A 72,089-nucleotide genomic window follows, 5' to 3' on the forward strand; every position below is an offset into this window, starting at 1 on the left:
TTTGATCATAAATACCCTTTCCTCTATAAAAAAGCTAGAGGAGTTTAAGTTCTGAGTTTGACGAAACAGTATTCTTTCATGTCATGGTTTATACAAAAAAGTAGTTGAGGCCTAAAGAGAAGCCACTGCAGCTAATACAGAGCACCACTGAGGTGTTGAGGGTTACCAGTAATTTTCTTATTTTGACTTTTAGCACAAAATAAGTTGTTTCAGTGTTTAAACATGGAGAAAATTTTCCTTTTAATGCCCTTAAAAAGCTAAGAAAAAGACCCTTCCCTCAACTTGCCTCCACCTACTCCTAATGAACCACAAACATTCCTTCATTTTTAAAGCCTATTCAAAGTGGCAGGAAGACAAATTTCACCAACTGAAACTTTTGATTCTATTTCAGGAATCACAACTTCTAAATTTAACAACAAAAAACTAGGAAATCTGCAAAAGCAGTGAAAAGATACGAAAGTTAGATTTGTTCAACAATCACCTGAGACAGGAAGAAGAGAACCATTTTAGCTGGCAAGAGATTAAATGTATACATTTGCATTTTAACATTTTACACATTGTCTTGTACACATTTCCTTATTTTGATGGTGAGCTATATAGTCAGAATCTTACATCACACAAGTTACTCTCTTTGATGCCTATACAAAATAGTCATCAAAAACGTTTTGTTAGAAACAAAAGGGGCTGCCTTAAGTAACCTTGGAAAATGGTGTTTGGATACTGTAATGCTAACAATAAAAAGAAAGAGAAAAAAGAAGTGTCCATAAGCACTTACTCTCGTAGGTAAATTTCTCACAAGGGTAATGAGAGAAACCACATTATATGTGCACTAGAGTTGAAAAAATGAGTAAATAAATTGTAGATAATGGGAATTAGGTTTCTCATTGACAGAGAAAGTTACAAATAAGCAAAGGGAGAAAGCTGAAATGAATCCTGTGGTCCTGGATCAGAAAGGAGATATCAATATGAACTCAGGTATATTTTAAATATATTCAAATAAATACAGAAGTAATTATAGATATATATGTGTACGTACACATACATACAGTCAACAAGCACATCTAACAATCAAGTCCTGGATTCTAAATACCATTTTCCAATTAAAGGAACAGGGTTCTCTGGAGAATGGCAGATTCTAGGGCTGGGGTAGAGAAAATACAAAATGAACATGGAGTATCTTGTAGTGCCAGAAAGTAAGGAAGGCTAAGGTGAAAACATGGGGTCATGTCAAAGGACATGACTCCCAATGGCCAAAGCTAGAATAATTTGAGCATTAAAAAAATCATAGTATTTCAACACACAAAAAATAAAATACATATCCATGGGCCTGTAGTGAAAATGATTGAATGAGAAGGAACATAATCTCCCTTACATTAGAATTCCAAATGATGTATGTAGACACCCACCATAGGAAGTAGAGCTTAATTCCTCTCTTCCCTGAGCAATGGTTGGACTTAGAACTGACTTCCAAAGAGTAGCATGTGGAATTGAAAAATAGTATCTCTCCAAAAGAGAAAGATACTGGCAGATACCATCTTAACCAAGTGATCAAGGTTAATGTCACCAGTGATATGTCATGAGAAACTATGAAATAAATTAGAATTGAGGGACATTCTACAAAATATCTGAGCAGCACTCTTCCAAAATGTCTAGGAAAACAAGGAAAGATTGAGAAACAGACTAAAGAGACATGACGACTAAATGCATTGTGGTGTCTTAGATTAAGTTCAGGAACAGAAAAAGGACATTAGTAGACTAGTAGGAAAACCGTGAAATCCAAATAAAGTCTACAGTTTGGTTAATTGTATTGTAGCAATGTTAATTTCTTAATTTTTATAAACTAAATTTGATAACCAAGTACTATGTAAGATGTAGTATTAGGGGAAGCTAGATGAAGGGTATAAGGACCCCTCTGTAATACCTTTGCAATTTTTCTATAAATCTGAAATTACTCTATATTTTTGAAAAGTCTCAGAGTATTCAAATAAAAATATTCTACAAATCTTACTAATGTGTATAATTCATCTGTAAAATAAAAAATAATTTTAATAATTCAAACATATAAAGAACTTGTTCAAGATAAAAGTGATAAAGTAAGCACTACAAACACTAGCTTATTCTTAAGATTATAGAAAAATCATAAAGGTTTAAATGTATAAGCTCTTTATGTATAACTAAAGCATCCGCAATTTCTTTAAAGTTACATTTAAATGAATAGAAGCTATCCTAACATCAGCAATTGGAGACAAATAGGAAGGAATTGTTGCCTACTGGCAAAGAATGTGGACTTCTTTTGCTACTTGTTTTTTTTGTTGTTTGTTTTTGTCTAAGATTACCCTGAATGGGGAACATTCCTAATTTTCCCTTAATACATCATTAAAAACAGGTCACACTCATTTAAATTCATTCTTGACCTATTTCTATTTTCAGAATTTCCCCAAATTTAGCTACTACCCACTACTTAAAGAATTTGTCATGAAAGAATTTAAGATTTAAAATGGAAAATACACACACATGCAAACATGCACACAAACACACATGGAAAACATACCTAAGCATTAACTGTGTATACCTGGGAGATAAGATTGGTGGTTTTCTTTTTGCCTATTTTTCAAAGCGAATAGATACAGTAATCATTTGACATGGTGCCTGGTACTGCAGGAATTCAATATTATTGACTGAATACTGAACTGGCAATACTTGTACTATTAAAGAATCAAAATGGGGATGGTCTCCCTGAACCAAGACCCAGCCGCTGCCTATAAAAAAGGGGGCCCAGTGGGGACAATGCCGCAGGCCTTTGTAAGAGGCTCCAGCTGATGCTCCTCACAATGACCCTCTAGCAACAAGGGACTTCTGCCTTCCCTGACGCAAACCACCTCTTCAACTGGGTGGGGACCAGCCAAGGAGCAGTAGGAACAGTCTGCAAAGACCTGAGGTCTCTCTCCTCGGGGTTCCCTAGCAGCTACCATAACAGCAGGCCTGTGGGGAAGTTCCTCAGGGACTGCCACCACTGCCACATGGACACCAGGGTCACGTCTGCCTGGACATCCAGGACAAGTGGTCAGCCTTGTGTGTGACATCAGGACCTGCTAGGAAAACCCAATGTCAACAGCCCTTTGAACACACATGCTAAGTTCTGGAAACACCCACAACCTTTAAGAACCTACAAGAAATACACTCAGCCTGTCTTCCTGTGTTGTCTTTAGATGATCTCTCATTTCTCTGATTTCTATATAGGACTGTTATATTAAGCTGTGGTGTCTTTTTTTCCTTTGTGTGTTTTTTTTTTTTTTTTGGTCTCCAGTTGAACCCTTGTAATGAATCTATTTAAAAAGTACATTTTGTTTAAAAAAGAATCAAGATGGCAGCTAAATTTTAGAACTGAATATTATCACAAGTATCCTTTATAGTTTTATCATCTACGAAGACATTCAATTATAAGAATGAAAGGATTTTTAAAATAAACATCAATCCTAGGATCAATTAGCACCAATTATCTATAATATAAAGAAGGGGGTAAACCTGCCAAAGTTATATTTGATCTTTCAGAAAAGGAAAGAAGTAAATTAATAAATAAAGCTCAAATGTCTTAAAATAAATCAAGTACATCTCATTTTACAAGAGTTTACTGGAAAGTTTTGGAAATTATTTTTCTGTAAGACTGAATCTCTTTCTCTTTCCATTTTTATTTCTGGTAATGTTAAATATTTTAAACTACTCCAGTCCTTGACTTACACCACAGTATACAGTGGTTAATAAGCACCGAAATTGTTTTAGTGTAACGACTACTCATCAAATCCTTCTTTAACACAAACGTGTGTTAAATGTATTCCTTTCATAAATTTTTCTACTTTTTAAAGCAGGGATCCACAGTTTCATTTTTGGTATCAAACAAATATTATATTAGGAAAATAAACTAAATTAAGATAATTATATAAAGCTGAGTTAATTTTACTAGAGAAAATCTTATTTAGAAGTCTTCGCAATACACAAAATGTAAGGTAACATGGCACCCAGTAACCAATTATTTCACAACTCCCACAACTCCAAATAACTCAAGAACGAACCTACTGACAGTACACAGATGCGAGGGAAAGGATAAAAAAAATCTCAAATAAATAAAGTATCTATCTTGCAGACATAATGGAACTTTTCCCTGTTCAAATCCTTAAAGATATAATTTTCTTATCCTTATAAGTTTAAATGTTAAATTTAAATATTGGTGATGGTATTTGGGGACAACCATAGATCCAAGGGTAAAGAAGACTAACATTTAAAAGGATCCTGTCAAAAGGATGACAAAGCCTGTACTTGTTATGGATAATGGCAGGGTAATGATTCAAAAGGGGGAAAGCCTACTCGGTTGGACATTTCAATCCATGCTTGGAGTTCAGAAATTACGGCCAGTGGATTTTCTAGATCTATTAAAGATTTTTGCATTAGGAAACTGACATATAAGAAAAAGACAAGGAGTACTTAGATTTTATAATTTAAAAGTGATGGAAATAAATTTATAAAACTTACCTTTATAGTAATATATTTATGACATACTTCTGATACTTAATACCAAATTAGTTAAAAAAAACAGTAACAAGTTTAAAGAAACCCCTCTCCTATGCATTTGACAACAAAAATCTTCCCATCTTCAATTTCTCCAATCTTTACTGGAAAAAAAAATTAGAATAAACTGTATATAAATCATCTTTGTTTTTAACATAGAATTATTAATAATAAAATGCTATCTCTTAAGTTCTGACCATAAATTAGTAGGTGTTTTTGAAGCAAAAGTCCACTATCAAAAGCATTAAGATAACATCAATCGAATATTAAGTTAATAAGAATACACTTGTATCTGGTGCAAATTTAATTTTATTAAACCTTACAGTGAATATTGTGGCATATCATTTTCCATTGTGTGACAATTTATTGGCTGGCACCTGAATACAGTACTTCTTTCGAAAAATACACAATGGGAACTGACAAAAGGGAGAGAAACTAGTTGTTTAGTAATATATAAGGGCAAAAAAAAAAAGATGATGACCAATTAATTTTAGTTTCCTTAGTATCTAACTCTACAATGGTTAAAGTTCCAAGTAAATGCTGCTGTTACAGTGCACAAGAATATGGTTATTATCTCATCCAGGCCTCATAATTCTGAGAAAATTAATTACAAAGATTATTATACCTGTAAAACTCAACCTAAGGTTTCTGTTGGGCAGTATGATTTTAAGAGCTACCTTCTCAAATATAATCTAACAATTTTCCCAAGTCACAGTAGATGGAGGTTTCTAAAATATTATACATTAAGGTAGTCAGTCACTTTACAAATGAGCAATTACTTAAATTGAAAATCTTACTGGGCACCAAATTATCTTTTGCTGATTTAGGCTTATGTGCCTGTCAGATTTATGGATAAAAAATGACTTTTTAAAATCTATAATCGACTTGTCTTTATAAAGTAGATGGTATCTAATCTCAGTAAAATGACCATTTCTTTTACAGAAATGATCAATATTAGAACATCTAAAATTCAGCAGGCCTTAAAAGGGCATTTTATTAGAAATGTAATGAGAACTTTAACTCCAGCCAACATCACCATGTTACAGTTGTAAAGTCTAGTTTGACTCAAATGAGTACAATTAGCTCATTAAGTATTAAATTACTCATCTGGTTAAAAAAATAACAATTTTTAAAAATTCCATCTCACAATTTTTAGAATACTTTCTGACATAGATCTAAACAGTGAAGTCACATTTATTAACCAACCTCCTCTAAAATCAAATCATGGACGATTTTTAGCTATTTAACTGATTTTTCAAGTGCTCCTAATGGTATCTGGGAAGATGGCAAACAGAGAATTGTATGCTAAGTGATATAAGGCATTTCAGTTATCAAGACTGAGGAACAGTTCTAACTTATCTACATTTCATGATGGAAAAATGCTATGTAAAGAAATCCTTATTTTATACTAGAGTTGCACAATTCAAGTTCACCTGTAAAGCAGTGTGAGATGTGCTTTACTATAAAAGCATGTAGGCCTTCCTACCCACACCCAAAAAAGACAAGGAAATAATAAATCACTTAAAAACCCAATTGCTCATCTTTTACCCAAAAACTATTGAGATCAACTAATGTAGATTTACTCTACTTGCAAAGCCTTCCTTTTTTAATTTAGAAAAGCAGCTCATGAATATATAATTCTTATACCACAAGGTAACAGTCGATGATTTCAAAATATCGATGTCTGATATTTCTAGAATATTTGCCTAAATCACAAATTTTTCTTATGTGGCAGTTCAAATATTTCATCAAATTAGCCCATGGTAAATAAGATATTAAAATCTCTTCATTAAAAGGTTGGAGAGTGACCATTTATATCCAGTCCACCTTTTTCAATGGTGAAATTAAATTTACAGCCTAGTAAAATGAGTAAGGATATTTTTTAAAAAATTAAACCTCAATTATTTAACCAGAAAGTCTAATGCTGTTTTATTTACTACTCTTCGTTACAAGTTTTTTACTGAATAAAGATGACATAAATCAAATGTGACCATTTGCAAAGATGACACTCCTTAATACCATTACATCAACCCTCAGAATAAAATGTGAACACAAAAATCCAAGTGATCCAGCTCATTAAACTCACAGGTAAACTGAGTTTTTCTCAAACCAATAAGGAGTTTTTTATTCAGAACAATTTCATTAAGACATTTGCAGGGCAAATACGCCATCATAAATTTTATTCTGAATAACAATAAAGTGCTGAATGATAATTACCTGAATCTTTTTTAGTACTTTTCACTTATCTTTTAAGTTAAAAGAGCCCTTTCTGTGGCATTAGCAAAGCTGTTAAAAAACATCAAAAAGAAAAAAAAAGAAAAAAAAAGAAAAGAAAAGAAAAGCTAACTTTTAGTAAGGGAATAGGAAGCACTGCAACCTTTTGTGTTTAACTATGGTGACAAATAACTGAGACCAAAGTAATTCATGCAAGTTATCTTTAAAGGTATACTTAAGCTTGAAGAAAGAAAGAACACTGTTACTGACCTTTGATACTATGACAGTAAATTGAATACTAAAATACTTTAATTATCCTAGATACCTAGATCTGGCTTGGCAAGCATCATGCCACTGACATGCTTTAGCTCTTTTTGTAAATAAAAGTGATTTGCAGTTCAATTATGGAATATTTCAATGTGACTCATTAAGCTGTGTGATAAATTTTAGGTTAAATTTAAGCGAATTCTCTATACCTAATCACATCATCAGCACAAGCAGAACAACGCTGGCACAGCATAAAAGGTGGGTTACTTTATAAAGATTCTTCCTTTAACTGCATGATATATTAAGATGACAGACCTAAATTTCAACTGGGTTAATGAGTTAGAATAGATTTGTTTCCCAAATTTAGCACACAATAATTTCAGTGGATTAGAGAAAGAAATCTCAGATGTGAAGAAAAAAACAAACAAAAAAGCTTGAGCTCAGGTAGCTAACCAGCAGCTCCAAAAATTGTCATGCTACAAGAGTACTTTCATAAAATGAACTTTGTAACAAACTTAACAGTGTTTTAAGTTGAAGTTGACCAACTGCTGCATAGAAAATATGCTAACATACAACAGTCAAGTTTAAGCCGGTGCATAGAGAAGATAAAGCACTTATGGTAACTGCAAATGGTAATAAGTCCATAAAGTTTGTACAACCTAGCATGGGTCCATAAGGGGGAGGAAAAAAGTAGAAATGGTTAGGAAAAAAAGTGGAAACAGGGGAGAAGCTTGGAAAAGGGAGAAGCAGGAAAAAAAAATTGCCTTCAATTGTATAAAATTCACAAACCAGAAAAATATAGACACCACTGAAAAATGGTTAACTGTTCCAAACACACAACAGCAAACGAAACCAGAATGAACAAGCCTTTGGCAGACAATTTTAGAAATTTGAATGACATTACATTTCTCAATAATTCACAAACAATATATTATATGGTATATTTATATTAAATACTGGGAAACCAATCTTGTAAATTTGATGCTCATAATGCTTTAGCCAATGAGAGCACGATGGTATCAAGCTAAATGAATGCTGGTGTTATCACAACAGTGCTCATTAATGAAACAACTGTTAACAATTCGTGCTTTAACAGAGCTAAAATACAGTCAAATTATCATCTATGAAGTGAAACAAAGGTCTCTAGCTTTTCTGGGATATGCCCTTTATAATATATTCTATGATTCACTATAACACGTGCAGCAAGACACTGCAATGTGGTATGATTTATGGGCTGAATCAAATTTTTAGCTATTTCCTTCTCGTCCAACAAGTCACTAGCAGTTTGTTTGTGCAAGTTTGTGGCATCAAAATGTGCACCTGATTTAATAAGGAGATTCATGATGTCTGGATGGTTGTTCAGAGCAGCAATATGTAGGGGACTGTTGTCATCGGAGTCTCTGACGTTCACATCAGCACCACATTCTATCAGTATCGCAGTAACTTGCAGAGATGGAAATTTACAAACAGGGTACCGCCCTACACACGTAGTATTCTTGTCCACAGCCAGATGAAGAGGACTGAAGTTATTCTTTCCCCTCGGATGCAGCTTAAGAAACCTGTATATAGTCTGCTTTTTGAAATGGTCCTGTTCTAGAGTACAAGGAACTTTTTCTAACAAGCAAATTAAGTGCAAAATGATGGAGAGAGCCTTATTTAACTGTAATGGGTCAGCTGGACATTGAGTTTGTTTGATAGCTCGCTCTATTTCAAGGACACTTTTGCACAGTATGCCCATAAGATCATCAAATGTAACAGTGGTGCCCAGCAGGCCTTTAGCCCTATCCTGTAGCATAAAAGAGAACAGTTCTGCAAAAGATAATAAGCTGCTGGCAGTCATTGGGCTTAAAGGGTCCAAATTGTTCTGCTGCATATCCAAAGCATACTTCCATAGGTTGATGCATCGTTTGAAATTTCCAGAGTCTGCATAGACAGCGCCTCTATATCTAATATAGTAAGAGGTATCAGGATGAGAAGGACCAAGAATACGTTCTCTAATTAATAGTGCCTGCATTCTCATCTCATCAGGGTCAGCAATAAGACCTTCTAGCTCTTCTGAACTGTTTACTTCCTTGGCATAATCATAAGCCATTATTAGTGTCTGAGGTACTGGTTTACTAATTATATTAGTCCTATCACTGTACCTCATGTTCATTGCCTTTTTCCAGTATTTCAAAGCCCCAAGTAGATCTCTTTTTTTGTCTACAAATGTAGCTCCCAAAAGCTCTAAAGCATTGATCCGCTCTGTCTTGCTGGTCTGTGCATGGTGAGTCAGAAAATCCACAATATTTGTGTGACCGGTCACACTTGCTGAAAGAAGGGGAGTCATTCCATAACCATCCTTTTCCATCTTGGCACAATACATAAGAAGCATCTTCATGATGTCCAAACTTCCAGATTCTGCACAATCATGCAATGCCGTATTACCTTAAGAAGAGAAAAAAAAAGAGATATTTTGAGGGACCCAGATACAATGTAATAAATGTATATACTTTAAAACCTAGAGAAAAGCAGGTAGCTGCAGGCCGCCCTTAATGGGACATTCTTTAATTTGATTACAAATAAGAAAAAAAGATCTCCAGCACCTAAAACTAGTGTCTGACACATAGCAGGGGTTAAAGAAATACTTGTTAAATTTGTTGAATAAATGAAAAGACCAAATTAGGGGTGAAAAGATATTCAAAGTCACTAGATGAAATTCAAAACTAATCCAAAGCCTCTTGGTGTTATTTAATAATGTATTCAAGGGCATATTCTATAAGGAAAAACTGATTAAATAAAATTAATCAGCTATTCACAGTTTTGCTGACAGTCACTTAACTTTCTGGGTCAGCTTCCACATTTAGAAATGAGAAATCTAGTCTATAATATTTAAGTCTCCAACTTGATTCTAATAGTAATTAGAAATTATTTTTCAATATTTCTGATTGACAACTGAATTTCAACTGTTTTAGTCAAAATTCTTAGTAACGAACTACTTTCCTCAAAAAGCTCCCATAAGAAAAATAAATCCACTGAAATCTGAAAAATATGTGGGTGGTTCAATATGAACTTTAAAAGGAGACATTTGAAGTGTCCTTTCATAATGAATTTTTTTCCCATTGTAATTTAATGTTTAAGTAATCTGTTTAAATGTACTAAATGTTCTAATACTGTCCTGTTCTTCCCACGCATGGATTAAAACTGACAACAGGCACTGGCACTTTAGTAAAAAGCCTGTATGGAACATATTAAGACATTATAACCAAGTATTTTAGTTACCTAAGTTTAAATACCTAAGATAAATACTTTGCTAGTTATCAAAACAAAAATTATCACACAGACTTTTGATAGTCACATACAATGTTTACATAAAATTTGAAAGGTGAGTCATTTTAGGCATGTATGTGGAAAAGAGTTAACATAGCTGGCTATCCTTAGAAAGATCTGCTTGCAAAGATGGCCCCTGGCTGGTATCTGTGAACCTGTGTGGTAAACAGTTCCAAGATATAAAACTTTTCCTAAATGACAAGGGTGACTCACTGTTTATACAAACAATGCAGTTTATGCTGCTTTCCTTCTGGGAGTTTAAAATTTTGGCTATGTGCTCAAGAAAAGGTGCCTATGTGAACAGTATCAAATAAAAATCCTAGGCGCCGAGTCTCTAATCGGTTTCCCTGGGCAGAAACACGACACACACGCATTTATGTTTCTAGGGGAAGACTGTGCTCTGTGACCTCTCATGAGGAGAAGGCAGCATAAAAAAGCCTGCACACAGATTCCTCTAGATGCCACCTATGCCGTTCCCCTTATGATCCAGCTGCACGTCCTTATTACATTACTGTAATAAACCTTAACTGTGAGTACAATTATATGCTGCATCACCTCCAAACATGGGGGCAGCCTTGGGGACCCCAGACACAGCATGTGTACTAGAAAGTGGTTTAAATCTGAATACTTTACATAACAAATCTGTAACTAAAATTCAAAAAAGGTAAAAGTTATAATACATTAGGACTATTCTCTCCACAAGTTTATCCTGTTTAGTCTTATATAATATCTACATGGACTAAATAATTATCTGGATACATCTATTCTGACCCAGAATTTCAATAGTCGACAATGGAATGGTGTCGGATAGAATGTTTTAGCAATGTGTATGGTATCCAAGCACTGAGATAGCCCAGAACTTTGAATTACTGATGTTCATTTGCTCCAAATAATTTCAATTAAACATGACTACTACTACGTATACTTTAAAAACTCTTTTGACTTATGAATCCCTAATATACTCATTTCCCTCTAAAAAATATACAATATAAGAGAAATATAAAGAGAAGCCTTAGATGGCATTCTTCTCTATTCACAGAAATAAAATCAAGGATAAGAAAGCAGGAAAAGCCAGTTTCTTAAATTAGCTGAATGGCTTAATGTAATTGCTGGAAAAATACAGAATATATATATTTTGAATACACCAAATATTGGAAAAAATGGTGGTTTCAAAAAAAAGAATAAGAAAGACTTTCACATCTAGTAATGGCAGAGGTAATATGATTACCCTCCCACTAGGAACTAGAAAAGCCAATAAATGTGTTTTTAAAAATCTGCTTGACATCATGTAAGAGCCAATGAGGGTACAACATCCAGGAGAAGAAAGAAAATTAGAGAAGTCCAGAATTTGAGGAAGCTTCCCCCAGTGGCTTCTACCAATTCTGGAAGAGGCAAATGAAAAACTAAGCTGAGCTTCTGACAACCTTACACTGCCAGAGGAGTAAACTGGAGTCCAGGGTGCACTAAGAAGAGAACTCTGAAATCCTCCTACACTTAAAGGTTATAGCTCTGAAGGTCTACATTTAAAATCATCTCAATATTAAAGTAATCCAGGATTGTTCATATATGTAATCAAAAGCCAGAAGGAAATACAAATACTATTTAGAAGAAGACATTATACTAGGGCTCAAAATTTTTATTTCTTTATATATGTTAGGTATCCAATCAAAAATAATGGACAGAAGAGAAAACAAGGAACCACAACGCAAAAACCAAGAGAAATAAAAGCTGACAGAAAAGCCCAACAGAAGATCCAGACAATACAGTTATAAGCACAGACTTTAAAATAATAACTATGCTTAGCATATTCAGAGAGATTTTTAAAAATTTGAGAATTTGGAAACTACAAAAAAGAACCAAATGTACATTCTAGAACTGAAAAACTCAGTGGGTGGCTTTAAAAACAGACTACACACAGCTGAATAGAGAACTAGTGAACTAGAAAATAAGTCAGATGAAAATACATAGAAAGAAGCACGGAGGTGAAAGATGGAAAGCAGAAGACTGTAAGAGACAGAGGGAATTGTGTCAGAAGGGTTAACATAGTTAAAACTAGAATTCTAGAGGAAGAAAAATGGCTCAAAGCAATAATTAAAAGGATAAAGTCTGAAAATTTTCTGAAACTGAATAAAGATTAAACTATAATAAGTTTTACAAACACCAAGAAGGATAAGTTTTTTTAAAAAATCACTTTGAAGCACACTACAACAAAACTAAAGACAAAGAGCAAAATCTTAAAACCAGCAAATAGGCAGAAATGACCTGCAAAATAGTAACAGACAAGGAAAGTTTTCATCAGGAAAAGCAGATGCCGGGAAACAACAATGTTATTTTAAAAGCAATAAAGGAAAATAAATGCCAACCTAGAATTCTATATCCACATCAATAATAAAGGTGAAAGAAAGGACCAATTCAGTTGAAAAAGAAAAGAAATAAAAACTAAGATATTTATTATCAGCAGAACTAAATTAAACACTACGGTGTTGTTGTTGTTTTTTTAGGCAAAAGAAAAATGAGCTACATGGAAGCCTAGAGATGTGGGCATAAACATTAACAAAAAGAGTAATCAGTGGGAATTCTAAATATTGCCTTTAAAATAATGTCTTATAAGGATTGACATACAAATAAAAGTAAAATGCTTGACAGCAACAGCATAAAAGGAGGATAACTGGAGTTAAAGTAGTCTCTGATTTCTGTATTGCCTGAAAAGAGGTAAAATTAGAAATTTATGTTAGCCTTTGATAAGCGAAAGTTATACTATCTAGGATAACTACTAGAATAAGGTATTCATATAATTACTACATGTTCCTGATATAGAAAAAAATAACAAAAAGTAACCCAAAGACAAAAAAGGAGAGGTAAAGAATATAAAACAGAACGAATAAAAATAAAAATGTAGCTAGATTAAAATTCAAATATATCAGTAATTACATTAAATTCAAGCAAACTAAATGTTCCCATTAAAAGACAAAAACTGTCACACTGAAAATACAAATAGGTAAACTAAACTACATGCTGCTTACAAGAGACACCCTTAAATATAAGAAAAAGGATGATGTGAAAAGATGGAAAAAAAAATACCCTAATCAAAAAATAACCATAAGATGTCTGATATTAAAATAACAGACTAAGTAGACATTAAAGTAAAATGCATGATCAGAGATAAAAGGAAACATTTTATAATGATATAAAATTCAAAACAACATAAATATATAATGCTAAATTTGTTTCATCTAAAAACATAGGCTTGAATTATATAAAGCAAAAATCAAAAGAGCTACAAGGAAAATCAGACAAATCCACAATCAGTACATTTGAATATACCTTTCTCAGTATAGGAAACCAAAGCTGATAAGGATATGGAATATTTGAATATAATTAACAAACTTGATTTAACTGACATGTAAATGAACACTGGCTGTGAAATGCCATTGTTCCCCAAGGATACATGGAGTGTATACAGATAATGACCATATTCTGGGCCATAAGGTGAGTCTAACACAAATGTCAAGGGACTGAAATCACTGAGTATATTTTAATTTCACAATGCAAGTGAGATATCAAAAACAACCAAAAGAATAACTAGAAAAATCTCCATATATTTGAAATTTTAAAATATACTTCTAAATAACCCATGTGTCAAAGAAGAAATCCCAATGGAAAATAGAAAATACTTTTAACTGGATAATGAAAACACTAAATAATAAATCTTGTGAGATACAGCTACAACTATGCTTAAATGTACATTAGAGAAAAAAAAAGACTTTTTTAAAAAAAATCGCTAAGTTTCCATCTTGAGAAGTTAAAACCAGAGAAAGTAGAAACAAATAATTAAAGCAGAAATTAATGAAGAAAAAGGTATCAGTATACTAACACAGCATTTTTTATTTTCCTAAATTGTATTAACTTCGTAATCAACTGTGCAAAATAGAGAAGATAAACTTATTCTGCAAATAGAAAACAAGAGACATTAGTAGTAAAACATAAACCCATGTTTCCCAATAGCCATTAGAGTACTGCTCATTCCTGAGTCTGATCATATTTTAAAAGCCAGTCATAATGGACTCCAACAAATAAGTTATATCTAATATAAGCCAAACCTCACAATAAAACTTCCACCATTTATATTACTTTCCAACTCAAAAACTTTCATGTTTCCTCTAAGGAAATAGCTGAAAATCTAAGACGGCTTTTACAAGATTTTCTCAAACCACCATCTGCGTGCGGGTGGGAGGGCAAAGAAGAAATCTATAGTTTTAGAAGGCATAGTATGTGAAGTAAAGTTTAATCATGGTTATTAGGAATACACACAAGAAGATACACTATGGGAAACGGATTTTAAAGCTGAGAAACATTTCCCTACCCTACCTCTCTCCAGTCTCATTTCTTATCATCTGCAGTATGAACGCTGCACTGTGAATCTAGCCCAGGAGTTGTCAAACTTTTTCTGTAAAGAGCTAGGGAGTATTTTAGGCTTTGCAGGCCAGAAGGTCTCTGTTGTAAACATTCAACTTTGCCATATAGCAAAAAGTATTCACAGGCAATACAGTAGTCCCCAAATATCCACAAGGGATACATTCCAGGACTCCCCAGTGGACGCCTGAGACCAAGGATAGTACCAAACCCTGTACATACTGTTTTTTCCTATACATACATATGTATGATAAAGTTTAAACTACTGTGCTTTGGGGGCCATTATTAAGTAAAATAAGGGTTACCTGAACACAAGCACTGTGATACTGCCAACAGTCAATCTGCTCACCAAGAGGCCTAATAAGTGACTAACGAGGGAGTGTATGTAGTGTGGATTTGTTGGACAAAAGAATGATTCACATCCCAGGAAGGACAGCAAGAGATTTCGTCCCACTACTTAGAACGCTGTGTAATTTAAAACTTATGAATTGTTTATTCTGGAATTTTCCATTTAATATTTTCAAGCTGTGGTTGACCCCGGCTAACTGAAACCATGGAAAGTGAAACTGTGGATAAGGGGGACTACTGTATGTTAAATTAATGGACATGGCTATTTGCCAACAAAATTTTACTTATTAACACTGAAATGTGACTTTCCTCTAATTTTCACGTGCTGTGAAATATTCATTTGATTTTTTTACAACCATGAAAAAACATAAAAACCATTTCTTAGCTCTCAGGCAGTCCCAAAAGAGGGACTAGGCAGGATTTGACTCCTCGGTTATCAGTTGCCAACACCTACTCTAATCCAAAACACTATCAATACCTGCCATATACATGGCAAACATTCTGCTTAGGCTTCATATCATTCCATCCTAAGTTATCTCTCCCAGCACTAGAACTGTGCTCACTTCTACCTCCAATTTTCTGCTCTTAATTTTCCTGTAATACACTTTCTTCTTTACATTTTTAACTTCTTCTTCCAGTCTCATTTCTTATCATCGGCAGTATGAACGCTGCACTGTGAATCTAACCCAGGAGTTGTCAAACTTTTTCTGTAAAGAGCTAGGGAGTATTTTAGGCTTTGCAGGCCAGAAGGTCTCTGTTGTAAACACTCAACTTTGCCATATAGCAAATTTCAACAGAAATTTGAGCTGCTCAAAGAGGCCCCTTGGTTACACCATAACAACTTATCATTTTAAGAATGCCTGTATCACTCATCTACTACTATAATATTATGTAATACTTTACAAAAGGATAGTGTTACTGCTTCAGAAATAGGTTTTCTTACCTAAACTGTCTATTCCTAAGTACACAGATCCTAAATTTCCTTTATATCCCAGATAGCAGTTAGATACTGTTCAAACTGAGGCAGATTTTTAAATTTTTAATACTTGGTATCACGAAAAGTGATTCAAACTTAGCTTCTGAGGATAAATAAGTTTAAAACGTAAAATCTTAGAAGGAGGGGTTCTTCTTAATTAAGGAGATCTTGTTAATACTGACAAATTAAGTATATAACCAACCACAACTTTCATGCCCTGGAAGCCCTAAATAGTTTCTGAATTATAGCCTAAAAGTTTACTTAAAAGTTTAGAAAATAGGGGCTTTAAAGAAAAGCCTAATTTTAAAGCAACTATAATTCTTGTGTAATGTCTCTAAGTCTCTTTTACATAGCATATTTTGATAAAGCTGTAATTAGTATATACACAACTGTTGCCTGCTTTTCACCTACACCCTAGTCATTCTGTCATTTTATGTTAACCACACAGACTACATGAACTACATAGATACCATTTAATCATCCTTAATGTCTTTATGGTAAAAGTTCAAGTAACGAGGCATGTCATAATTTATATAAACACTTTCCTATTAATGATCATCTGCAATGCTTCAGAATTTTCAGTTAGAATTAGTGCCTACAAAACTATAAGGACAGATAACAGACCAGTGGTAGCCAAGAGCTGGGTGCTGGGAGAGGGACTGACTGCAGAGGGGCATGAAAGAACTTTTCGTTCTACCTTTATTGTAGTGGTAAATTACAGTATATGACTGTCAAAACTTACAGAACTATATAATAAAAAGGATGGATTTTATTGCATATAAATTATACTTCAACAAACAAATGACAAAAGAAATGCCCACTTGAAAACAGCATCACAACTGTGTGACATCTTAACACACAGCTATAATTCACTTCCAAAGGAATTATAAAATCTTTTAAAAGTTCCACTTTTACAGTATTCTTTCTAATACTGGAATTAATCTTTGAATTTTAATTTATGTTTAATCCAAATTATATAGAACATTTTCCATGTCTGTTCACAAACTTTCTTTTATGACATGTCTATTTATGTTCCAGTTTCTGGGGCTAGTCTCACTTTCTATATTTAAGTATTTTTTAAAATAATCAGTTGTCTATTATATTTACTGAATACAGGCATACCTCAGAGATATTGCGGGTTTGGTTCCAGATCACTGTAATAAAGAGGATATCACAATAAAGCGAGTCATGGATTTTGGGGTTTCCAATACACATATAAGTTATGTTTACACTTTACTACAGTCTATTAAGTATGCAATAACATGATGTCTATAAAAACAATGTACATACCTCAATTAAAAAATACTTTCTTGCTAAAAAATGCTAATCATCATCTGGGCTTTCGGTGAGTGGTAATCTTTTTGCCGGCAGAGGGTCTTGCCTTGATGTTGATGGCTGCTGACTAATCAAGGTGGTAGATGCTGAAGGCTGGGGTGGCTGTGGTAATTTTTTAAAATAAGACAACAGGTACTGACTTCTCCTCTCTAGTTATTAAAGTCCTAGATGGCATCTTCTTCCAATACAAGGCTGTTTTATCTACATTAAATATCTGTTATTTAGTATAATAACCTTCATTAATTATCTTGGCTTGATCTTCTAAACAAGTTGCTGCAGCTTCACCTTGCACTTTTATGTTATGGACATGGCTTCTTTCCTTAAACCTCATGAACCAACTTCTGCTAGCTTCAAACTTTTCTTCTGCAGCTTCCTCACCTCTTTCAGCCTTTACCGAATTGAACAGAGTAAGGATTAACTTGTTCTCGATTAGGCTGTGGTTTAAGGGAATATAGTGGCTGGTTTGATCTCCTATCCAGACCACTAAAATTTTCTCCAGGGCTGTTTCACATTCTTATCATTCATGTGTTCAGTGGAGGAGAACTTTTAATTTCCTTCAAGAACTTTTTCTTTACAGTAACAACTTGGCTAACTGTTTGGCACAAGAGGCCTAGCTTTCAGCCTACATGGCTTTCAACATGCCTTTCTCACTAAGCTTAATCATTTCTTTTGATTTAAAATGAGAGATGTGCGACTCTTCCTTTCACTTGTACACTTAAGAGGACATTACAGGGTTATTAACTGGCCTAATTTCAATATTGTTGTGTCTCAGGGAATAGGGGGAGCCACAGAGAGGGAAAGAGGGGAATAGATTGTCAGTGGAGTAGTCCGAACACACACAACATTTAACAAATAAGTTCATGGTCATGTGGGCACAGTTCGTGCCTGAAACAATTATATAGCAACATCAAAGATCACGGATCACAGATCACTATAACAAATATAATGACAATGAAAAAGTTGGAAATATTGAGGGAATTACCAAAATGTGACACAGAGATACAAACTGAGCAAATGCTGTTGGAAAAACAGCACCAACAGACTTGCTTTATGCAGGGTTGCCAAAAACCTTCGATTTGTAAAAAACTGCAGTATCTACAAAGTGCAATAAAGCAAAGTACAATAAAACAAGATATGCCTATAAATTTTCCTCTATCGATTGTTTCAGTCAAGTGTGTTAGATATGCTGTATTAAATGCAAATTCTTGTGAAAAAATATAACAAGCTGAATTTTACAGCATACAGAAATGAAACTTTACCATTCCTCTTTACTCTAAACTTAAATATCATGTGCCATAGCAGGAGTAGGGTATGTTTTACAACTAGATTATGCACCTGATCCACAGAAAAGTTCTATACAATATCAGTAAATAGTGAAGTCTGTTCTTAACAATTTTCTTGTTTAAGTCAAATCTAAGTAATCCACATCAAATTTTTAAAAAGTTAGTTTGTAAAATATAATCCAAATTACTGTAAACACCATCAAAGGAGTGAAAAAACAATCCACAAAATGTGAGAAAATATTTGCAAATTATATATGTGATAAAGGACTTGTATTCAGAATAAATTACTCCAACTCAGTAAGTTAAAGATAAATAACCCAATTTAAAAAGGTGCAAAGGATATGTAGACTCTTCCATAAAGAAGAGATATATAAATAGCCAATAACCACAAGAAAAGATGCTCAGCATCATTTGCCATTGGAGAAATGAAAACTACGATGGTATAGAACTTCACACCCACTAAGATGGCTATCTTAAAAAAGGGTAATAACAAATGTTGGTAACAGTGTAGAAAAACTGGAACCCTCCTACATTGCCGATGGGAATGTAAAATGGTGCAGCTGCTTTGGAAAACAGTTTGGCAGTTCCTCAAAAGATTAAACAAAGTTACCATGTGACCCAGCAATTCCACCCCTAAGTATATGCCCGAGAGAAATGAAAACATACATCCACATTAGAACTTCTACATGAATATTCATAGCAGCATTATTCCTAATAGCCAAAAAGTAGAAACAACCCAAATGCCCATCAACCGATAAATAGATAAATACGGTATAGCTATACAATGAATTATTCAACAAAAGAAATAAAGTATTCACATGCTACAAAATGAATGAGCCTTGAAAACATTATGCTAAGTGAAAGAAGCAAATACAAAAGCCCAACTATTATGATTCCATTTATATAAAATGTCTAGGACAAATTTATAGAGATGGAAAGATTACTGGTTACCTAAAACTAGTTCATTTGAAGATAAGGGAGGAGGGAGGAATGGGACTGGCTATTAATGGATATGGAGTTTTTTGCAGGGGTGGGGGGGTGATGAAGAAAAGGTGATTGTGATGATAGTTGCACAACTTGGTGAACATACTAAAAACTATTATTTGTACACTTTCAATCAGTGAATGGTATGTGAATTATGTCTCAAAGCTGTTTTAAAATCAAAGTACTTTTGTTTTTTGGTAAAAGTGTAAGTTTTGACTGACAGAGGCAGCAATTAAAGGGTCTTTAGCTGGAACTAAGCTGAGTCCATAAGAAGTCCGCTTGCAAAGACGGGAAAGGGGCGTTCAATGCAGATTCCAAATATTTCATTCCTGGAATTACTGTGTTAAGGAAGGAGATGAGAAGGGGTACAGAGAAACACTTTAGGATATCAAAGAAACACTAGAAGGTTCCTCTGCTAAGAATGTTTCCTTTCCCTATGTGTATTCTAACACCAGAGATACTCAAAGACAGGAGTTCAAAAAAAGGAATCAAAAATAGAATCAAAGACAAATTGTGTCAAGATTACCATGTGCCCTCCCTTCATTCTTTGTATAAGGGATTAAGCTAGGAGCATACAGAAATTTAAAAATACAGGTCTTTGAGTTCATGACAAAGTTAAACATGAAAAAACATCTGCAACCATAGAGGTAAGATGCATTCTTATGACTCAAGAGAGAGAAAAAATTGCCTAAAAAGTTGCCTTTGAAATGAGTCTTGACATTAAGTAGAATATTCAAGGCTAAGAGCACCCAAGCTAAGGAGTCAGGACTAAAACAACTAATAATAGTATAATTTGATGAAAATTACACAATGTAAGTTGATGAAAATATCAACATTACAATTCAGATTTCATGAAAATTCCCTTTCTGGCCACTGTAGTTCAGACTCTTTAAACTGCAGCTCTTCTCAAAGGGACGGGGGAAAAAAGGAAAGATGTTTTAGGCAGATATGCATCCATGTGACTTGTTACTCGGGCCGCTCCCACCACTTTCACCTCCATCTTCCCTCACAAACATTCCTGTCTCAACAGCAAAACAACAGCAAAAATCTCCAGAATGCCAAGGGCTCCAGAATTTTGTTTGAAATAAATGAATTTAATTAATCAATCTAGGATACAGATGAACTCAGAGAAAGAACCACATGTATCTATCTAAAGGTCATTAAGTAAAACTTAATCTCTGCTTTAAATTAGTGGTGCTGCCTACAACTCTTAAAATAACAGTGGTGCTAAAGATCTATTCATTTTCACCAACTTCAGCTCAATTCTGTGAGGATTCACATTTCAAAATTCAATCTCCAGGGAAGGAGAAACGCAGTATTTCCCTACTGAACTCAATTTACACATCCTCTACAGCTTATCTTCTCCAACTAGGATATCAAGTCTCCCTGAGGATATAGAGAAGTGTGCCAGCGGATATAAGAGGGAAAAGAATGAACATGGAACAACTTGGAGGAGCAATTTGATGATCTGGGATCAAAAAGTTAATGAATTCAACTAGTAAGTTATTTAAACATTATTAAATCAAAATTAATACAGATATATTACAGAATAGAATAAAAATTTAAGTCTCTTCCTCTTCTCTGCAAGTAGGTGTACTGAGGTAACCAGAAGCTAAGAAGAGTTCTTGAAGTCAAGAAGGAAAAGAGAACTTCATCTTCCGAAGCTCAGATAATCCTGAAGTACACTGAAGTAATTTATCTATATAAAACAGACATTATTTTTGTCCATTATCTCTAATACTGACAGTTCTTAATTTATAGGGTATTTTCTTATTTGAAATTCCTTTGTATTTACAGTAATATATATATTTTTTCTCTTTTCTTTTACATTTTTTTGAAATACAACTATAGGCTAAAATGGCTACTCAATGGGAGAGAAATAATGTAATGCCTGTGGTTTGCTTTAAACTACTGCAGAAAACAAAGAGGGAGAAATATGTTTTTTAAAACTGGCAAATGTGGATAATTGCTGAAGCAAGGTGATAAGTACATAGTGGTTCAATGTATTCTTCTTTCTACTTACACATAAGTTAGATAACCTCTATAATAAAAAGGCAAATAAACTGTCTGAACTAGCTCTCTCTCAAAACCTTACAAAGCTAGCTATACTTATCATGAGCCTACATGGATTTCTCCCTTTTCTGAACTCCTACAGAGTTCTACCTGTGTCATTCATTTTTCACAATTACTGTTAAGTCTTCATGTATGTATTTATTTCCATACTGAAAGGACTACAAAAACACTACTTGCTATCAGGGACCGTATAATCTTTTCTCTCTTAAATCCAAGACATTCATTCAACAGCCCATTTATCAAATACCCACTTTGGGCCAGATATTCTTTCTAAGGCTTGGATACAAACATCAGGTCTAGAGCCTCAACAAGTTCACAATGTAACAGATTTAGAATGCAGTTAGATGAGTTTCTCTGGAAAAAAAAAAATCCTAGTTATTCCTCTGCTGAAAACTTTCACTGGATTACCACTGATAAAGAATAAAATCAAACTCCTTTACGTAGAAGTCAATGTCCTTTATAATGTAGCCTGTGATCCAAATATACCTACTTTCTAATTCCTGGACCCTCCAAGCATATTTCTCAGTGTGCCTTTATGTCATTTCCTAAGCCTTAAAAACTGTATCAAATGCCTTCTGCAGATCTGAACCCAAACAATTCTTTCAAAGTCCACTTCAACTTCTCCATGAAGCCTTTCTAGTGAGCATATTCTTCTAAAATCCTACAGCACAGATTTATACCATTCCTTTAGCAGTTAATAAATGTGATGTCCTGTCTTCTCATAGCCTACACAATGTCCAACACAATGCCTTGCCTACAGAAAATGCGCAGTAATTCTTATTACCAATTTACTTAATTACCTTGGGTATCTAAAATGATTGACCCATGAATGAGGATAGTGTGTCCTCTAGGACCAGCATCCCCAAGCCCAACTCCAAGAGCTGCTCCACTGATCTGTAGTCCTCAATCATTTTTGGCTGTTCAATTCGCAGGTGAATTTGTGTATAAAAAGAGAATTGGAGTGTCAGTCAAGAAGACAGGGTTAGGTAAATGCTGGGCTCGTCTCCTGCCATGACCACATCAAAATTACAACTAAATTATAGAACAATCAACCGGGAGAACCATCTGAAGACTAGCTGAACACAAGTCCCATAACTAAGGATATAAAGAAGCCATGGTGAGACTGGTTGATTGCCTTTTCACTTAATTATTTTTGCAATATTAAAGAAAGCATCTATTTGTTTTCTATGAATTTTACCAAAGGGGGGGGCAGAATTGTGGGGCTTAAGTAACTTTACTGTAGGTCTGCAAAGTCTTATGCTGAGTTTAAAGAAAAAAAAAAGAACCAAAAAGCCAAAGATGATTATAACCATAAAACACTGAGATCAATGAGAGAGCTCTAAGATTGGCTTGTCTAATCACTTCTGATTTAGGGGCTATAGTTTCAAACAGCAGCCTGTGTTAACTCTCCTGTGTTAAATCAACTGTGTTAAACTGGAGACGTATTTCTAAATATTTTAAAGTTTTTCTCCCTTTTGTGAATGCCATGGGAAAAGAAGGAACCTACTGTCCCCTCAGGTAATGAGTTGGTTGGGGATAAAGTATTTCCGAATATGTAATAGAAGAAAGCACTACTGTTGCACTTACCATATTGTGGTTTAAGTTATTTGCTTATGAACCTGTCTCTCCGATCAAACCATGAGCTCCTCAAGAGCAAGGAATCAAGAACTGGATATCTTGTCTTACTCATCTTTGTATATCCTAAGTCTAATAGCCTGGCACACTGAGGAACTGAATAAATGTTCTCACAATTAATGAATGAATTCCACCTTACGTTAAAACATGTTCAAAATGCCAACAGCCTGTTAAAAAGTAATGGAAAGAGATTAAATAATATATTCAAATACCAACTGCCTGTTAAAAAGTAACAGAATGTAGAAATCACATACAATTTATATTTAAGCAGACCAAGCATAATCTATGGCATTTTCTTTCTTCAGAACCATCTCCAATAACTGACATAAAATTTCCTAAGAAATTATTTCATTTTGTCCCTAGTCTTATCAGTCTCACTTTTTGGAGAGGGGTAAAAATATGGAAGAAAAAAATCCTTTTTGATGCTCTATTAGATCCTTCTCCAGTGTTCCTGCCTCGGATTCAATTGATTCCTGTTTTATTATTATCCCTTCCCCATAAAAAAAAATCTGAAGAGTCAGTAAGAGTGATTGTCAAAGAATGGAAGCTTCAGGATCAGAGTTGGGAAGGGTGAATGTATTTTAATCTGCCCAAAGAATCATTAAGAATCACTGTCAAAATTAAAAGGCACCAAAGAAGGTAATAGTACTGCACTCAAAGGGATATATATACTATATACATATAAAAATACACATATGTGTATACATATATATGTGTTTATATAAAATTGGGGCTATCCAAAAACAGTTTTTGTTTTCTCATATTACATATGTATTTTTAAAGATATAAATATTACATCTGACACTGGGGGAAAAAAATGACTAGAATTAGCAGGCCATTGGCCAAAAGAGGGAGCACACACATCCTCATATACAAGGTTATAATGGTAGTGATAAAAAAAGAATATTCTTAAACAGCAAAGGTAACCAAGTCAAATACTGTTCACAGTTTATTAGAGGGAAATGTTCACAAAATAATGAGCTATTTATAATATAGTTCTCTCATATCTTCAGGAGCATATAAAGCAGCTCTGAATGACAAAAGAGTTTAAGACAAACTCTGATTCGACTTAAATATATGAGTTTATCAACAGTCTGTACATTATTAGGCTGATAAATAAAAAAACCCAATGAGCCTAAAAAAGAGCCATACCTATTAACCCTTTCTCTTCTAGTTATGATTTCAAAGCATTCCTAATATTAATATGGTCACTTAAACAGTAATGTGTGCTCTTAAAATGAGTGTTCTTTAAATGATGACTGTTTTAAAAAAAGGTCATACTGGCCTTTGATTCAACAACCTATCTCTAAGATAATATGGAACAACTGAAAACATTTATAAGGAAGAATATTTACAGAAACATTTTTTATCATACTGAAAAGCTAGAAGCAACATAAAACTCCATTAGAAGAGTAAGCACCTATTAAAATTAAAGAGCTGTAATTAATGACATTATAGATAACATTTATTAAGCTAAAAACAGGTTATAGAAGAGCATATAAAATAAATTGCATATATATACCTACATGTATAGTTCAGAAATATCTTTGGAAGGATTATCTCTAAGTGCTCGAATGTTATGAAATTTTTTTATTTCCTCTGGAAAAAATTTTCAGAAAATCACAATAAGCCTGTTTCATTTTCATAGCAAATATTTTTTTAAAAGATCATGCTAACTTTAGTAAATATATTCAGTAACTATATAATACCCCATAACATTTACTATGATCCAGCAATTCCAGGTATTTATAACACCAGGTATTTAATTCAGCAATTATAGGTATTATAATACAGCTATTCTTACACAACTATGCAAAGACACACTTCTGTGTGTCACAGTAGCATTGTTTATATTGAATGTGTTCAAACTGTCCATACAGGGACTAAATTATATGCATTCATACAATGAAATACTGTGCACCTATGAAACAGAATGCGGTAGCTACTTGTGTTGGAGTTGAATGACATCCAAGATAAATTAGTTTTAAAAAAAAAAGCATGTATCAACTAACAGAGAAAAAAGGGAAGGAGAATGACATAGACAAGTATACTTGTATTTGCGTAGACTACCTCTAGGACACACACAAAAAAACTGTAAACAGTGGTTGTCAGTGGGGCTGGAGGTCTAGAAATCTGGGATGATAACACTTATTTTTCATTGTAAACACTGTAAACCAATTTGTACTGTTTGAATTTTTCTTTACCATGTACATATGCTACTTTTAAGTTTTCTGAAACTAGACAGTGAATTATTTTGCGGCTGTATAAATAAATGTTTAATGAAAATAGGTTTTCAAGTATCAAAATTATAGTGTCAAAACAGTTGTGTTTAAGAGTTTTAAAAAATTCAAAACTATCATTTGCTGCTTTAAGGTTATTACAATAGCTGAAAATTATACACAATTGTAAACATGAGCTCTTCTTCTGGACAAAGGTTGTTTACACTGTTGCTAGTCAACAAATCCAAGTCAGTTTAACCTAGTCCTTGTTTTGCTCTCAGTATTGTTAGCAGTTTTAAAACTGTTTTCTTTCTTGCTATATTTAACACATGTTCTGTATAAAAAGATTTTCTATTGGCCAAATAAATAAGGAATAAGGGAACAGATTTTCTCCTTTCCATTGATATCAATCCTTCCAGGTCAGTTTGGCCTAGCCTTCCCTGACAGAATAACAAATGAAATGTCTACCTAACAAATAGGACTATGACTCACCAAATATAGTAGTTTCTACTCCAAGGGAGTTCTAAAAAAAATTTAAAGCTAAGAAAAATATATGACATTGGAGTATATTCTCAAGAAGATGAAACACAAGTCTAAGGGCTCAGATTAACTTCCACTAACATGCTCTATAAACTTTGGGGAACCCATTTCCCAGCAGTTGGAAGTTATTCCAAATAAGAGACAGAAAATGCTGCCTAATTATAGTGATAGAGGTCTTTTTATCAAACTTGTTCAATTATCAAATACCAAAGAAACAGTCAACAAGTTTATACTGGAAGAGTACCAAATCAAAATAGGTCTGTCAATGTTGGCTTACTCAACATCACTGCTTATAATTAGATATCAAACTTCCTGAAAATAAGTGGTACACAATTAAAAAATAAAAATGAAGAAGCAGAACTCACCTTTAACACTTTTTCTATTAACATCTGCCCCCTTTTCAAGTAAATACTGAGCAATCTCTTTGTGTCCCTTGTAACATGAAATCATCAAGCAGGTATGCCCATGTCGGTTTGACACTTCCAAATCAGCTTTGTGTTCTACAAGGTACTTTACGATTTCCAAATGGCCATCGAAACAAGCAGCTCGAAGAGGAGTTGAATTGGTTAAAGTCGTGTTGTTGACAGATGCCCCATGATTTAACAAAGACTGAACCACCTTCAGATGTCCTGCTGCAGATGCGGCCCACAAAGGGGGAGCTCCCTCAATGGTTTCCCCATCAAAATTGACCGAGCCCCCGACTTCTATGGAGGCACTGCACTGCTCTAGGAGGAATTCTACCATGTCAAGGTGCCCATACCTGGCCGCCATCAAGAGTGGTGTGGCCCCATTTGTTTTTTCAGAGATCAAGGAGGAAATCTCCTCTTTGGATTTGCTTGCCAACAACTTCGTAAGAAGCCGGAGTTTGCCATCTCGAGCTGCGTTAAATACTGCTGTCTTTAGATCCATTTATGTCCAGTTGAGAGGTTGTGCTTTATTTATCCTTCAAAGCAAAGCTCCAGCTTAACTCTATGGACACAGGCAAGAGTGACGGGAACCAAAGTTCAATGTTAATCACTGCACCCCAGGACGGATATAAAACCATGGAGAGTACGTTCTGTCCTACTGCCTTCCAACATCTGACAGAGCACCAAACTAAAGAAAGAAAAAAAATAGTTTTGAATTTTCCATAGGTAAAGGTAAGAACACTATTTAGGTTTTTCGTAATTTCTACTCCTGTGGGAAGGGAGTGGGGGGAGTCATACTTTAGGGGCTATTCCGCCGCCCAACCTCCCTCCGCCAAAAAAAGGTGAAAAAGAATATAAAAAAGGTACACACAGACCCAAATGTTTTGGTGGGAGGCGGTTTCTTCTCTATATGCCATAAATTTGAACACTAAGGCAACCGGTTTTCTCGCCTCCTAACCAGCCCAGCTTTGTTCTAGTTTTGCTTTGCACACGCCCAAGGGAGAGTACAACCAAAAGAGGCATGAGACACGGGGTTCAGAAATGTTTCTCTTCCTCACATCTGCAGAGGAACGCGGGCCAAGGGCGCGAGGCTGGAAGGCCTCACTGTGGCCAGGAGGGGTTTCGAGGAGGAACAAAAAGGTCGGACAATACAAACCACCCCTAGCTAAAGCCAAAACTCTCACCCGAAAGGTTCTCTTTCCTTTAAAAACTACTCTAGGTTCTCAGGAAATCCGGCTGCCTTTTAGCTAACTTCGCTCGCCCCAACTTGACCTCCCCGCCCCCAAGGGATCCGCAGGTTTCCCAAACCACATAATCTTCACCCCTACCTTTTCCTGATACTGGCAGCCCCTCCTCAACGTCCCCCATCGACCACGAGCCCCTTCCGGCGGGCAGACGAGCCTATGGCCTCCAGCCTGCTGCCCATTTCAGCTGCCTGGGTCGCCCTCCTTCCCCTTCCCGCCCAGGCCTCCCTGCGGGCGCCTCAGGCCGCGGCCCGGGCTCGGGCAGGCCGCCGCCGCCACTACCTGCCGGTGGGGTAATCCTTCCAGCCGCCGCCGGCTTCTCGGGCTCGGGCCGCCCCCTTCAAATTGAAACCGTTGTCCTCGCCGCTGCCCGGGCCGCCCAGCTCCGCCTGCGGCCGCACACCTCCTCCATGCCCCGCGCCCCACAGGAATGAGTCCAGCCGCGCCGCTCGCCCCGCCCCGCCACGCCAAGCTGCCTCCCGCCCTCCCAGTCTGCGCGGGCTGCAGCGGCTGCTGCAGCTGCCGCGGCGGATGGTGTAATGGGCTGCGGGCCGGGGGCCGGACAAGCCTGAGCACAGCTTCACATCACTGACGCGGCAGCCGCGCCATTGGGCCGGGCGAGGGCGGCGGCCGCCGCGAGCAACCGCCTAGGGGTGGGGCCGGGCTGCCGGCAAGGGCGGGCCGGTGCGGGAGGGGGCGGGGCCTCGAGCCTGGGAGGACGCGTCTGCGTGCGGCGCCCCGAGGGGCGGGGGGGTAGGGGGAGAGCCACGAGGGGGCGGGGCCGCGCAGTGCCGCGGCGGTTCGAGGTCAGTGGATAGGCGTCGGAAGTCTCCGGCTCCTCGGCTCTTCAGCTTCGCTGGCACTGGTTTAGGAGGGGCTTGTCTCGGGAACCCTTGGGTCCCACTGCCAGAACCTCTCTCACACACAAAAGCACTCTTGGACTAGCCTCTTCTCTCCTTCATTTGGTGGGCCTGGAAATATATCGAGCTCGTAATTAGCTTTCAAACAAATTTGAGAAAAAGATTAGTTTTGGAGGTTGCCGAACATGACTTTTTTTTTTTTTTAATATGGGCTTAAAAATATAAAGGCTACGAGGAATGGTAAAACAAGAGCAGTGTGAGTCAGCAAGGTCAGTTCTTGAACTCTGAACAATAAAACCAGGAAATGGAAGGAAGCTAAAAATATGAATGAAAAGATTACTGCTTCATACAGCAGGAAATAAACTTCTGGAATTTGTCACGTTAAGACATAGGATGTATTAGACTAGACTAAAGAAGAGTTTAAGTGTATTTGGAGGAATAACATCCATAATGAATAATGATGAGAAATTAGTTTTTGAAAAAAGATCTTCAATCTCTTGAACACTTTATTTTGGGGAATTTAAATTCGCAGTTTTTCTTGGTACCATGGGGACAAAGAATGCTAGATTAGACATTATCTGATCCTCCCAGTGTCATAAATGTAATCATTATTTTAAAAGTCATGAAACATTAAAGACATTTTACAAAAAGATCATTTTTTCATGTTTATAGTATTGTCCAGAAGTTTATGTAGTTTTGTATAATTTAAATTGGAATTTTCACACAACTATATATTTTGCTTTTTTTCCTTACTATACTCTAAAGATTTCTCATATTTTTAGTTATAATAATCATTTTTAAGTGGGGCATAGTATTTCCCTTAGGTAGTCAGTATGTAGGCTCAACATTGGTTCCCTAAAATTGAAATTAAGGTTATTACCACTCAGAAGAAAATATGGAATATAAAAGATCAGAGGAGCCATCTACAAAAATCAAACAAACCTAGTGTACAGGTCACAATTCTATATTCCCAAGGTATAGACACCAGTATAGTATCTCAACCAAGGCCTAACCTGAGCTGACCTGTCTCTCATCATATTCAATAAGATGATATAAAAATGTATCAGTGGTCTTCAAATCGAGATGTGCATCCCCCAGGGGATTTTGGAGTGGTAGGTACACACCTGGTTTTAAGGCCACCAGTTTCTGAATCTTTAACTTGTGTCTATATGTAGTATTTCCTAAAAATGATTGCTGGTGGAAGAATGTCAAGGTGTCTCCCTGTTTTATTTCCCAACTCTTTCAGAGAGGACACTCCCCATACCTGAAAAGGTGATAGGGAGGAACTGGATTAGTAGAGAGGGGGCACCCTTATTACTAGAACAATGAACATTTTCAAGCATATAAGTTGTTTTCTTCTCTTGTATTGCTTTGAGATAAATTTCTAGGAGCTGGATTATGGAACATCTTTCTGGCTTGTCATACATATTGTCATATTGCTTTCCTAAGGAGGCCGATTTGCTATACTAGTGACAAGGGAGTGAGCCGAATTTACCGAGCTTTGTCCCCACTTTAAATATTTTTAAAATTCTTGCTAGCTTTGTATGTGTAAAATGACACATCAAGTTTGCCCAAAATTTCTTGGCCACTCTTGTGACTTTTTGGTCCATATAATCTTCTATAATTGGTAGAGTATTCCTTCTACAGTTTTCTTTCTGGGGATTTTCAAACGATTAGTTCTTGCTGGTCTCTCCTTAAATCAGAAACCTCAATGAAACAGTCTGTTTGCATGGTTTTGGTATACTTTGCAACTTGGTCTAATTAGGGGAAAGGCCAGGATGAATGAAAAAAATATCTCTCGTTTTTAATAACTAACTAGGCAACAGTTTAATTTTGAAAAGTATGAAAGAAACCTACTTCGATGAATGTAAAAGTTACACGAAAATAGCATAGCAATGTATATGCTCCTTACACTATTTAGAAATGCCTTTCTTATATAAGAAATCTATTAACACTGATAATTTGTTTAGCCAAGATAAAGTATTTTAATTGTCATAAATTTATTCATTATGTCAATAGTTATTGAATCCTATTGTGTACTATGTTAGATAGTAAATAAATATGACCCCTGCTTTCAAGGAATTTGTGATCTGTGGGAGAAATGTAGCTATAAACAGATCAGAGTGAAATATATATATAAACAACTGTGAGAGCTCAAAGGATGGAGGTGTTACCTCTACTTGCGTAAGTCTGGGAAGCAGGTGATGATTAAACTGGATCTTAAAGGATTAGTGGAAGTAGGCCCAACCAAAAGGCAGTGGGAGAAGAATGGAAGTCCTATGGAGAAAGCAGAGAGCTAAGAGAACACAGGAGATAGCCCTTTCCTTTTTCCCTACTTCCCCGACCCCTCCTGCCACCCCCAGGTACAAGGCAGTACCCTAGGTGACCTTCTGAAGGTATAAAATCCCCATTTCCCTCCTTCTAAATGCATCGTAATTCACCATTTCCCATTTCTGCAGCTCAACTAAATTCATATTCTCTCAGAGCAGCTGTTCTCTTAGAGGTTTGAGGAGTGTGGCCTTATGAAAGTCACCTACTTAAAGCAAAAATATATCCTTAGGGTACTAGCATTTTAAAAAGGAAACTTGTGAGCTCAAATGAATCTTAAACTCCTAGAACTATGCAGGACAGAATCTTTTAGCAGGGAGATTTCCAGATTCCCCTTATGTGTTTTAGTCTAGCTTCTCTTTACATCCCTGAACGACACAAGACAAGGAGGCAGCAACTCAGTCACAAAATTATGATAATTCTCTTGACACAATCTCCCACTTTGGTATGGTGCTACCATTTTCCTCATTGCATTATCACAAACTAGAAATCTTGTTGTAAAAGCATCTGCTTCTTTCCTTTGTTATCTCATTTCCTTAAAGTTGTCAGGGGCCTGACTCTAGCTCTCTAGGAGCAGTGGATGAGAAAGATTTTGAAGATACTTAAGAACTAGCTTCCACCTATTGGTACCCTCCCTCCTTACATCCCAACCCAGCTCACCCAAATATTGTCCACCAATTCTGGAATAGAAGCCCAAGTTTCTTGGAGAGATGAGGATGTAATTAGTAACTCAGAGAGGGAATCTGTTCTGAGGAATTATTTATAGTTTAAAAGAATCTCCTAGGTTTGGGACAGATGAAGGAGACCAGAGTCAGCTCAGATATGAGACCACCGTCAGCAGCGCACTCCTGTCAGCACATCAAGAGCAGCTGGAAATGATCCCTATGTGTTGATGACTTTGGCTACAGCTTCAGTCTCAGTCCTTCTTCCTGCCCTAACCTCTGTCCATGCCCCAGACTGACTGCCCTTGCCTGTGTAGGAGTCCAACCAATTACCCAAGAATAGCTTCAACCTCACCAGTAATTCCTTGGCCTCAACTTTAGTCTGCCTGATGAGTCCAGAAATTATCCAGCCTCGACATCTATTCATATTATCTCATTTTTATCAATTATTGCACAGTCCGATGGCCACATCACTCTTGAATTCCCTACAACCACATCTAGGCCATCATGATTAAGCCAAATCAGGGCAGCTTTGATCCAATCCCCATGAAATGAAAAATCTATCTCTACTTGCTACTTCTATCTCTACTTGTAGAATGGGCCTCCACATTATTGTTTCTGAGTGGATGGCCCACAGATCTCAAGCATTAGAACCACCTAGAAAACTTGTTTAAAATGAAGTGTTCTGGGACACACTCTTGGAAGCTAAGATTCATAAGTTTTGATGTGAAACATGAGTGCATTTTTAATAAATCCTCGTGGTGATTCTTTTTTTTTTCTTCTTTTTTTGTCTGCCTACATCACCTGGTCTTCCTAGGTGGTCTCCCATCCAAGTACTAAGCAGGCCCGACCCTGCTTAGCTTCTGAGAGCAGACAAGATCAGGCATGTTCAAGGTGGCATGGCCGTAGATGTTGTGGTGATTCTTATGCCTACTAAGTTTAAGAACCATGGTTTTATAGGTCCTTGTCCTCCAACTTTCTAAAGAGAAGGCGACATCACATGTATGGGTCCCAGCCATGTTTCCTCCAATTAGATTAGTGTCTACTCAATAGGATACATAGTATGGAAACTCAAGACTGCTATAGAGCTCTGTAGCCCAGGACTGAGGGTATATGGCTTTATGGCTGAGAGATTATCCCTCACCAATGTTGTCTGAATTGTTTATTGGGGCATTTACCAACCTGGTTGACAGCCTGATGAGCCACATCTTAAGTGAGGAACCCTGATGTTGAGTTCTCTGTCACCACCCAGACTGGTGTCAAATGGGCTGGGTTCTTATCAGTTACAAATATAAAAGACCACACCCAAAGTCTTAGGAGCCACACTCTATTAGAGAGGGAGGACTTAAATAGCTTCTAACCCAGTAGTCCATCTAGGTCCCCTATTGCCACTCCAGCCAGGGTCTAGGGCACTCCTGCTGTCTCTCCTAGTCATGGGTACAATGCCTCAGACACCACTCCAAAGCCCTTGTTGTCCAGGCCTTAAATACCCAAGTGATCTAGTGCCTTACTGCTTACAGATTCCAGGAGGAGAATTATGCTTTTACGACCCTCACTCCTTTGGTGTTTTCACATCCTGCCTCGGTTCCAGACTCTACTTCAAAGCTGCCTGCTCTTACACCCACCCATATATCCCCACATAGGAGCTCCCAGCCACCACCTGGGACACTCAGCTTGAAGGCCCTCTTCGTGCATAGGGATGAATCATTATTGATGATTCTATCTCTGCCAAGGTAACTGACCTATATTCCAGAGCTGCTTCAACACCTTTCAGGTGTTCACAGCTCTAGGAACTTCATGCCATTTGTCCTCCCAGTGAAATCCACCAAGTCCTAGTGTAGAATTCTATAAAATGATTCAGCTCCACCTCATTTCCTATCCCTCTGACTTCCTGAGCATCCAGGGATTGTGTCCACTGATTTTGTACCTCCCACTACTTCTTTAGGTCCTTTGTACATGGCCCCAGAGTGTTTCACTGCTGACCCCTCTCTGAAAAGGCCAGTGCCACACCAGAGTCATTCTCCCTGACCCTAAACCCACTTGTTTCTGGCTTCTTTTCCCTGCCACCAACTGGCAGTTCCAATATGTCTTGTGCCTGCCCTAGCCCTGAACTTGACCCTGATGAGAAGACCCTGTCACATTGACCCTTTCTTGCTGGAGCCTCCTATGAACTCTAAATTGGAAGTTTCTCATTAAAAACCCCCTTGCCAGTTGTTGTCTCAGTTGTGACTGAAGTTGCTGTATTTCTTGATAATCATGGCTCTTCTGTGGCTCTTCTACTGGCATTGTTCTCTACAACTAAGTTAGTTCTTTAAAGCCAGTTCCAAACTAGTAGAAAGGTCTCATGCTAAGTCTCAGCCTCTCTTCCTGCCCCATATGGCCAGAGTAGCTTACCACACTTACAATTCAGTCTTTACTTAAGATTCCTAGATAGAAGGGGATAAGGTCCTAAGTGTCAGATTTGTGAGTACAGAACTCTTGTGGAGTGCCCTGGAGGAACTGTCTGAAGACTCACATTGGTAGTAGATCTGTGTTCTAGGCAGAAGGTTCTCCCCTTGAGAAGGATAGATCAAATCCTCAGGAGCTGGCTGGCAGATGTGTCCTTGAAGCTGAGTACTGCTGTGCTCAGCACAATCCTATTTAGGCTCAGTACAATCAGCTTACATGATTTATTTTATTTTGACTAAATCAGTTTACTATTTTATTTTATTTTATTTGTTTGTCTATTATTTTACCTAACTGTTTTCCTGTGCCTTTTAGACAGGCTTTAAGTCCTTAATATAGGCCACCTAATCCAAGTACTCCAAAAAAAATCCCTCACTTCTTGATCTTGTATTCAAAGCAACTCTCTGATTGGTCATTTGTAGAGGACAGACATATTTCATCCATCCATTCATTGATTCAGTCACTCATCCTTTCAACACATATTTTTGCTGACTATGTGCTGTGCTCCATATGTATGAACAAGATCATGTCGTACATGTCCTTCTGGAGCATCTAAAACACCCTATCTGGGCTGGGCAGTGGGGCGGGGGTGGAGTAGTGATGATTATGCAGAAGTCTGCAGGGTAAGTCAAATTTTTCACAGATGAAGAAGTGATATGAGGAAAGTTCCAGGCAGAGTAAAAGACTAGAGGCAAGAGAGAGCCTGACTGCTGAAGAAATGAAAGAAGTTCTGTATGACTAAGAAACAACCTGCAATGAGAAATGGTGAGATAAAGGCAAAGAGTTTTAAAGGAGCCAGGTTATAATCATCTTAGGAAGCCATGTCAAATAACTTGATGTCATATAACTTCCCTCAGGTAGAATCCAAACCTGAGCAAATAGGACAGGGCCAAGTCTAGCTTCTGCTAACCTAAAGGGTGCCATGTAAAAATCAACTTCTGCTGTTACTGAAAGCTGGACATGATGCTGGAAACTGTCTGGCTAAGTCACTGGCTCTATAACCACAGGGCTGTCCCAAAAACAAGTCTTACCTAGATTTCCAGGTCTGCCTTCTGGATCAGTGAGTAAAAAAGTAATTTGTTGATGTTTCATCTCCCTCTCAAAATACAACAACAACAGCAAAACAAACAAACAACAGCACACACCCAAACTCTAATGTAGTGCATCTATTCAGCAGGTTCTGGCACTAGAATCCCATATTTTCCCTGCCCAGAAGATCCCCACCTTTTAAAGTTCTGCCCTCAGAATAAACGATAAAATCCAGGGTGGGTTTTTTGGTTTGTTTGTTTGTTTTTGTAAAACCATTGACCTGGATTCCTTAGCTACAATAATGTAACTCATCTCTGAGTCTATTTCTATGTCAGATACCAAGCTGGACCTTGGGCAGGAAGCCTTACCCTCTACTCTAGTTTCCAGACCACACCAGATGCAGGCAAGCAAACCCAAATGTTATTACTTATCAGAATGGAAGGAGTCCCCCACCTCAAGGAAGGGATATGTAAGCTGAGACCTGAAGGAAGTGGAGAAGTTGTAATCAAATGTAGAGGAGAGAGACTAGGTTCCAGGCATATGGAATATCTTATGCAAAGTCTTGAAGGAGAAAAGGGGCAAGGCAACTTAGAGCTCACATCTGAAGGTTCAGTGCTAATCGTGGGTTTCCAATTTGTTCTTCACTTTCCTTTGTTGCTAATTAGGCCTGTAACTTGCTGCTGCTGACAAAGGCAGTGAGCATTTACTTAGTGTTTCTGTATGCAAGGAGCTATGCAAAAAAGCTTTAGAATTGTTGCTTTATTGAATTTTCATAACAAACTCTGGAAGTACCATTACACAGATGGGGAAACCAAGGGATCATGACGTTGAGTAACGAGCAAAATCACACGGTCAGTCAGTGACAAGCGGAATTGGTATCTAAACGATTTGACTCCAGAACTCAAGCTCTTGACCATGGTGCTACACTACCTCCCCAGGACATTTCCTCAGTTTGCTTTCCTAGCTGCCACCCTCCCTGCTTCGTAGGTCCCCAGGGCCTGGGGAGGAGCTTCTGCTTATAGTTGCCTCCTGGAAGGGCTCACACCTCTCTGAGACCTGCCCCGTGGCCTTTAGCTGGCAGGCCTGCCCTCCACCACTAAGGAAACACCAATGAAAACAGGCCCTTTACCTCTGTCCTGATCATGGTTTATATTCTGAGCTTTTCCCTTAATTGCTTCCCACCTGCCTTCTCACCATTCCTGCTCCCTGGATTCACTGTCCAGTTGTAGACTTATTTGCCCTTCAGATCTGACGTGCGACCATGTTCAAGTGGAACGTCCATTGATGGCTCACACTGATTATGGTTTGCACTTACCCCTTTCATTTAGCTGTTTCTAGCTTTTTTGAGTAAACTACTCACCCAGGAAATTCCACTCTCTGAAACTTGCCCCCTATGACAAGCCTCCATGAGGGTGTCCATGCTAGTGTGAGGTCTAAACATCCATGCTTGGTCTGTGGTCAGGGTTAAATCTGGAATATTTTTTATGCCCAGTTCTCATCACCCACAAGATAAAAAAGGCCTAGTGGTAGTATTAACCCCGGAGGCCAGATGGTAAAGGTTATGGTGGAGGTACTTTGCCTATTCTGTGCTTTGTTACCAATTCACTAAATCTTTATTGAGCATCTACTTGTATAAGCACAGTGCTAGGCATTAGAGAGGATAATGAACATTCATTGGCTGCCTACCCAATAATTGTTCTTCCGTTTCCCTATTCCCTAACAGCAACCAAACATCATTAAGGAGAATTCACCTTCTCTCATTTTGTATTAACCTTGCAATTTCAGTGGGGTGGACACCATCCCCACCTCCTAGAGGTGGGAGAATGATGAAAGCCTAATTGGTCTATAACAATAAGTGTAGTTGCATGATGCAGTCTTTCTGGTGTGATGTGGTGTGCAGATGTGAAGTCTGGGACTGCTGCTACCATATTGCCATGATAAGGAAATCCAGAAGAGGATGGAGCTTACATGAAAACATAAACTTAGCCAACAGATCACAGGTCCTAAATTAAATACTCCTGAAGTTCACTCTGTTTCTGAAATTTTCAGGTATGTATGTCAATAAATCTCCTTTATTTAAATCTCTTTTAAGAATATTTGAGGTTTCCATTGCTTGAAAACTTAAGCCCTAACTGATACTTGGAGCTTAAATCTCAAGACCCCATAGTCATTCCCCCTTCTTCGGATAACAACACTCATTTTCTTCTGGGAAACACCTCTCCCGCCAGTTCACGAGTTTCTACCAGCTTATGGAACAGGTCTGCATGGCAGAGATGTTAGTTGTTGTCTAATATCCATTTGCTTTCTTCCTTGGTAACACAACTCCAGTTTTAGCTGGGCATAGTTTCCTTTACAGTTAGATGTGGTCATGTGATTAAGTTTTGGCCAATGGTATATAATAAGCAGAGTGTTGTGTTCAATTTCAGGAAAATGCTTTCAAGGGGAGAGATTGGGCCTTTCTTCCTCTCATGTCTGGCTAAAATATAGACTAATGGCTAGAGCTGGAGCCATAAAGTAGAAGTGGATTGAGGAAGAGGTAGGGTTTGGGTCCCAGGCACTGAGGAGAAACATGCAAGCCAGAAACTACTTAATTCTGAATTTCATTTACCTTGGAGAGAAATAAACTTCCTTTTAAGCCACACTATTATGCTGGAAAGCAATTTGGGGACTTCCTATGGATCTGAAGATAAAGAGAATCTTTCCCACTGGATTTGAAGTGAGGAGAAGAGGAGCCTGAAACTGCTGGGTGCCACCACATGAAGCAAGGCTACCAGAAATTAAAATCGACACACATGAAGGAGACAGGGACAGACATCAAGATTAGCCTGATGACATCGTTTGAGCTCCTGGATCCCTCCATTTCAGAAACCAGCTATTCCCCAACCAGTACCACTCTGTTACTTACCTCCAGAATTGTTGAGCGGTACTCCCTGGTGTTAGACAACATGTTAATCCTGTACCCACTGCTCAGTTATGCGAGCCAATACATGCCTCTTCCTACTTCTTTTCGTTTTTGCTTAAGCCAATTTGAATAGAGTTTCATTCACTTGCTATCAAAAGATTTCTGAAAAATAGTAACAAATAAACATAATATGTACAAACTGAGATGAGCACTAGAAAAGAGAAACACAGGATGTTTTGAGAGAGTATGAGAGAGGGCTTGGCATATTCTTAGGATCAGCGTGACATTTGATGAGAAAACTAGAGGAGGAGCAATTAACTAGCGGGAATGAGTAGAGAAGAGAGAGAGAGTGGTCCAGGAGGAAATAAATACCATTTACTAAGACCGTGGTGTGAGGTGAAAAAACTGAGTGCACTTGTGAAAGTAAAAGAAAGCCAACATGTGTGGAATGTAGTAGACGAGAGAATCCGGAGTTGACAAGCTACAGAGGTAGGCAGGGGCCAGATCAAGCAGCCATAGCACTCTGCTCTAATGGAGTGTCCAGACTCATGATGGATGCAAAGTAGGTTTCACCTAGCAGAGAACTAACTTGGTGGTGAATTTAGTAGTGGTGCTTCCAAGGGGCAGAATAGTTTAAAGACTGTCCCATTAACTGGCCCAGACTGAGGCGTCCACCTCATAACTGGTCTTCCTCCCACAGCTCTGGCCTCCTCCAACAGTTTTCCACTCAGCTACCCAGAGATCAAGGCATACATATCATGATACCCCTCTAAATTCAGTGGCTTCTCACTGGTCTTAGTAAGAAATCTGCAAATGTTAATGTGGTTTCCAAGGCCTTCCAGGATCTGGCCTCTACCTGCTCTACATCCTTATTCTTACCATTCTGCATGTCTTCTCATCTGCCATCTTGGTATTGCAGTTCTGCCTCTGTGTTACACTCTTGCTCATCACTTGGTTTCAGGCCTCACACATGATCCTTTTCCAACTAATGCCTACTTAACCACACTGCCTTAGGGCTCCACTTAAATGTCCTTCACACTTTCTCAAACCCTGAAGACTAAGCTGGGTCTCCCCTAGTATATATTCCCATAGGTCCTTGCTCCTCACCATTGTCAGGCCTTGGATACTGTCTGGTGATCTGTCAGCTCCATGGACCTGTGCCTCATCCTTTTCTGTTACATAGTGCCTAGCGGTAAGTAAGTGCCCGGAATGTAGGAAACATGCAATAATTATCTGTCTAATATTCTGTGTGATCTGGGAGGTGGGGTGCAGGTAGGGTGGAGAGGAAATTAGAGGAAGAATTTCTACAAATAGTTTTCTATGTGTTATCATGGAGTTCGATAGCTCATCGTCAACAAAAATCGGCATGAATGAAGAATTTTGAGAATGAATTCTTCTAAAGAGAACTTAGATCCTTTCTGGAAGCCCTTCCAATGCTAAAGATCTGCACTTTCTTTGCCTCCAGGCTTTGTGTCCCTGCCACATTTGTATAATGTTCTCACAGTTGCTAAGCTTAGGAAGTTACCATGTCATGCCAAATAATAAGTAAGAACACAGGCTTTAGAGGCAGGCAATTCAGTTCAACACATGCATTGCTTGCACTGGGTTCAAAATAAGACAGAGTCCCTCTCCTCGTGACTCTATGTATATTATAGTCTGGTGTGGGCAACAGACACATAAACAGGTAATTTTAATTTAATGAGCAAGCTGTGAGAAAAGTATGCAGAGTGCTTCAGGGGCAAGCACCACTTATAAGCATATCCTTGGGCAAACAGCAACCTCTCTCAGAGCCCCAGTTTCCTCAGTTATAAAATGGGGCCACAGTTTCTACTTCCAAAGAATTGCTTTGAGAACTAAATGAGATAACATCTGTAAAACACATAGCACAATGTTCTATACACAGGAGGCACTCAATAAATAGTATCCATCAGATTATGTAATAGGGCCAGAACCCAGAGTTCTTGTTCTATCTGTGTTGGCTAAATTTGTGTGATTCTCCCACCACAAACTGAATTTTCACATAACCCTATGCACTGTAGTACTTGTAACAATAAAACACACGGTAATATTTGTCCTTGTTCACAGGAGAGTCTGGATAAGAAGTGATGACTATATTAGCACAAATCCATGACTGCTACTCAAAAAACACCTTAGAGAACATTCTGTGCTGACAATGGGCCTGGTCCATTGTTTTAATACGTGAAGAACAAAATGTCTATATTATCATTGTAACTTCTTCCCCCATCTTCTCCTTACTTCTGTCCACTAGTCGTTTTTTTTTTTTTTACTCTATTGCCAACATTATCTCTGGCCTGCTATTCTAACAACATTAACCCCTTTACTCCTTCTATTCAGAAATCTCAAAGATCTTCTCTGAATCAGAATCAGACTCATAATTATGTTCTAGGTTTCCCCTACTAGGTGGCCCTTAATTCACCCCTGTCTGCTACAAATCATTAAAGATCATCTCTCTGTTTTGCCCATATCATCATTCTCATAACTTTGTCCACGGGGTCCAGTCAGGACAGCCTTGCATAGAAGTGGTTCCCAAGGTTGTGAGATTGAAAGGCCATTGCCAAAATCCTCCCAAAGAATCTTCCATATGCTGGTCACTGTGTTCTAGATTATGTCTTGGGGATTTCTTATTTTAGATTAAGAAGTTGACTACCCAAATGCAAATGAGATTTGGTTGGCTTTTTCTTATTGATGAGATTTGACTATTTTAGAGAAACCTTGGCATAAAGAAATGCTATTGGACTTTGTTTAAAGTATTTATTGTGAACTTGTTTTTCTCAGTTCTTTCAGTTCCTCATAGTCCATTTATTGAGATAATCATCTATCAGATGACCATTCCCAAAGAATGCTCCTTTCTTCTAGAGGTCATCATCTTATGAGTATGAGCTCATTGCTGGAGAAATGACTCATAATCTGGTATATAGTGGTTAACATCATTGTGCTTAAAAATTATTAGCTTTATAAACATTAGAGTTATGTTTATCACCATATTATATATATACATAGATTCCTATATATGTGCCATGAATTCCTCAAGATATCTGAAATTTGAGCTACACAAAAACTCAACTCATTGCTACAGTAACATTATTCTAAGAATGACCCCCCAATGATCCTCACCCACAAGCCAGAACCAAAAGCCAGGAGAGAGAAACCAAGAGCCTAGAGAGTAAAGCAAAAAGTAAGGGAGAATTATTCCCAAGCGTTCAAACCTATTGAAGTTGGCCCAACTGGATGTCAAAACTGCTTTGGACTGATAACTCCTTTGTGCCTTCCATTTACCCCTTTATGGAACTGAAATGCCTATAACTATCTTATGCCAATTCCCCATAGTATGTTACAAGCAGATAACTTGTTTCTTTCATTCCATATGTCCACAAATAGAGAGTTGTGTTAAGAATTAATTATACCCAGGAAGCTCATCAGTACCTGATTTAGATGATGATATTTTGGACTTTTGAGCTGATGTTATAAAGGGATAAGTCCCTTGGGAAGCTTTGGAGGAGGCACATATATTTTGCATGTGGGATAGACATGGATGGTTGGGGGTCAGAGGGTGGACTGAAGTAGTCAGAATTCTATTTCAATGTCCCTCAGTCTTGTATAATTGTCTCCACTTTGAATGTGGATGGAACTTGCGAATATGATGAGATATCATTCCTGTAATTATGTCACATTGAATGTCAAAGGGAGATTATTCGGCTAGGTCTAATCTAATTCCATGAGCTCTTTAAAGCAGAGTTTTCTCTGGCTGGTGGAAGGAGAAGTCAGAGATTCAAAGCATGAGAGGATTCAATGTGAGGAGATTCTCCTGCTGGCCTTGAAGGATTCTGTTGCTGCTGTGTTGTGAGAGTTTGTGAAAAGGAATACCAGTGGCCTCTGGGAGTAGCAAGTGGTCCCCTGCTGACGGTCAGCAAGAAAAAAAGGACCTCAGTCTTACAATCACAAGGAACTGACTTCTGCCAAAAACCTGAATGAGCTTGAAAGCAGATTCTTCCTCAGTCAAATCTCAAGAGGAGAATGCAACAGGCTGACACTAATTTCAGCGCTCTGGGGCTCTGAGCAGTGAACCAAATTCCTGCTTTCTAGACTTCTGACAGACAAAATCGTGAGCTAATAAATGGGTGTTACTTTAAGGCACTAAGTTTATGGCAATTATATTATGCAGAAAGAGAAAAGTAATACAACTCTTAAATACAAATTGACCTATTTCAGTGTAAGTTTGCCTTTGTATAATTGAAGTCCATTCTCATTCAATTATCGACTTCTCATTGTCCTGTTCATTATAATGATTCAACAGCTAACAATCACATATTCCCTAAGGAAATTCCAATTAGTTTTGTTAACCACAGCAATGGAACTGTACTAAATCTGAATTCTATAGGTGACAAGTTTCATGAGGGACTTGGGTGATAACAGAACATGTCAGGCCAAGAATGGTTGATGCAGGCAGAAGAGGGTTTGGTAGGCACTGCAAATCACATGCGTGTGGAAGGCAGGCTGGAGGTGAGGCCAAGAAAAGGTTTTTCAAAGATCCAGAGCCCAGGCTAAGACAGAGAAACAAAGGGTCAGGCACATGAGCCAAAAGTCTGTAAAATAGATAAAGAACCAGCCTTAGAAGACTGGGAACCAAGACTCAGACTCTGGACAAGAGTCCAGGAAACAAGACAAAGAACTAGCTACAATAGATGTGAGATGAGGTCACCCTGAACTCATCTCAGCGTGTTGGAAGAGTATATCTAAAAAGGGGAACATATAACCCACACAGTTGGGGGCTCAACAGAGAGAAATTTACCAATAAAGGTTTTTAAAATGTGGCTCCTATATCAGCAGTATCAGCATCAGCTGGGAACTCATTGGAAATGCAAATTCTCCAGCTCTACCTGAGACCTCACGAAGCAGAAACTCTTGTGTGCAGGGCTCAGCAATTGTTTTAAAACACCCTCTGGGGTGTGCAATTTTAAAACACCCTCTGGGGTGTGCAATTTTGATGTGCAATAAAGTTTGAGAACCACAGCAATAGTGTCTTCACCCTCATCTTCCACCGACAAGCATCTTCAGATCTGCAGAGCCAAGCCATCAACCTAGATTCCTCCGTCTTCATTAACTGACTTTCTCCATTTTCACACTAGAGCCTTTCTGTCAGGACAAATGAATGGTGAGCAACAGTCAAAATGATGTTCATTTTGCTTTTCACCTTGGGTCTTTCATAAAGTAGATTATTGAGCTTTATGTATGCATATTAATTCAAGACAGATTTATAACAGATTACAAATATTACCACAGGAACAAATCTACGTGGAATATGATCCAGAAGAGAAGGGGGTAAAAAAACAAACCATAACTTACTGTAGCCAGGCACAAAAGAAGAAAAACAAAGCTCAAAGGTAATCCTCACCTTCAAGATCTCTCACATGAAAAACAAAAAAGTTTTAGAATACAGTTGTTTATATAGTTTTTCTGAATGAAGAAAATGTGGGTTTTTTTGCAACAAAAATGAAGTGTATTAACAGAATACCCCTAGAGGTTATTATGCTGAGTAAAATAAGTCAGAGAAAGGCAAATACCTTATAACTGTACTTACACGTAGAATCTAAAAAACAAAACAAATGAATAAATAAAACAAAACAGAAACAGACCTGCAGATAAAGAGAACAAGCTGGTGGTTGCCCAATGAGAAAAGAGTAGAGGGTTGGGGGAAATAAATAAGTAAATAGATGAAATAAAAAATAAAATCTTGTCTAAGTTAAAATCACATACATTAGGAGTCTTGTGTATGAGAGAGAGACAGAATTTTGTGCCTATTTTGGGTCAGTAGTTGAACATCTGTTTCCTTTATTACCCAAGTATTATCTTTTTAAAAACATTTTTTTCAGAATGCTTTACTAAATGCTTTCATTAAGCGTCTCCTTGACTTTTTCTTATGTAATGTATTTTTCAACTTGTAATCTAGAACCTTACTGCAGAGTTTATCATTGTTCCTACCCCTACGTTTTCATGGTCTACTATCAGTTTGCAACTGCCACATGACATTAAGACATTTCTAAACTGAAACACATCAACTGAAGCTCATCTATGACTTATAATACCATTCCCTGTACATTAATTACCAAGTTATTACCATGACCTTTTATAATCTTTTGTTAAATATATAAACAAGGATACAAAGAGAAACCAGGGAGAGGCAAAAGACTTTTAAAAAGTAAACAGGATTTTTTTAAAAACTAAGAATAATAACTGGAATTTGACTGTCAAAAAATATATGTGGATGAATAAAACATAAAATAGGAAATCCTTTTTTTATCTTTTTTACTGGGATAAAGGCTACAGCCAGCCTGAGACTACACTCTTCTAAAGAAATATTTTTCTGCTATTGTTGATATATTTCCAGTCTAACTACCTTAAATCAGCCAAAGAATTATAGAATTTCCTCAACATGGACAATTAAAAGAAATAGCATTTTGCTTCCATTATACTAACGTACCAGTACCTTACTGACTTTAATTCTGAATTTTAAAACACAACATTATATATAGAAAAGCATGCACTTTGCATTGAGAAAGAAAACAAAAATGATAGCCCCTGACAAGCAGAAATTTGAATTACACTCACAACAAGGCTATGTTATTTTCCTATTAGATGTAAACCATGTCACTGAACATCAACCTTAGACAAAGTTACTCTAAGACCATGATAAAATGAGACAAAATAAAGCCTCTTCACAATTTTGCCTAAGCACAGACAAAAACAAAGGCAGCGTGACACCTACAAAATACCAAACATCTCGCTTGGCCAAGATGATTGCTACTTATTAGACAATTACAACTTTAGCCTGTTTAATCTCCCCTCTCTATAGATAATATTTATTGACACCCAATTTTAGAATTGCCCCCTGCTTTCTTCCAGCATCTGATCTAGAACAAATGCTTGCCTCCTTAGACTCTCCCCCAAACTACCCAACCAAAGCCTCAATCCTACATTCTAATACCCTTTTACTGAGATGCTCCATCATTCCCCTTGATAGATGTTCTCCCTCTCTGCAGCAAGTAATAAACTCACCATGTCTAACTATAGGAACTTTTTTTTTTTTTTCTCTCATAAATGACAGACATTTATTTCTCACAGTTCTGGAGCCTGGAATTCTGAGATCAGGGTGCCATCATGGTTGAGTTCAGGTGAAAGCCTCTTTTGAGTTGCAGACTGATAACTTCCCGTTGTATCCTCATATGACGAAGAGCAGAGCTACAGGTGCATTCTTGATGGTCAATTGTATGTTATTCTAATTTTTAAAAATGAAAACCTCGTTCACAAGGATGCCTAAAATCCTTTAATGCAACTTATAGAATGGATCCAGAAAGTAATTAATGAGTGATCCAGCAGCTTGTCTGATAGTTTGAGGCTCTGTGCCAACTCACCTAGTTACTTTGCACTGTTTGATCCCTTAAGAAGCCAAACAGCATCAACTATGTGGTTCATATTTTACATGGTTAGATTGGGCTCATTTTGAAAATGGTTATTTAAAAGTAAAGAATATAAAACACCCATGTTATTATCAAAAACTAAAAAATGAAAATCAGGCTTAGATAACTTTGACTAAGATTATAATAGCCTCCATATGCTCACTATATGCAATATTAGTACTTTATACAATTTAATCTATAACTCAATAAATTGGGAGTATCTATGAGTAACAGACTATTCAACTTAGAGTGGTTTAAATAATGAAGAAAATTTACTGTCTCACATAGCTCAATGATGTTAACAAGGACTCCTCTGCTTCCCATCGTTTCGAAGCTATCCTCAGTGTGCCCATGGTGTATCTCTTTGACTGCACGTCGGCTAAAGTAGTATCGCACCACGTGATACAAAGGTGAATCCTCAGCATTAATTTCTATGAGAGGAAATGTCCCTCCTCCTGATCTCCTCCTCAGGTTCCATTGGCCAGGACTTGGGCGTGTGTCCAGGCCCTAGCTGCCAGGGCAACTGAGAACGTGAACATAGATAGACCTAGTTTTATTGCACTTCGTTTCACTGTGCTTCACAGATGTTGTTTTTTACAAATTGAAGGCAAGACCCTCCACCAGCAAAAAAGGTTACAACTCTCTTACTTGTGATGCTCGATTTACTGTGGTGGTCTGGAACCAAACTCGCACTATCTCCAACCTGTGCCTGTACCTGGAGTTTTCAGCCTTAGTAGATTGGAGGTGAGCTCTATTGGCAAGGAAGAAAGAAGGAAGGAGGAATAGCCATCAGGTAGGATACGGATAGTGTTGTTCACAGGCATTTTTATTATCCCCACTTCATGAATGAGAGAACTGAAGCTTAAAAAGGTGAAGTAATTTACCAACAATTACTCAGCCAGACGTGTAGTGCAGGATTCAAATTCAGCTCTGTAGAATTTCAAAGCCCAAGCTCTTTAAGGGTTTGGACTCCAAAGAGATGGAGTTTGTATCTCAATATCTATTTAATCTTTACCGTAGTCCAGTGAAGTAGGTAGTATACATATCTGGCACTGTTATCACTGCTGTCCTCATCATCAGTCAGCAGCAGCAGCATTTCCCCATTCCATTGAGGATGCCACCCACTGGGCCCAATTTCTAGGTGGTTGTTCAGAGCCCAAGTGCTCTTCTTCCATCTTTCACAATACCTGGTACAGGGAGTTTACTCCATTATTATGATCATACTTGTACTTTGCTTATTTCTTTCATATCTGAACACTTTTTGAGATAAGGAACCATGTCTTATTATATCCTCAGCTTTTTATTTCTATCACAATGCATGGTGCATGGTATGTGCTCAATAAAACATTTTGCATGAAGATGTAGGTGAGGGTAGGAATAGCTCTATGCTGCAACAATTGGGAACTATGAGTTTCATTTCTCAACCATAGAGAAATCACCACTTCACAGAAAAAAAGCTGGATTACAAATCTTATACAGGAAGGTCTAAATAATAGCATCAGCACTAAATAAAACCACATACTTTCAAAAAAAGATTTTATTCTCCCCAATCCACAAAATGAAGGGCTGATAAGTAAATCTTCCTTTTTCATTTTAAACTTTGATGTGCTTTCATTGATAAAATTTATAGTAAAGTGTCAACAAAATTTCAGCTCAAAGTATTTAATCATCTAAGTCTCCAGAAAATCCCATGTGTATTATAAATTGAAATCCTTAGACAATTTAGGAATTACATTTTTTTTAAAAAACCTCAGTAGTAAAATACCTTTTGGAATAAGAGGAAAATGCATTCTAGAAACATTTCAAATAAAACCAAACTTGGTAGAAATGTTCATTTCTTGAAATTGAGTTCAGGTTCTCATGTTTCTCTGTGTCCGAAGGTAGTAAACACAACTTCTCAACTCAGGATTAGTAGCAGATAGTTTATAGCACTCACCCTGAGAGATTATAAACACACCATGAGAAGCAGATGTTCTACACGAAATAGGTATTTCAGTGGCAGTAAAAACAGAGCTGACATAATGGCATCCTCACCTGCTCATGATCCACATCACAATAATATCATTAGACTCTTTTTCTTCTTGTCGATTTATAGATGGTTAAATTTTCTTTTAATGGTAAAATTGTAACAATGGTCGACTTTTTTTTTTTTTTTTTTTTTATAAGCAGTCTGCAGCAAGCTACTGAAAAATAAAATTGTCTAATGATTAATTTTCATTCTAATTATGAATATTTTATTCGACTATTATGTAACTTTACATTTTTTTCTTCAAGCCAAGATTTTTAAAGCAATATTTTTATTTATCGGCCATTCATTAATGGAACCATGATTTCAATAAGAGTTCCTTCAGGAATGGCAACTATGTTATAAAAAAAAAAATGGAGGAACACTTAGCATTTATAGGTTGCTCTGATATTGGAAAATATTTTTCAACCACTAATATACCTTCTCTGCTTGTTATTCAATTATAACCTTGTTATGCAAGCTAGTTATAAAGATTTTCATTAAGAATTACATTACGTTGGTTATAAAATAATACTGTTTCTTGTAGAAAAGTTGGAAAATACAACAAAACACAAAGAAAAAAATTATCCATAACCAATCTGCAGATGGCTAATGCTAACATTTTGGTTTACTGCCTTCTTACTTTTTTTCAAAGTGTATGTAAAATATTAATATTCAACTTTTCAAAACAAATTAGAACCACAATAAATATACTTTTGATTTCTTTTTACTTAAAATTATAACTGGAATTTTTGTTAAATATTTATAAAGAGAACACTTTTTAATTACTGAAAGGTATTTCAAGATAAGGATTAGCCTAATTTAACCAAACTTCTACTGATGCGTATTTATATTATTTCCAATTTTTGTTATTATAGAGAACATTGTAATTAGCATTCTTGTACACTGTTTTCTACATATCTTTGTTTGCTTGCTTTGGAACATAATTATTACGATATGAATTTTTAAGTTTCTTAATACATATTTTTTAATTGAAAATGCTTACTACTAATTTTAGAGACATTATCACAACACAGAGTCTAAATATTTTGCCCAAGTCCTAAAATAAAAATACTGGTTCACTAGTGCAATGCCTGCTTTACGCCTTTGGCACACATAGTGCATACAAAACAGCATTTTTGTTAAAAATTTCCAGAGTGGCATATCCATATTGCTCTTTGGCATAAGATGTTCTTAGAAGGGAAAACACACATAATCAAAGTTATTAAATCTCCTTAAACTAAGCCATAAATGGAAGGCAGTCCTAATTAAAGTAACAAAAGGATTTTTTGTAGCGATATTTTAATTTCGTAGCGATTAAATTTTTAATTTTGTAGCGATTAAAATGGTATACATTTTAATATTTGTATATCAAAATTAATATTTCACATTCATATGAAATATTAAGTGTGTAGGAGAAGAAAATTTTGAAAATGAAGATTAACAGAGTAAACTAGCTTTCTCAGATACTAACGTATAAGGTGACAATAATTAAAACAGTATGATAAGGATGTTGACAATAGAGTGACAGATTAACAGGAAACATTATGGAGTCTAGGAATAGGCCCCAAATACCTATATGAATGCTTAATAGATGATAAAGGTGGCATTTAAAATTATCAGAGAAAGATAGATTATCATAAAAAAGTATTAGAGCAACTGGGAAAAAAGGAATTACACCAGCATCTCATACTTTATACCAAAATATTCCATAGAGGTCAAAAATTTTAATATGAACAATAAAACCATAAAGGTACTAGAAACCAGAGGATACTTTCTAATAATCTTCACATGGGGAAGTCCTTCCTAAGCATAAAAAACTAGGAAAAAAACTCAGATTAAAAAATGATAAATTCTATTATTTACAAATAAAATTTGTTTATATGGAAAAGCTACCATAAGAAAGTCAGAAACTATACTAAGAAAAAAATTTGCAACTTAAATCACAGAGAAAAGCTAATTTATCCCACATATAAAGAACTCCTACAAATCAATATGACAACACCAATACTCCAATAGAAAGTCAGGCAAAGGGTAAACATAGTTCACAGAAAAGGGAATACCAAAAACACATGAAAAGATGTTAAACCTCACTTTTTAAAAAATATCAATTAACATTTCAATGAGATATTATTTTTTGAGATGCTATTTTTTTACCTATTAGATTAGCAAAGATCAAAAAGTGTGATGACACACTCTTGGAAAAAATCTAGGGAAATAGTCACTCTCAAATAATGTTGGCGGGAGTCTAAATTGATGCAAACTTCATGGAGAGCACTTTGACAGTATCTATAAAAATTTCTTGCACATGCTAATCGACCCAGCAAGTCAGCTATTAGGCTTTTATCTTACTGACATATTCATTTACACATGTGCAAAATTTCACATATATAAGGTTATTTGTTATAGAAGCATTGTACTGGCAAAGATTGGAGACAATGGAAAAGCACATCAATAGAGACTGGCTAAAAGAAATTATGATATATCAAAACAATGAAATATTAATCAATAAAAAGAACCAAATGAGGAAACTGTTTGTGTATTGATATGGGATGACCTCTGAGATAGAGTCATTGGTAGGTATGGATAGATATATGTATAATATATTTACATATGTACAGGTGTTATTAATTGTATCTGCATAGAGTATCTCTGGAAGAATACACAAGGAGCTGGTAATATTAACTGGCTTTGGGAATAAAAACTGGATTGTTTCATTGTACCCTTTGAATTTTGAAGCATTTGAATATATTATCTGTTTTAAATATTAAATAGAACTAAATTAAATTAAAGTTGAGTAGGCCTTTGTAACCACAGAAAATAGCTTAGATCTCAAAGAGGCAGTCCAAGGAACAATAAGAGAATTATCTCAGCAGAGGATAATAACCAGGACCTATTGTTCCCCTAAGTCCCCAGTTATAGGATTGTCTAAATTATCTGCTCACCATCCCAGTCAGGTAGCAGAGTACCAACCAAAGCCAGAATTTCCCCATTGGCTAGAATCAGGGTTAAAGCTGCCCTCACCTTCCTTTCCTTGCTTGCTACCAATGGAGAAACCACTACAGCACACACTTAGACTAACCAATGGATGAATGGCTGAGAGCCTTTCAGTTCTTTAGCCAATATAAAATTCAGTGAAACAAAAGTATTGGAGTCTTTGGGGTCAGGGACTACCAATCCTTCCTTATATTGCCTCCCCTTTAGAGCATAGCCTTTGAGTTCTCTCTCTTGTCTCTGCTCCAATGACTGGATGTCTGACTGCATCAGCCACTGAGGCCCACCAAAAGGTGAAGCTCATCTTTAGACTTTTTTTTTTTTAAGTCGAAAGAAATAAATATGTTCTTGTTTAAGTGGCAGATGGACTGTTCTGTGGCTTTAGGCAAATTTATCCAAGGAAAGTGAACCCATATGGTCTGGAAGTGAAAAAATAGGGCAACTATCAAGATCTGGATATAATTATTTAGCTAATCGCTTAGCAGTCGGCAATGAATAATGGGCAAGGTCACGATGAAAGTGACTTCCTAGAATGCCTTACTCCCCGTTTTAAGCACTTTACCTGTATTAACTCATTAACTTTTCACAACTCTAAGAGGTAGTCATTATTATGATTTCCATTTTACAAATGAGGCAGCTGAAGCATGGAAAGATTAATTTTCCTTAATTTACCCAAAGAGTAAGTGGAAGAACTAGGATTGACCCAGATAATGTAGTTCCAAAGGCTGCACTCTTCATCAAAACATATAGCATGTCATCATAGTAATTTTACTTATAGTTTGATCTAAGCATCAAAAATAATTTTTGTTAGAACTTGCCCTCCTGAAACTCACAGATCAGAGTGTATGTGGATGTCTATATTTGTTTCCTTTAGTCAATGTTCTGTACATTGGTGAACATTTTTTGTTCTGAAGGCACACACAAATAAAGTTATATGTATCCAGGAGTTTTGCAACACTAATTTTCCTGAAATAAACACAATTCCCATTTGTCTTGTCTCCCTCATTTTTCTTCCTCCATCTAAATCAAAGCAGTGTTTTATTTAACTTATGTATCATGTGGTGTGAGCAATGAAAGCAAAATTTAGGACAAAATTTCAGTCCTAAAGACTGAAGGCTGGAAAAGTTAGCTAGATAGCAGCCCAGCAGAGTTGGGACATATATCCCCTGACTCCCAGTTATGTTATTCATACTAGGCAAAGACTAAAAATTGGACAATCTTACCACTTGGTTTCTTGTTTTTACCTAGAAATTACTGTGGTTTTTTCTTCATGCTACTGACCTAAGATTCCTCACCATGAGAAAAGCAAACACAGCCACTGAAAAGCAGTATTATGAAGCCTAAGTACCACCACATTTGGAGCCAGACCACTTGATACTCCAATGGCTCAATCATCTACCAGCCTGTGTTCTTGGGCTTATTATCTATGTTTCCAGCTTCATTTTTCAGGGACTACTACAACTAAGCATATGGAAACGCGGAGATGATGTAAATTAAGTGCCTGACACATTAGGTGACAAAAAATGAAATCAATTATTACCAGAATGTATTTCTCTTATGTGTTGAGTCTTACTCACTTTTTCATTCCTCAAATCATTGCATGTGTAAGGAAATTCTACAGCACTTAACATGACTGCAAGTATGTGCTAATTTAAAAAATGATTATGAACTATTTCAAACATACAGGAAAGCATAGAAGATAATATACCATCACCTATATGTGTATCCATTAAAAATATAGTGCTGTCTTGTTTTAAAACTTTATATAAATGATATCAGATTGTCCATATTATTCTATAACTTGTTCCAATCTCCCCAGCATGTTTTTGAGATTTATACATGTTGATATGTAGCTTTGTTATTTTTAATGCTCTATAGTGTTCAATTCTATGAACCTACCATAACGTATTTCTGCATTCTCCTACCGGTGAACACTTAGATTGTTTCTAGTTTTTCACTATCACAAAAAATATTGAAATAGACATCCTCTTCACAAGTGCTTCTTTGGCTACCCATGAGAGAGTTTCTCTTAAGTACAAATCCAGAGGGAGAATTGCTAGGTTCACAAGATATATCCATTTTCAACATTATTAGCTATTGCCAAATTGTGTTCCAAATTGCTATCACATTTTGTTGTTGCAGTTTGTGGGTTTTTCTGTTCGTTTATTCATTCTTTTTACTTACCATATTTTATATACGATAAAACTTACCCATTTAAAGTGTACAATTCATTTTTGGTGTGTGTGTGTGTGTGTGTGTGTATACATATTTGCAGAATTGTGCAACCATCGCAATATAATTTTAGATTCATGTAATAGTATTTTTATTTATAAATACACTTAAGACATCTGTAAAGCTGGTTATGTGTACTGTCCAAAGTATCTATGGAAATCCCCTGGGAAGAGCTTGTTTATAGAGATTTCCTTGTTTCAAACATGTTGAGTAGGTAGCTAGAAGGAACATTCCTCATTAGATTATGAAACAGCTTCAATGCAGGTTCCTGTTATTTGCTATAAAAAGCATTCCTATTTATTCACCTCAGAGTAAAATGACTCAGAAGTAACTCTATTTGAAGAGAATGGGAGGAGTGCTATACCAAATAAAGGAGTTATTTTCCCCCAGAACAATTCTTGCTCATGCCAGAAAGGGAGGGAGGTGTGAACCGGCATAAACGTTGGAGTAAACATTTGCAAAAGCCAGTACACCAGCAAAGGAGAAGAGAGAGCGACCATCTCACCCCACCCACCCCAGGTTAACTTGTTGAGCTTTTAATCAAATAGTTTTCAGGCTGAGTTATTAATTAATGGCATTTTCAAGACTATTTTCTCCAATTCGAACAATGTGTTAACTGACAATGTGGATTGCCAAATATGACAGAATAAAAATTTATATAAGATTATTCTTATCCAACTACTAAATATTGAAAATCTAATATATTTTTCTACTTGGAATCTCATAAGAAACATCAGGTTCACAGACGACATTGGTTCTCTTGTATTATTTCATTCCTTTTAGTCATTCATTGACTGAAGGACATCAATTTTCAAACGCTCTGGCTTTCTGAAATTTCCTCCTTGCCCTTCAGACTCTCCCATCAGTACAGAGGGTACCATCACATTCCGTGATCCATCCAGGAGGTGACATTAAGACTGGGCAAAGTAAGACTGTGATGAAGAGAAAAAGCACAGACACAGGGCTGACTGCCCAGGGCAGACACACTGTATCTCCCCTTGCCAGCAATGCAGTTGTGGCAACAGCTTCTCAACCCTGGGTCCCACCCCAGTCATGGGTCAGGAGGCTTTACCTAAAAGTAGGAAACAGCCTGACCCGACAGTGAAGCATGGCATATGGTCTGAGACAATTCTGAATTGGATAATTACACTAAGCCATCCTATACCCTCAGCAAGTTGGGTCCCAAATCAGATTTCCCCATGAGTCTGTGAAAATCGCTTTCACCTCTTTTTACAGGGTCCTCTGCTGAGCAGGGAGGTGGCTCTGTAAAATTTCTACACCTGAATTTAGTATTTACTACCTGGAGATGAGTGACTGGGCTTCTTTGGACTTTGGAAATGCCCTGGAGATGAGTGACTGGGCTTCTTTGGACTTTGGAAATGCCCACAGTCCTTGGGTCCCATCATTGACTGTAGCTCATTCTTAAACCCCATTCTTGGGACCCAAGGAAGCTGTTTCTGTAACTAGCAGTGTCACTTCCTACATATTGAGGTCTGGGGCCCTCATAGGAAGTTTTGGATAGTCCACTCCAAGGCCCAATTAAGGCCTTAGGATCTGCGAAGGTGAAGGAGAGAATGAAACGGAAAACAGCCATGACTTCCACTGGAAGGAATTAAGTCTAGCAAGCAACTTGAATTCAGGATAGAAATTGTTAGTCAGGACAGAAAGGAGCAAAGCTGATGAGTGCTTCTCTCATGACCTCCTCTGCCCACCCCAAAAAGGAAGAGATTAACTAAACTTTATTCAACCTGTATTTCCACATGAGGCAAAATTATCTAGAAGTTGCTCAGCCCCAGAAAAGGTTCAGTTAAACAAGCCCCGCCCCCCCACATACACTCTCCAACTCAAAAGCATACATTTATTCACTGAGTGTGAGGAGCAACACACACAGCCGAGGCAGCCACACCTGGGCCATTCCCCTGAACTGGTTTCAGAATTGGCACTCCTAGACTCCACTTTCCTGCTTTTCTAGTTTATGGCCCAACTTCCCTAGCTTGTTACAGCCCTGGGGCCATGCTCATGTATCCTTCCTGCCCCAGGCTCCCACACCTACACTTAACAGCTCGCACATCCCTTGCTCATGGTGAGTGGGCTTGTCTCAATTTTCAGTGCCTAGATGGGAACTGTATTGCACATGGAAAAAAGGCCCAGCCACTTTTTCTCTTTGTTTGAAATGTACTCTCCATAAGCCACGAGGGTTCCAAGCACAGGGTTTGGGCTAGTTATAAATTCATATTTGCCCTCTCTCCCATCCCACGGTACAGATTAAATGTGGGTAGACAACAATAGTTCTAGTAGTATAGAACTGGTACAGTAGTTATGTGTGCGGCACTATTTGAGTGCTTCACACGTATTATTTCATTTAATCCTCAAGATACCCTATCAGGAAGGTACTATTTTTATTTCAGGATGAGGAGAACTGAGTCCCAGAAAAGCTAGATGTCTTGCTCAAGATAAAAATTAATATAGAGGACAGGGGTGAGATTCAAACACAGGTGGGCTGACTCCACAGCTGTGGTGCTCACAGGCAGGCCATGGGAGGAGTCCACTTGGGGACAGGTGGAGAGAATTTTAAAATAATAAAACCAACTAGAGTTATTATCCCATGTATAAGCAATTTTCAATAATGCAATGAAATATTTTTCCTTACTTGGGTGGGTCACTCTTGTCATTAGGCCAGATGCTACCATGTCTGTCCACGGTGCCTGACACTGGAATAACTGTGGTACAACTCTGAGGCAAGCTCAACTGTGACACTAAAGATAGCTGAGCAAAAATATGGGAAGAACCGGAGTTTTTAAATTACTATTGTGATAAAATACAAAATTTACCATTCTAACCATAATTCAGTGGCATTACATACGTTCACAATGTTGTGTAAAGATCACTACTATCCATTTCCAGAACTTCATCATCCCAAACAGAAACTCTGTACCCATTAAACGTGGCTCCCTATTCTTGCCTCCCCTTATGTCTCTGTAAATTTGACTATTCTAAGTACCTCATATAAGTAGACTCATACAATATTTGTTCTTCTGTGTCTAGCTTTCTTTCACTTAATGTTTTCCAGGTTCATCTACATTGTAGGATATATCAGAATTTTATTACTTTTCAAGGCACCATAATATTCCACTGTATGTAAGATCCTGAGTTTTTAATGACACCTTTGAGGCACTATATCTTAGGGGACCTGCTGTTAAGGTAGATGATAAGTTTACCTTATGGTGTAGGTCGTGTGCATTGGATTTTCTGTTTCTTACAGCTGGAAGAATTCTGACACATAACACACAATTCATATTCTTCTATGAAGCTCCAGGGTGGACAATAAGGCCCACAGAGAACTCAAAATGGAAATGCTCTAGCATGTAGCAAAATTTTCCCAAATTTACCCAAGGATGTATGTAAATCTTTGTATGTGTACATATGTGTATACACACAAACAGAGAACAAAGCCCACACCTTTACCTCTTTTCATCCTCAGTTTAGTTATTTTGATAATCTGTTGTTAAAACTGTTAAGTTCGACAATATTTAACATTTTTCATCAAAAAATATTTTGAACTCCAAAATGAGTGACACTGTGCCATATGCTCTACAGAATACAGACTGACATCTCTTTTCAAAACACTCTTCCACAATATTCACTGGAGTTAGTAATAATCGAATTTAGTCAAGGATAAAGAATAAAAACATTTATTTAAGAAATACCATCCAGTTCTGAGTTTGGCAGACACAAAGGGTAGGTAATAACTGTTTTGTTGGTGTATGAAATTTAAGACACAGGAAGTAGTATGGCAAACAAACAAAAAAACAACAGAAAAAACACACTACTTGTTATTAAAACTGAAAAAGCAAAGTGAGTAGTAAGCTACTATGATAGAAAGGGACTTTAGGGTAAGCAGATGTCACCATAAAATTAAAATAATCTCCTCTTTAATAAGTACTAGTAGAGAAGAAAGCTAGACTTGCAGGATTACTGGAGAATGTTCCCCAATGGAACGTTTGGTTCATGGCTGTGAAGAGGTGGATTGCACAAAGACGTGAGCAGACCCCAGTTCTAATAGGGGGTACAGAGAAGTGGGAATAAGGAGAAATAAAAATCAGACAGAGTATCTTTGCTCAAGGGTCCCTATAAAAAATGTACTTAAAAAAATCTGAGAAAGTACATTCTTTCCAGTGACTATAAAAGTATAATGGACAGCATTAGAAATCAATTACACTGTAAACATATAAGAATACCCTTTCACTGTAAGCATATATAAAGCCTCCTGCAATTATTATACATCACATTATAAAATTCTGGATTTTTTTTTTTTTTTGCTTGTTCCCTTTTCTGGTTTCTAGTTGTTCAGATTCTAGGAGAGAACAAAGGCCTTCAGAGATCCATCAATCCAGTCCTTTTACTTCACAGATAAAGGAGGGTAAGTAACTTGCCCATGGTCACATTCATTCTCAGTGACAGAGACTGGACTGGAACCAGATCTCCTGATGCCCCAGCAGGTGCTTTTCACATTACAACATGACATGATTCATACCCAACTGTCCTGGTCTGTACTTGATAATTCTCCCTCAATCTCAGCTGGGGCAGAAGGGCTGTGAGGGGAAGGAATAGGTCTGGTTGGGGCTTCTCTGGCTTGCTATGAGTGTGGGATACTGGAAAAGGAAGCAATAAAACACATCTACTTCTACCCCAATGCACGTCGGTGTGCAGGCATGCGCACACACACACAGTGAGGATTCTCTAAATACCTGAGAAATATTTCCTGGATAGAGCATTGTGCACGAGAGAAATTTTTAAAGGTAACCATAAGTTATTGATTTTAAAGGAAAATATCTGGCCAAGGACACACACTCATACACCTTTTAGAAGGGCTGCAAATAAAGACCTGGTTACATGAGGACCTTCAGGCTCCAGGGCACATCTCAACACTGCTCCGTGTAGACAGTGTCCCTAACCACTACGCTCTCAATGGGCTACGAATCAATGGTAGAAATTGCCTCCAAATACACAAATTCCAGCAGGAAGAAAATGCGTCTGACTTGATTTTTAAACGCCCCACCATTTTTCACATCTATTTCTGGTTTCATATTCACCAGTACTCAACAGTCCATATGTTCCATTCTGGCTATCCAGATTCCAGGGTAACAATTTGGGGGATGCTTTATCACAACCTTAATGAGAGATGTCTCAGGAGAGTGGTCAGATTTCTCGGGGCCATTCTTATGTGTGTCCTTTGAGAACAAAATTCAGTGAAAGTATTATCATATTTTAAAATGTCTATCATACAAGTTTTTGTTCGAGGTTCAACATAAGGACTAGGAATTGAGAATATCCTTTGTCATATTCACAACCTGAGAAAACTGTGAAAGGAAAGTTCTCGAAACTGTGACAATCTCAAGTTTACTGAAACAGCGAAAAGGACCACGATTCTATAAACTGTCCAGAAAAATTTACCTTTCTTATACTCTATAGGTTTCTCTAAGAATAAGGATCACTTTTATTTAAACTTTTCTTGGAAATTGCTTTCTCAAGTGAAGATAAATCATTTGTTTTAAGAGAGACATGTGTTCTGTGTTCCATCTCAGGCAATAAATTGCCTTTGTACCATATTTCTTGTCTCTTTCCATATAGTTTGTTGTGTCTTATACACAGACTCCTGAAAAATTCTTTCTACCTGTGTAGGAAAGCCACGACTTTCTTCCTCTAGGGCATTGATGGTTCGCAGAGCAAAGGGAGTCTTTTCCCGAGGCAAGGGATTGTTCAGGGGTCGCATGGGTATAACGGAGTTGTATTTGTGATGCCTGTTAACAGAGTTCATTAGGGATGTATAGAACTGGAACTTACACCAGGTATCTCTTAAAAAGTTTTCAGTCAATAATAAGATTGTCCATGCAGAACCATTTACAGCATCATCTAAATTCTGTAAATGCTGTCTGCCACATGGCATCTCAGCAAAGATTATTCCAGGTCTGATGCCAAAGTCATTTTGCAGCAGATCCTGGACTCTGAGAGCTTCATCTGTGTCATCTTCTGCATGCAGAATCACAAATTTGAGGAACACTTCTTCTTCTGCTTGCTCTTCGGGCATCTCTTCCGCTCCCTCAGTTCCCTCCTGCTCTCCCGTTGGCACCTCTGTTGTATTGCTATGCTCAGCAACATCACGCAGGGAGATTTCAGATTTCTTGGAATCTGACTCATGATGTCTTTGACTTGTATCCACATTGTGGCTTTTACTCAAAGAGAGAGAAAGAGGGCAGGAATCTATTTTAGACTTCCCAATACCCATTATAAGTATCCAAATCAGAAGAGAAAAGCTTTATTTATATCTCAGCATTTCTTTTCATTCTAAAAAAAGAAATAACAAAGAGAACATAAATTTAATCGAAGCATTAAAAATGGAAATGCGTTCAACCTGAAAAGCTCAAAAAGATTATAATATATAGATCCTAAGAAAGAAATGCCAAATAGATCATTGGGAAACAAAATCACTTGTCTTTTGTGCACTTCACAAGGGCCACCCACAGGTAGTCAAGGGTAAGGTAAGGAGGGTCCCGTTTAATGTAACAGGAGACATTAGGAAATTTTAAATGGTATTATATTAGTACTAAAAACCTCCAGATTAAAATAAATTCCTTTGGTATTTTAGAGGAAAGGATATCACTCACTCTATCTGAGTTTAAGTCCAATTTCTCCATTATCAAATTATTGTGTGGACTACAAATATGAAAATCTAAACAAACAGAATATTCAAATATTAAGTACACAAATTATTTTTTTATATCAAAAACATATACAAAACAGAATACAAATATCCTAAAGACAGCTAGCAGGCAGCTAGCTCTACTGTCTCAGCATAAAGGGATCCGAAATGTCAAATCTCCCTGGTTCAGAGCATTTTTGTTTGCGTAGAGCCAGGCACTATTGTTGTAGCGGTGCTGATGGAGAAATTATAATAAGGGTTGTAAAAAGTTAAGAAATTCCTTTTTCCAGCTAATCCTGGTAATACTGAATAAAACGTATATTTTCACATAGGGAAAAATTAACATCTTGCTTTGGAAGTGAAATCTGGAACAAAGACTTGTGATTTTCTCCAGTGAAGTCAACAAATAATCAAAATTGTCTATACTCATTCTTTTATTTTAAAAATTCTAAATCCAGAATGGAAAAATTAGATTAGCCCTGAAAGAAAAGTACTCCGTGTGAATCTAATTTAAATAAATATTAAGATAATGTTGGCAATGTTGTTAATATGACTTCAAAATAGTCTGTTTCAAAGGAGATTCTTTTATCTAAAGACAGAAAATTTAGAATAGATAAATATAGATTCCATATTTTCAAATACAGGCCCACAAGCTATATTCCAGAGCATTTTTATTTATTGTTCATTGGCAAAGACCAAAGTTCAATAAGAAATCCGAATTATATTCATACTAACATAGCACAGCTACATATACCAAAATAATTCAGGCTTAGAAGAAACTGTTCAGCAATAATGGTGAAAACTGTTATGGAAGAAAAGATAAGAAAAAACACACAGAAAACTTTCTAATGTATATAAGAAATGTAAACATTTGCTGCCTCAGAATGGTGAAGAAATTACTGGCTACTGCCTGTCATTTATTATGTCTATATTTTAGGTTCTGTCTCCACAATATATTGTGCCAATTTTACCAAGAGGTATTCTAGACATAATAACTCTAAACTGCTACATACACACATACACACATAATAAAACCAAACGAATTTGGACTCTCCTCACTGGTTAGGATTAATTGCTGACTTTCGTATTGCATTATGAAAAAAGGTTGTACTATGCAAAACTGCCGAAAGAAGCTTCCCCTGCATAATAAAATAATTGTTAAACCATTCAGAGGCACCTATTTACTGTGTCAATTAAAATAATCTTCACTTATTCATTGAGCTAAGTTGGTTAAAGCAACTTAACATCATAATGTTAATCACTAGCTGCTGCAGATAAATGCACATGATGTAACACAAGTTATAAAATGTGTCAAAAATTTCTAAAGTAAAATGGTGTGTCAAGCCAGATCACAAAATCTTCCGAAATAAATTTAAAAATTACAACGCATGTCTTATTTTTCTTAAATACTAGTCAGCAAAAAAGAGCAAAACATTTCAGAAATCTATGTATGATGTGCTGTTCCAACTTCCAAGCACTCCTACCCACCCCTACCTTAAGTAGACCAGAGAGAGGACAGTTAATGACAATATCTGATCTTCTAATCTGGAGGGAGAGAGTAAGGAGATTGCCAAGGGGAAAAGATGTGGAAAGCTGTTTGCTGGAGATCTGCCTTTCCCACCACCACAGTACTTCATAGATGGGGAAATGGTCCAGATTCATCAATGTGGGTCTCAGGGGTGGAAGAAAAGGAGAGAACCTGATTGTGCTCACTGAGCCAATTAACTCCATAAATAAAGAAGGCTTTACTAGAACCAACGACAGGCATAGAATGCTGAAGGAAATAGGGGCAGGGTAGAAGGCTGGCAAAAAGAATCCTGGAAAGTTCCTTTTAAACTTCTCCTCTCCCATCAGGAATGGTCAGCTCCAGGGTTAAAACATTTAGGTTTGTCTCTTTCCCCTCAGCTAAATGGGAGGACAGTGAAGGTGGCCGCTGTGGAGAGACACATTAGATGACTGTTCACAGGAATAAAAATGTGTGTGTATTCACTTTTTAATTAATTTTTTTTTTTTTTAAGAAAAGGTAGTGGTTGAAACACCTAATTACTTTGAAAACATTTATATTGAAAAGTCTCACTCCTTTCCTTAATTATCCATACTGTTACCCCATGGTTTCCTATTGTGATCAATTTTATGAGTTTCTCCTATATCCTTGTTTCTTTATGAACATATACTTTTTTTCAAAAAAGTATCATTATTTACACACACACACAAAGCCAAACAGCAGTAGATAGATTCCTTTTCTTTTTAATACTATGACCTCTGACTTTCCGCATAAGCACATAACTTCCTCACTCTTATTTACAACATAATCTTCCAGCATGTGGATGTACATAACTGTCCCAGTCTAGGATATATGAGTTGTTTCCAGTCTACTAGTATGAACAATGCTGCAATGAATAACTGTGAAAGTCATTTCATACATGTGCAAGTTCATCTGCAGAATAATTCTTCCAAATGGGATTTCTATGTCAAAGAACAAATGCATTTGTAATAGCGATAGATTTGGCCAAATTGCTCTAAGATTGAACTCTTTTGTTTTTAACTCTATAGAATAACACCCCCAACTCCACCCCTTGCCCCAGCGAAGATCTAAAACTACAAAGCTACGAATTACAATGGACCACAGCCCAACTGAGCTAATCAAACCCCCTGAGGCAAAAGAAACGTGGAAAAACATCACCCATCAGCATGAAGCCCTGAAACGGAATCTGACGGGAAAATCGGAATTAGTCCAAGACAGGAAGAGTGGAGAATCCAGAATGTGTCCACTTTATATCCAGGCAAAAGAGGGTCCCAAAAAATCCTCCCCATTAAATAGGAGCAAGATGAAAAGAACAGCTTGGCAAGTATGCAAAAATATTACAGGAAATAAAAAGAATATAAAAAAGAATCCTAGCATGCAAAAGACAAAAAAAAAAAAAAAAATCCATTTTCATTAAGACTGTGTGCTCTGGAATCAGACTGCCTGAATGTAAATCCCAGCTCTGCTATAAAAAAACTGGGGAGACTTTGTACAACTTACTAAATACCTTTGTGCTTTGATTCCACAAAGTATAAAATGGTGATAATTATAGTACCTACATTTAGAGTTTTTATATAGATCAAGATAGCTTAGAACAGTTTCCCATAAATGTTAGCAACCATTACTGTTACTAAGTACATAACAAAGAAGCTAAAGAAAAATTTATACAACAAATGCTTATGTTCTAGGACAGTGCTACTCAAAGTGCAGTCCATGGACAAGATGCAGTCTCTGAACTGCTTGGTGCCAGTCTATGACAAGGAGATTGTGCCAGGATGTAAATCAATTATATCAGTTAATTGTGCTGTTTAGTTCAGCTGATACTTTTTTCATAGCAAGACATTCTCAATGAAGAAAGCAGCATGGTTTACATTTGGTGCATGCTTCTTACATTACTGTGGGCAAGCACTTTGAGTAACACTGCTCAAAAAGACACTAAATATGTAACCAATGAAATGAAAATATTAAAGAAGAGAAAACAGAATTAGATGAAAAGGAAGACTCTAGACAAATCAAGGACCCAACACCATTAGGAAAAAATAGAAACAGCAAATGGAATAAGTATGACTCAAAACCCTATCAGTTAAACATGGTGGAAAGACTTAAAATAAAAATCACAGAATATGGAAAGGAAAAAAGACAATAAGAACAAAGCAATTTGAAAAAAAGATATAGCTACAGAGATTTAAAAAAAGCAACCAGTGTAATGAAAACCAATATATCTGAAATAGAAAATCCAATGAGCATAACAAAAAAATTCAGACATAACAGATTCACCACCCTAATTCAAATGATCAGTCTTAATGATCACAACCAGACAATATAATTAGATATGATGTACACAGCATAATGTATGACAGGATTTGCTAATGATGTTGAGTAGGCACAGAATATAGTCTGGGGTTTGGGGGAGAGATCCAGCCAGGAGAGGTATATTTGACGTTTATCTATGTATAGATTATATTTAGCACCTAAAGACTATATGAGATTATTAATAGAGTAGATAGAAAAAGGAAGTGAATTTCAGACTTGCCAGCCCCACAATCATGTGAGTCAATTCCTTAAAATCAATCTTGATCTCTCTCCCTCCCTCCTTCTCTCTTTCTTCCTCCTTTCCTCCTCTCCCTCTCCCTCTCTTCCTCTCTCCTTCTCCCCGCCGCTTCTCTCTCTTTAACCTACTGGTTCTGTTTCTCTAGAGAACCCTAATACAACCTTCCTTAACAAACTGCTGCCCTAGAATTAAGAGTTAATGTTTGCAGTTTTAAGACATTATGACCACTTGGGAAGAGAGGGTCCCAAACAATTGTAAAGTAAATAAAATACATGCACATATACGATTTTAAATATGCCCATGTGTTTACCACAGAAAAAGCCTAAGTGTTTAAATCGTTGCCCCTGAAATTTAACACATTTAAAATTGAGGGAGCCTTAGAGAGCCTTTAAGTTTTCTTTCCAATCTAAATAGCACCATCTTGTGGCAAATACGTGTAAAATCAATGGTTTCTTCATCTGTTCAATTAATAAATGTGTTGTTAGAAAACTTACTCCGCACCAAGACCTGCTGGGTTTTAGGGATGTGAAGCGAGGACAAGTAGACCACTGGGACTCACTGTGCTGGTGCTTCATTTGGGATAACAGGTGCTACAAAAGCACTCGGGAAGGGCACCTGCAGCAAGGAACGCTTCATGATAGTTAAGTCCAAAAGAAGTGGATGTTTTCCAAGCAGTGGGACCAGCATTTGCAAAAACACTAAGGCACCACAGGGTAAAGTATGTTTGGATCATTTTGCACTAGGTGTTTATATGGCTCAAGTCCATGTATATGGGTGTGGGGGGGGGTAGTGGTGAGAAATAAGAATGAAGAGAATAAACAGGATTCGAGATGTAAGGGGATGAATATATTATGTTTGGGACTTTGAATTGAACACATTGGGAGACAGAGGGGCCTGGTAGACGTTAAGCAGGGGAGTGACATGATCTGAGTTGTTTCAGACAGGTTAAAATAGCTGTAGTAGAGACTAGGCTAGAGGACTGTAAGGCCTTAGACTGGGAGAACTATCATTTGAGAGGCTGTTGCAATAACTTAGATAAGAAAGCAGAATCCTGAACTAAGAAAGTGATAGTAGAGACAAAGATATGTAGGAGGTAACCAAGGGGAGTGGGTGACAGAGAAAGAAGAATCAGGTGTGCCTCCTAAGCCTGTTCCTTATGTAAATTGGTGGTGGTTCCATTCACCGAGATGAGCAGGGAGGGAGTGGGGTATGTGTGACTAATCCAGCTTGCGATATTGGGAGCTTGCTTCCCCATGACCTAGAAGAGGGGCTGTCCAGCAGGCACATAGACATGTAGTCCCAAGGCTTAGAAGAGTATCTTGATGAGGGATTAAAGTCTGATGCCAGCTCAAATTTGTGAGTAACTGAGAATAAGGAGAAAGAGAGTGCTGAAACAAAGCCAACGCCTGACTGGCATCCAGAGGAGGAGGAGCCCTCAAAGGAGAGAGAGGAGCGGCCTGGGGCAGTGGGAAAATCAGACACAGAACAGTATCTGGAAGATAAGGGAGGAGAGTGCTTCCAACAGTGATCAGTATCTACTGCATTTAGCGCCTAGAGGTTCATGGGAGCAGTTACAGAAGAATGGTGGGAGTCACCACACCTTACTGCAGTGTGCTTGAGTCTACAGGAAGTGAAGGCATGAGGAGAGGGGAAAGCTCAGTTAAGAAGAAAAAGAGAAGCCAATAGCTACAAATGAAGGTAGGATCTGGAGAGGATTTCATTAAGAGAAGTAATATGCGGAGTGCCTAGAAACTGAGGGAATTTGCTAGTAGAGAGAAAAGAGGATAAAAAAATATGGGTGAGAGCTTCTTAGAGCTAAGATGTTATCCTCTTGGTTACTGAGCAGCTCTGCCTGACTCCCACTTCCCCATTCCCTAGGAAAGGAGAGAGGCCACTTAACTCCTGAATTCGCTAGGTCCCAGGACAATGTCTGTGATGAACACTGCAGATAATGTCATGACCTATAGGATTTGGGTTTTACCTTCTAGGGAGAAGGTGAGTGCACTTTTGTTTTTATGAGCAATGGTTGCATTATCTTGAGAGAGAGCACACTGTTAATTGCTACTGTTGCCTGGAAGTTCCGGTATGGTATAGAAGTGGGTAGAGTATAGATGCTAAGTAGTCAAAGGGGTGTTCTGTACCATATACTGAAGATTTATTCATCTAAAATTTATTCCAATCTCCATTTAGTGTACCTTCCTGAACTTCCTGTACCACAAGTACTAAAAGCTATATTTCCTAGACTCCCCTGAAGCTAGAGTTCCACATGTAATTTAAGTTCTGCTAATCGACATATTTGGTCTGAGTTAAATATGAAGGGAGGCAGAGCATGAGGCACCTATTTTGCTCGTTAAGGCTCTGGTAGAGTTTGTGTGATTCAGAAGCTGACAGCTTCTTGATTTAGCAGGTTTCCTGGTCCTGGCTAAAGCCCCAGTAACACTAGACCAATTCTGCTAGGTGATGCTATGAAATGTTTCTAGAAACTCAACCTACAGTCTAGCTCGTGAACCTTCCCAATGAGACTGTAAATTCTGAAATACCTTCCATGCATACTTTTCTGCTTAAACTAACTAGAATAGATTCTGTTCTCTGCAACTAATCTGTGATTGGTACAACATCCAAATTCAAGGAATTACACCATTAGCAGCAAAATATGGAGTGCCACCTGTTTTTGTAAAGTTTTACTGGAAGACAGTCATGCCTATTGGTTTATGTATTGTCTGTGGCTAATTTCATGCAGATGCAGAATTGAGTAGTTACAGCAGAAATGATATGGCCCATAAAGCTTACAATATTTCCTATCTGACACTTTCCAGAAAAAGTTCGCTGACCCATGGACTACAGTATGGGAATGCCAAACTCTGCCAGAATGCCAGGATGCAACAGAAAGGACCTATGCCAGCCAGAAAAGAAGCATCTGGATTTTTCTTTAGCTTCTTCACACTGGAAATATTTTTAAAATCCCAACTACAGTAACAAATACTTTCAGGAATAGGATGGGTAGAATTTGAATCCATCCTGATCTTATACTGAGATATTAAGAATCAGCTGTCATTTATTTATTTATTTTCTTCTTTTGGGAATTGCACAGGATCCATAAGGATGGCAAAGGCCCCGTATAAATAAAAAGGTTTAATATCAAATAGTACCTACTGATACTTTACAGTCAAACCAGTGCCTGTATTTTTCATATTAGGTACCAGAGCTTGCACTGAAAGGTTAGAGTTAGGAGCTGTATAAGAGTCTTGTACCTGTGTCTTTCCTCCATGACATTAATTAAAACTACAATTATGTGTGTAATTATCCGCCTAGTTTCCCTTCTTTCTCACTAAACTGTAAACTCTACCAAAACAACCACCACCAAATTTGTCCTGTTCACTGAGGATGTCTCCAGAGATTCGCACATAGTCAGCATTTAAAAACACCATTTGAGAAGTACAAATCAGAAGTTGATAGACGGTCAGCGGGATGAGGAGCACGGCATGTAGCCAGCAGTAATGTAATGGCTAGGCGTAGAGCCAGAGGAGAGAAAGATTAATTAGGGGGATCATTTCATAAATTATATAAATGTGTAACCAATGTACTGTACACTTGAAACTAATAAAAAAAATACCATTTGAATGAATGAATGAGACAATTCCAAATATAAGACTAATAAGTTTTTAAGTTTGGAGAGATAGTCAAACAGATAGCTCTTTATTATCTATATTATATATATTATTGACTCAATCTACAAGGACTAGCCAATTCAAATATATCTCATTGGATTTTTTAAATGAGTAATTATGTGGCATTTTAAAATATTACATGAATATAAATATAGTACATTCCTATTAAGACACAGCTCAAAGATCACATCTGGCAGACAGGTTAAGTACTCCTCTCCTGCACACCTATAACATCCTGTTCATATCTCTTAGATTATATATCGCACAGAACAAGAAATTAAACCATTAGCAGCAAAAGTGCTTACACCATAAGCACTCTTAATTTGTCTTCTTGCTGGCCTAGAAGATAGCTTTCACCTCATTTTCCCAGAATACTCCATCTAGGTAAATAGAACTATCATTTGCCCAGTTATAACAGCCAGAAACCTGAAGCTTCACTGACATTTTTCCTTTTCTCTCTTACACTTTCATTTCCAGCTGCCACCAAGTCCTGTCTAGCCAACCTCCAAAATACATATCAAATTGTTCCACTTTCCCTCTCCACCACATTTTCTACTGCACTTCCTAATTAGTCTCCTTTGTCCACTCTTGGACATTCTAATCCATTCTCCACTCAGCAACTACCTCGATCTTTTTAAACACATACATCTGATCAAATTACTCTCATTTACAATTCTGCAATGGCTTCTTATTGCACTTAGAATCAAAATTTCTTAATATGGCAAATGCTATCCTAAATGATCTGGCTCCTTCAGCTCCAACCTCATCTCCTGCCTCTCTCCTCTTCGTTCCTCCTGCTCTCTATACATGGGTCTTTTTTTCAGTTTCTTAGATTTGCTCAGCTTTCTCCTGTCACAGGATCTATGGAGACATTTTATTGCAATTCTGAAGTATGAATTATATGACTGAATTTTCTTGTCATCAGAGAACTTGTACACAGTATCATGCACTACCCCAAATTCTGTTGGATGTAAACAATCGAAATGTCCAAAAACTGAGGAATGGCAACAACATATTCATATGATTGAATCCTATTAAATCGTTAAAAGTGTTTATGAATGTTATGAATAATTTTAATGACATGAGAAAATGCTTCCATAAAAAGTAAAAAAAAAGTATAAAAATAATAAGTGAAAAAAAAGAATATAAAATAGCATATATAGTATGATCTCAGCTTTGTAAAACAAACTAGAGAAAATAGATTGGAAAGAAGTACATCAAAAAGGTAACACTGGTTATCTGTGTTTGGTAGATATGTAGATGTACATATGTCTATATGTCTATCTGTATAGATCCATTTTCTACAATGAGAATGTAATCTGAAAAAATGCTTTTTTAGTCAAAAAAAAATTGTTTTCTAGGTTTTGCGCTTTTAAACAGAGGTTATGTCAATTTGGTGCCCAGACAGTATATTCCTTATGTGCCATATCTGCATATTTCAGATGAGTTTGGCTCATCTTTAACTGACCTCCTGTTTCCTACCTATATCCAAATTCTCCAAGAGTCTGGGTTTGCTAACTCTAAACCAAACAAGAATCCTACAATATTCTACTAATTACAAGTACTAGAGAGCAGAATCATCTCCATAGTACCTAAAACAGATCCTTGAGAAGGTAAACATTAAATGACTTGAACTCTCTCCTCTCTCGCGTGCGCGCGCTTCTATCAAGTAGAAAAGCGAAGATAAACAAAAGGGCTTTCCTCAGTACCTGCTTTTTCATCTGTGGAGCCTGCCTCTTGACTCAGAGGCTAGGAAGCTCCAGGTTGGTAAGTGCTCTCTAGCCCACATACAAAAGCTTGTGACAGTTTTTAATTCTAACTTCACTCTTGGGTTCCCCTTAACCCTTCTACTCTTATCTTTTCTTTGATCTATATTCCAAATCCACTTATTTTTAAAATTTTATTTAATCTTCTATTGTATATATTTATTCAAGCATCCTAATTCTGAAATAAGAAAAAAATTTCTTCTAAAAGAGAAAGGTAATACATATGTTACTGCTAACATCACAGAACTAGTTCCTTGGGATTAAAATGAGAAATAAGTATTATAAAGTAAAGTCTTTTATTCCCCAACAGCTTTTCCTAAAACTGAAAATGCTGTTTTTAATTTCCATTTCCACATGTTTTAAAGAGAACTAAATTTTCCTGTAAAATCTTGATATTCTGATATTTGCTTAGCTACCACACTTAAAAACTTGTGTAATATTCTCTGAACAAGCTAATTTTTCTTCTTCCCTCTGAAACTACCTGCTACTGATACCATTCAAAAAGTCTCCAAATCACAGACCACTGCTTCCCACTGAAGCAAAGAAATTGCCCAAAATAATTACTGCATAGTCTTTTCAGAAAATATATTTTTCTTTCATTTTCTATATTTAAAAATGAGAACTGGCATTAATGGGAAAATATTCTCTAAACCAGGAAGAACATTAAAAAAAAAAAAACAGAATTTAAAGGCAAATTGTCCATCTTATCAAAATGAGGCTCAAGAAAAAGATGGTTGTGCATTATAATATTAAAGAGTCCTAGCAGACAACAATGTTCTGAAGGTACCACAACCTTCATGGACTACTAGAGAATAGCATCCAGCACCTAACTGCAACCCACCTGAAGGTCAGTTATAAAAGAATGTTACAACAGGACAATGGCAGTAACCCCTGGGATACAGCATTGAACAGGGAAGTGAGGGTACTGAAGGTGTACAGCCTGTGTGGTCTAGCAGAGACTCACTGCAGGCAAAGGAAACAGTAACCAGATCAGTATCACCACAGTGTAGTAAGCAAAAGAGAAAGTAGGAGATGAGATCAGAGAAGTAGTCAGGGATTAGATAAAATAGGGCTTCGAAGCCATTCTAAGAGTTTGCTTTTTATGATTCTGATAAGCCACCAAAAGGTTTGGAAGGGAAACGAAAGCTATGATTATATTTGAAAAAAATCACTGCTATTTGTAGAAAGATTGTAGAGGAACAAAGGCAGAAGCAGGGAGACCAAATTAGAGACTTCAAAGTCATCTAGGTGAGTGATTGTGGTTTGCATTACAGAGGGAGTGAGATGTGGTCAGATTTGAGATCTCCTCAAGGCAGAGTCAACAGAATTTGCTGGATGCTTGGATGTGGGGTCTGAGCTAAAAAGACTCATGAAGAATGATTCCTAGAGTTTCAGCCTAGTTGAATGGCAGTAAGAGTTACTGAGATAAGGTAACTGAGGGGAAAGCAGAGGGAGGATTGGGTGGGTGTGGTATCTGTCTGGACATACTAAATTTAAATGCCTATTTGACTTCCAAATGGAGTGGTGAGTAAATAGCTGAACGTGTGCATCTGGAGCTCAGGGGAAGTAAACTAAAGCTAGAGATAAAACTTTGGCAGTTATCAGCTTATAGATGTTATTTACTGCCACGGAATATGGCTTGGGATAGAAATTGCCTTGGGAGAAAGTATGGCTAGAAAGAGAATATAGTCAAGAACTGAGTCCTGTGGTACTCTAACATTTAGAGGTTCCAAAGAAGTGAAGCCACATAGTGACCAGTGAAGTAGAAAGAAATACAGGACAATGTGGTGACCTGGAAGCCAAATGAAGAAAAAATATCATAGAAGAGGGAGCAGTTAACTGTCATTTGAGGTGAAAACTATGCAGACACTGGATTTCACAAGCGAAGGGTAAGGGAGAGATAGTGATGGAGACAAAAAGCCTGAGTTGAGAGGGTCAAATGAGGAGAAATAGGATAGGATGAGATGCGAGAAAACAGAGAGGAAACAGGAGGGGAAATAGAGACTCGGAGGCAAGCCTTTCAAAGAGGTTTTTTCTTTTTTGTTGTTTGTTTTTTTTTTTTAACTAAAAGAAATGTGCAGGAAAAGATGTTTGTTCTGGGGATGGGTGATTATTTAAAGACAAGATTTATCAGCAGATACTATTCTGTTAAATGAAAAAATAAAAAATACCATGAGGAGCAAATGACTCAACAGTATAAACATGGTTCACACAAGTTCCATACAGCTGGACATAAAACATTTACTATGCTTTAAAAGGAGTTAAGGAATTATTCCATACTGGCTCATCTATTTTCTGATTTAAATGAGATACAGAGTTGCTTAACTCCACTTACAACCAACACACTATTTAGTGTTAAAACATATTTTAATGACCCCTTTTTTAAAAAAAGTTTACTGCCACGAAAAACTGGCGAGGTCATAACTAATATAATACCGAAAACTAACTCACATCTGCCTTCTCAAATTATTTTTCCCCAAATTAGCTTTGAACAAGAAGTCAAATAAAACCAAAACCTTGGGCATTGACTCAATGTGCACGGGTGAAGCTTATGTAGAACTTTTAAGCCAATTAGAACGCTGGGCAATTTGTATATGGTTGTGAGGTTTCTTTAAAAAATAGATTGTCTAAAAACAGAAACAAACTCAAAGAGAATAAACTGATGGTTATCAGATGGGAGAGGTTAGGGGACTGGGTGACAAAGTGTAGAAATTAAGAAGTACAAATTGGTAGTTACAAAACAGTCACGTGAAGTAAAGTATAGCACAGAGAATATAGTCAATAATATTGTAATTACTATGTATGGTGCCAGGTAGATTTTACACTGTGGGGTGCTTAGTAAGTTACATAAATGTCTAACCACTATGCCATACACATAAAACTAATATAATACTGAATGTCAAATGTAATTGAAAAATAAAATAAGTTAAAAATAAAATCAGAACCTGAAAGAAAAGTTTTCTTGTCAAAGTGAAACTTACACGAAAAGCAGAAAGCTGCGTATATTTTCCCTTCGGAGTAAGGCACCATGGCTGAATGGACCGGCTGGGCTCGCTGGGGCGGCTGGAGTCCGCTGCCGTCCTGTGCCCCGTGGCCCGCCGCGCTGGGACAGCTGCGCGCGGCCGCCCGGCCTACCC

General features: G+C 37.1%; 2 protein-coding genes and 1 pseudogene across 3 annotated transcripts in view; all 3 read right to left on the reverse strand.

The window, feature by feature from the left end:
- Nucleotides 1–4,854: 4,854 nt before the first annotated feature.
- On the reverse strand, nt 4,855–28,356 carry FEM1C (fem-1 homolog C). 2 transcript variants are annotated; one of them, XM_039848487.1, is made up of 3 exons: nt 28,093–28,356; nt 26,525–27,254; nt 4,855–9,471 (listed from the first exon to the last, which is right to left on the reverse strand). In XM_039848487.1, exons 2-3 carry the CDS (start codon nt 27,066–27,068, stop codon nt 8,162–8,164), a joined length of 1,854 nt encoding a protein of 617 aa, XP_039704421.1. In that variant the 5' UTR covers nt 27,069–27,254; nt 28,093–28,356; the 3' UTR covers nt 4,855–8,161. The 2 variants fall into 2 exon arrangements, with proteins under 2 accessions (XP_039704421.1, XP_039704422.1); XM_039848488.1 differs by lacking the exon at nt 28,093–28,356 and adding an exon at nt 27,895–28,060.
- Nucleotides 28,357–32,452: 4,096 nt separating this feature from the next.
- LOC120590960 (uncharacterized) lies at nt 32,453–32,571 on the reverse strand (annotated as a pseudogene).
- Nucleotides 32,572–56,418: 23,847 nt separating this feature from the next.
- The window catches only part of TICAM2 (TIR domain containing adaptor molecule 2), a 15,817-nt gene continuing 146 nt past the window's right edge, over nt 56,419–72,089 (reverse strand). Inside the window, exons 1-2 of the mRNA XM_039848489.1 lie at nt 71,934–72,089; nt 56,419–59,087 (exon numbers count right to left, since the gene is read on the reverse strand). The exon at nt 71,934–72,089 is cut by the window's right edge and continues 146 nt beyond it. Coding sequence (XP_039704423.1) covers nt 58,324–59,028 — 705 coding nt within the window. The 5' untranslated portion in view covers nt 59,029–59,087; nt 71,934–72,089 and the 3' untranslated portion in view covers nt 56,419–58,323. The remainder of the gene's footprint in view (nt 59,088–71,933) is intronic.

This window comes from Pteropus medius, unplaced genomic scaffold, assembly GCF_902729225.1.
Source record: "Pteropus medius unplaced genomic scaffold, Ma_sr-lr_union100, whole genome shotgun sequence".
Taxonomy (NCBI): domain Eukaryota; kingdom Metazoa; phylum Chordata; class Mammalia; order Chiroptera; family Pteropodidae; genus Pteropus; species Pteropus medius.

Bases quoted from the DNA above. Each gene is read 5' to 3' on its own strand.
- FEM1C (XM_039848487.1), bottom strand. From the start codon at position 27,068: ATGGATCTAAAGACAGCAGTATTTAACGCAGCTCGAGATGGCAAACTC. The intron at 9,472-26,524 runs GTGAGTTCTGCT...TCTCTTCTTAAG, and splicing joins TAATAGAAAAAGTGTTAAAG to GTAATACGGCATTGCATGAT.